This window comes from Euprymna scolopes, chromosome 43 (genome assembly GCF_053919585.1).
Source record: "Euprymna scolopes isolate OS-2025 chromosome 43, ASM5391958v1, whole genome shotgun sequence".
In the NCBI taxonomy this organism is placed as follows: domain Eukaryota; kingdom Metazoa; phylum Mollusca; class Cephalopoda; order Sepiida; family Sepiolidae; genus Euprymna; species Euprymna scolopes.
This window is the reverse complement of record NC_136524.1, coordinates 8,946,165-9,018,253: the sequence shown is the minus strand read 5'-3', so window position 1 is coordinate 9,018,253 and position 72,089 is coordinate 8,946,165. Positions and strand designations below refer to the sequence as shown.

Here is a 72,089-nt window from a genome sequence, read left to right as displayed (position 1 = left end):
TCAAAGACTATAAACTAAAAAAGAAATTGGGGGTGAGATGGCAGCGTCGTGCAGAGAGAAGTATAGTTGCTTATCACACATGTGTAGAACAGTGAATTACAGTGCATAATGCGTGTCATTATTTCTCGAAAGCTACTTGTTTCTGCCAAAGTTAAAAGAGATTTGGCTGTCAGAAATTTGGCTGTTAAGAGGTCAAAGTTCAACGATTTGACCTTTGAAACCTCAACCAAACTCCTCCACCAGTTTTGGGTCTAAACATTTGAAATTTTAGATGTTGAATTGGACATGGATCAAACTTTTTAATTTAATTTGAGCCCAAAACAATAAATGTTAAGGGGTCAAAATTGGGGTTAAAGTTTTTAAAAAATTGACCTCTCAGCCAATCTTTGGTCTAAACATTTGAGATTTTACATAAAGTGCATTCAGACACAGGGCAAGATTTTTAATTGTTTTTTGGCCGAATATTTGGCTGCCAAGGGATCAAAGGTCAAAAGATTTGACCTTTGCGGTCTCTATCAAACTATTCAGCCAATTTTGGGTCTAAACATTTGAAATTTTACATAACAGGTATTTAGACACGCAGCAAGCTTTTAATTAGTTTTTGGGCGAAAATTTGGCTGCCAAGAGGTCAAAGTTGAAAGAGTTGACTTTTGCGGATTCTACCAAACTCCTCCACCAATTTTGGGTCTAAACACTTGAAATTTTAGATGTAGGTTACCTCGACATGAGTATGATGATACATCCCAGTTGAAAAATCCCAAAAGGGAATTTATCCCTGAATATCGTAAAATAAAAAAAAATGATGTAAAATTATCACAACCCAGTAGCACTTACTCAGGTTCTGGACAGTACATCCGTCATGGAATTTCCTTATAAGACTCACGGTTGACGAAATACCAGGCAATGAATAACGGAACAACATGGTTGTTTATATATTATACGCATGCCATTTATTGTGCGTTAAAAATTCAATAATCAAGACAAAATATTAAAAGAAAATAATAAGAAAACATGAAGACAGTGTCCAACGGGTCAAAAGGGGGGGGGCAACATTAAAGAAAACTGTTCAGTCCAGCAAGTCGATATTTGTGAGATAAGGAGGGGGGGGGATATTAAATATTATTTAACTGTGAGGACGTGCATTCAACTGATGATTAAATGTCCAACAACAATGTTCTGATGTTATAATGTGAGGCAGACCCATTTCGCCGACACGACACGTGAGTCAATATCCTTCGAAGTTTGCTTGTCCATTTGTCTTCCCTTCTGTTTCTTTCTCGCTTGTTTTCTCAACCACCGACATTCGGCTGTGTCCTTCCCATATCTCGAACCAAGGTAATTTTGTAGTTCTGTTGAATTCCCTTTTCAGCTCCAGGGATAAGGCTCAGTTGAGAGAGTTGCCATTTCACCACATGTCGCGTTGCTGCTGTTCAATGCATCCTTTTCACTCGAGGATATGTGTCATCCTGATGTCTCTAAGCCAAGGTGTTTTCATAATTTTCTCTGTTCCCTTTTTGGCTCCAGGAATGAGGATTAAGTCAAGTAAACTTCCAATTTATCAAGTGAATCATGTTGACTGGTGTCTGTAGCATTTTTATTATCAACATTTGTTCGACAATGTGATCAGCTCCATTCTTTTTTTAAAACTCCTTTTTTTTCCATGCACGCTACTCCTACCAAAACGGGGTTTTTCTTTTCTCCTCTTTTTTTTCCGTGTACTGCTTCGTTTGGGGTGGAGGTGGGATTTCTAGATGGTTTCTCCTTGTGACCTTGGCACATGTTTTTGACAAATGACTTGGTGAGGGAATGGGGTGGGGTGTCTAACTCACTTTAGATCTGAATGTCTCTATAGCAATGGGGTGGTGCGGGGGTGTCTGGCCGATAGATATTAAAAATGAATTTAAAAAGAGAAGGGGGGATGGTCACTTCTGCATTATGTCCTGTTTTCCTGTGATATGAGTCGAACTTTTAATATATATATATATACATATGCACATAAAGTTATGAACAGTACATAGGGCCAAAGCAAATCCGGGCTGAATTGCTAGTGTATATATATATATATATATATATATATATATATATATATATATATATATAGATAGATAGATAGATATAACTATAAATATATAAAATGCATTTATAAAAAAACATATCCGTGTGCTAGAACGTTTTTGTCTTAAACTCTATGCAATTATGCACAATCTAGAAACTATGTATAAATAGAATTAAGCGTAATCATTAAATGAAACCAATCGCCTAAGAAACCATAAAAAGAATGAATAATTAATTAATGGACCCTCGTTTTTCAAAGAATATGCAAATTTGTTCATCTTTATTTAGTTTCTCGCACATCCATGACTGAGTACATTAAAAAATTTGTTTTAATAATTTTTAATAGAAAAAGTAGGCTTTTAATATCAATGTCAGAGTGAAAACTAGCTAAGCTTATTCAAGAGGCTTTAGTGGGGGAGGTTACAAGGAGTAGGTGGTGGGTTAGCCTAAAAGCTAAGCTTAGAAACTTCTCCGTCTTGCATCAGATAAGGCCAGGACGAAGAAGCACCCAGAGGAAAAGTTAGCTAAGGTCATGGATTTAAGAGATACTGTAGGTCAAGAACTAGCTAAGTAGGACCTTCGACGTGAGGCCATTACAAGGGCCAAGTAGTTAGGGCTAAACTTGGGAAAGTAGCCAACAAAGCCATGAACTCCAATATAGACATAGGCAAGGTGACAAGTATATAGTTAGCATCAAGCACCTTGACGGACGCACCCTGAGGTCGAATCAGTATGTGGGGGAGGGTCTGCGAGGGATTTCGAGAGCATTTCGAAGAGTGTTTCATACAACAGCCCAATCTCCTTATTCATGAATTTGGCGACTATTTGGCCGATTCTCCCCACCTCGAGGTGGCTAGCGCAGCTAGTTGCAAGGTCAGGGTAACAGAGCAGGAGGTCCTGACTGCGCTGAAGCAGGTTAATTGCAACAAATCGCTTGGACTTGATGGTCTGCCTAACAAATAGTATTTGAGGCTGTCGCCCATGTTGATACCGATTATGACGGATGTGTTCAACCATTGGTGTGATGAGGGTTCCATCCCTGATCAAGTCATTAAAGGAGTGATCACATCGTTGAAGAAAGAATTAAGACGATTACAGGCCATAACTCTGCTAAACACAGTTAAAGATTTTGACCAAAGCCCTATCGAATCAGCTGCAGGTCGTTATCGGCAAACTGATCAAACTAGAGCAGAATTATGCCATGAAGATCGATTCAAAACAATTTGCACTTGAAGAATAGAAGATGACACGGAAGCTGCGCTGATCAACTTGGATCAGTCCAAAGCTTTCGATAGGGTTGATTATCACTTCCTGGCATCTGTTCTGAAGCCTGTCGGATTGCAACAGGCAAATGGATCTCTGTACTGTACCATGCACCAATAGCAGTGGAAGTGCTCAAAGTCCTTTGCTATCTCCTGGTCTGTGCATCAGGGCTGTCTACTGTCTCCCCTGCTTTATGTCCTTGCGCTAGAGCTGCTACTTTGCAAGCTGAGGCGCCGGGAGGCAAGTCTGGTCCTGCACAGGATCACTCTATCTGGTGAATTGAGAGCCAGAGTTTACACATTTGCCGATGATATCACTGTCTTTGTAATGAGCGTCTGAGACATCAAGGCAGAGGCGCTCACACAATACAAAAAGACCGGGAGGCAAGTCTGGTCCTGCACAGGATCACTCTGTCTGGTGAATTGAGAGCCAGAGTTTACACATTTGCCGATGATATCACCGTCTTTGTAATGAGCATCTGAGACATCAAGGCAGAGGCGCTCACACAGTACAAAAAACCATGAGAGCCAAAATCAACCGCAGCAAGTCAACCAGTTGGTTGGGGACCTGGACGCTGACTCCCTTTCTGCTCACTTCAGCTGGATGGACAGCCTGGTTCAGATTCTCTGTGTATGGTTCGGGCCAGGTCGAAAAGAATTAGTCAGAAGTAAAGTCAAAGATTAGAGCCGTGGTCGACTTGTGAATTTGAAGGAAACTACCCTTTAAAGGGAAGAGCGGAGGTGTGCCACCTGTCTTTCTGCCCATCCTTTACTTACTGGCTGTATTTCCCCTGCCTGAGAACTATCTAAAATCTCTGAAGAGCAAGCTATCCTCGCTTCTTTGGGACAAAGGGAAACATTGGGTTCGAAGACAGGTCTGTGTTTAACATCTGTGTGAGAGAGGCCTGGGAGTGTCTGACTTGAGGTGTTATCGAGACACTGAGAGGCTGGCTTTCCTGAGCTGAACCTTGACATAAGAGTACACATGGAACCCTACAGTCGAGGCCCCTTTCCCTGACTTCATCTTTGACCACAAGGTCAAGGCACGTGTAGGGCAGTGTTAAGGAACCTCCCAAGGTCCAGCGACCTTACACAGTTTACTAGAAAGGAACTATATAATAAATTAGTGAGGGGGGGGGCTGTTGACAACTCAATCGAGCGTTTGGGGTTGTCAAAGGAGGAAATCTGCTCCCAGTGGAGCTGGGCACCAGGTTCGAGTCATCTCAACAACTCCTTGACTTGGCGATTGGCCCAAAATGCGTTGCTCCTCAATGCCATAATGAAAAGTGCCAGACTAGTAAGGTCGTCCGGGTGTCCCTGTTGCAGGACCCCAGCTGAGGAAACGCCAGAACATGCATTCAGACAGTACTGAGCACATGTCAATGAGATGATGACTTGCATCGATCCCAAGCCGCCTTGCCCGCTGGACGTGTCCTACATCATCTAAGCTGACGTGGGATAGGAAGAGACGAATGGTGTTTCTTGCAATCCTAGCCGTGGCCATGGTGATATGGACGTCTAGAGTGCAAGAGAAGCGTGGGGTTGAATCTTTTGCTGATCAGGATCTAGTCCCCTTCTTGAAGCACCAGCTGAAGGTAAAAATCAGATGCGATACAAAAAGATTACATGAGGGGACCATCCCTGGTCAAGTCATTAAAGGAGTGATCACATCGTTGAAGAAAGAATTAGACGATTACAGGCCATAACTATGACTGAAGATGGATAAAGATAACGAGTCTGTGCATGTATAGAGATGCCAAGTTGGCGTGATGCTTCCAGATTCTGCCTGACCTGACTCTAAACCCCTAAAACAACTGCTAGACTAGATTTTTAGCTGGCCGAGTAAATGGCCCCATCCACCGCCAATAGGAAACCTCCAAGATGACCACACCCCGATTGTTTCTTTTTGTCCCCTGCCACCCAATAATTGATCTCATCTTGGAGCAACTTCATATACTCCCACCACACCCTTTTTTTTTTTTTTGACCCAGTCTAGAATTCGGCCTCACTTAGAAGCCGACCTGCTTATTTTTGGACACCAGCAAACCAGAAAATAGTAAGCAGTCTACCATTTAGAGAGGGTTGGGAAGGTCCTACTAACACCTTTTTGCTTATTTTTTTTACTTTTTTCCCCACCTCACGCTAATGAATTAAATAAACGATTATATTATATAATTTTATTCTATTCAGATTTTATATTTACATTAAATAAAATAAATAAATAAATAAAAATAAAAAAAAGATTTGATTTGGGAATCTTAAGTAGGACGGACCCCAGTGTGCGTGTGGGGTATTATGGCGAATGATAACAATAGCTAGGACTAGTATAGACCAACAAAAGTACAGTGATGGAGATGTCCATAGACCTTCACTCCCCAATTTTTGAGTGGCCTTGTGTCAAATTTTTTGTCTTTTATTGTCTTGTTTTTGTAACTTTTCATAAAAAATAAAAAACTATATAGTCCAATGTCAGAGCGACCCCCCCACCCCCCCAAAAAAGCTCAGTTCTATAGGTATAAAGTGAAAAATTAATTAAAAGAAAGAAAAGATGGACTGTGGATTTGATACAATTTTTCGTTTATGTATTTTTTATGTGCTAAATTCATCTTTCAGTTTGATACTGTGCTGCTATGAAAAGATAATTTTTTGAAAATGTCTATGATGCGCCCCTTAGTACATAGGTGTTAGAATTGGGAGAAGATAGGCAGCATGTGAGTAGGTAAACACCGGTGGGTGGTCGTGTGTAACCTGCCTCTTCATTCCTATGCTGCAAAAGAGATTATGAAAGCTTAATATGTGTACTGATCGCATCAATTAATCCTGTATTGTATTGTCTGTCACTTTGACTCCATTTTACAAGTTAATAGCCGCCTTCGCCTTCGCCTCCTCTTTCTCCTCCTCCTCCTCCTCCTCCTCCTCCTCCTCTTCCTCCTCCTCCTCCTCCTACTACTACTCTTTCTCTTTCTTACCGCACTACACATAATCAACTGAACTAATTTCAGTGTCGGTATTCCCAACGATGCTGGCTTAAACAGAGCTGAAATGGAAAAGATAACGAAATACCAAGGTCTGATGTACAACATGAAAAGAAACTGGAATCTTAGGAAGATCTTCATCCTTCTGGTAATTGTAAGAGCAACCGAACCCATGAAAAAGAATTAAAAAATAAAACAAACTAACTGGCGAATATACCCAGGGAACCAAGTGCAAGGGAGATACAAACAATTGCACTTAATGGGACTTAAAAATATCTCCCAGTTGGAGTGTCTGAAATAGCAAGTAAATATATGACCGATTCCCAACAAAAATAAAATGCTAAGAAAGTTAAAAAAGAAAAGAGAAAAAGAATTGTAGTTTTTTCCCAACCTTTTTACTACAATCGTTTCTTTCAGTGTCTTTCTTTTAATGAAGCGTCTATTTTATGAACTCGATGTTCTTTATAGCCTTATCTGAATATTTTCCAAAACTTTAATTTTTTTTAATGTTCTTCACTCTTTTAATTCAACTCATTTTCCATATTCGAATGTTGTTATTACTTATCAATTCTTGATTGAACAAAAGCGTTTCAGAAACATGGAAGATTTCAAAAGTTGTGTGCTTGAATATTTTAAACAAGAAATTCAACGACAACACGAGCAACAGAGATTCAAATTTTTTTGAATATTTGAACTCAGTTTAACATATTTCGTAATCAAAACGTGTATGTGCTATCTCTATGTATTGTCTTCCACTCGACAATATAGCAGTTACAGTTGAAAAAAAGTGTGAATCACATACTTATCCAATGACTGTTGACTTAAACTACGCAAGTATTGCAAGGTAATTTGTTGTCTGAACTTTTAGTGCATCCAGAAATGCTTAGATGATTGAGATAACACCAAACTGTAGCGTTAATAATAGCATTGGTATGTCTTCAGATAATTGTAGGTGCCTAGATAGATAATGGTAGTACCTTGGCCAATCAAGATCAGTTTCGTTAAAAGCAACATTTTAATTATTGCTCCTTTCCAGGCATTGTCCTTGACAGTTGTGCATTGAGATTATTCTGTTACTGGGTCAATATGAGCCCCATCCCTGTTTTTGATAACTAATTTGTCAGGAGATCGATTATGAAAATCAATCAATTTATATACTTTGATTTGGATCTATTTAATTATTATTTAACTTACATAGCTTTTTTTCACATACCGTTGCGAGATGGTGCCATAATGTCCAAGGGTATTAAAAATTCACTGCTGTAAAGCTTCTCCTGTGCAGCTCCCACAAAATGAAGAATCTAGATTTCTCGCTAATATTTTAAAAGTAGAGTAAGAAATAAATATCCTTGATTGTTTTGTATAATATATGTTGCTTGTGTTTTGTAATTATCAACTGTAAAGAAATGTGTTATCTGTGTTTTTTGTTCTAATGATGGATATGCTTCGGATATATGTTCAATAGATGAGCTGTGAATTAAAATGATGTATATTATAACAAAGGCATACCCTACCTGCATATGGCAATTGATGAATAGATATTCTGTAATCATGATATTGTATAATTCTTTCATATTGAAATTTAATGTGTGAGTGTTTGAAGAAGCATTTAATGGTCTCATTTTCATCGTAAACTAATTTTTCCACGAAAATAATGATAGCATGAAAGTAAAAATATTTTTATTTTAAAGGCATTAAATTAACGAACTCAATAACATCGTAGGCGACCGGTTTGAAACACCACTTGATTGTTTCCCCTTGATTGTGCCTAAAATGGATCAGAGGATATAAAAAATTCACTGTTAGTTACACTTCTCACATAGGTCTCTTATAAAATGTAGAAACTCCCCCAACCTGTATCAATATTTTTATCTTAAAAGTAGAGTAAAAATTAAATATCTTTAATTGTTTTGTATGATACACGTTGTTTGCCTTTTTATAATTGTCAACTGTAAATAAATGTGTTAACCATATCTTTGTTTTAATGATGGATCTGTTTTGCATATATGTTTAATACAAGAGCTGTGAATTAAAATAACGCCCATACACGCCTGTTTTAATAATCTTGCTGATGTACTCTTTTATGGTGAAAACTGTGTGAAATCTTACACGACTGAGGTTATAGGTTGAGAAAGATTTTGATTTGATCGAGTTAATCCACCATTATCTCTTAAAACCTTGCTGAAAATGTTATAAATGCCAAACGTCACTTCTGTAAGGAATTGCTAAAAGAATATGAGAGAAAGAAAACACAATTAAAATTTTGCAGCTATAAGCATAGATTAAATAAGTGGAAATGTTTAACACGGGGACAAATATGTAATAAATGTTGTAGGGAAACATTTCTGGTGGTGCGTCAGTTCCAGCATTTTTATTCCAGAATCAGATTTAATAAATTCATGTTTAGTGGATAATTTATGACACTCTTCTGGAGGGTGAAAGTTCACTCTTCACCGCAGATGAATAAGAATACGGTTGCAAATGACTTTAGACTTCTACTTGGTCATGACTGATGAAATGAAAACATGTTTCTTCCATAGATTAAATAAAGTTTTGTTTGAAACCAATCCAAATGATACAGTATAGGGAGATGTGTGCAGACTATGAACACATTAACAAAATGTATGTGAATTCTCAAATTAATAGATGATGATGATGATGATGATGATGATGATGATGATGATGATGATGGCGGAGGAGGAGGAGGATATTATGACTTCATGTCAAAGTGAATTTGGAAGTAACATAACTAATGGGTGTAACCCCAACGTGTGGCTCCCTCGTCAGATCGCCGACTCCCAACGTCGTGTACTGTGAATTTTTCGTTCGACTATTCCTCTATTCCTCTTATGACCGGATCGTCCTTTTCCCGTTGGCGACTGTCGATGAGAACACATGCGATTCACAAAATAGAAATATGAACAAAGAAAGGAAAAACACAAACGCCAATGTTCACATATAAATTGACTGTTGGACTTGTGTGTGTGTGTGTGTGTGTGTGTGTGTGTGTGTGTGTGTGTGTGTGTGTGTGTGTGTGTGTGTGTGTGTGTGTGTGTGTCTTCTCCCCGTCCTATTGATGTTACATTCGTCTATCTCTGTTTCACAGTCAACTCTAAAATTGTCCATGACTCTATTTCACAGTCAACTCTATAACTGTTCAACTGTAGTCGTTATCAACTCCCATCCAACGTCAAGGGTATCTAGTTGTCAACTCTGTCCAATTTCCATCTGCCGTCTAGCGCATCTAGATGTCAACTGTCTGTTCAACTTCCATCCGCTGCAACGGGCATCTAAATGTTAACTGACTATCTCCTCAGTCTTTTTCTCTTAGGTCGCCCACCCCACCCTGGCTACCAGAAGCTGCCCTTCCCTGTTTTATCAGTAGGTTTCTATTGTTATTGTTTGCTATTTCCTATCTATTGTTAAATTGTGATTGTAGGATATTTCTGATTTCTTTGTTTATTCTAAGCTATTTTCTATCTATTGTTGATTGTAGGATATTTCCGATTTTTTGTTTATTCTAAGCTATTTCCTCTTCCTTTGTCTATTCCCCCCTCTCAGTACTTAGTGGCTCAAAACCACCCCAGGGCCACTTTATAGTATTACATGGGTAGCTCCTCACACCCTAAGACTCCCAAATTGTACATTCAGAACCATAACTATTTTGACTGTCATAGCTAACGAGTCAATTTCACCAATTGAATGGATGCAACGAAAGAAACTGGTCAAGATAAAACAAAAGGGGAAATAACTCTTTCGATGCATCAGTTATAAAGACACAAGACAACACGATGGGTGGGAGGCAGTACAGGTAGAACTAGTAGAGTAATATACAGATATAATAAGTAACACATTTATGTAGAGAGTCAATGTTAGATTGGCACCAAATACTCTTATTGGCTATAAACTTAAGCAGGGGGTAATGTAGCAGTCACATTTTGATGTACTACTTAATCAGATAAGTATCATTGGATAAATGGCCATGAGACAATCAGATGTTATGGTATAGAAATATAATTTGTTGAACTACTTGCGACACATGTTCAATGTTTCTTTGCCCACTTTTTAGGCAATTGTAATTCAAGAGCATGGTGACAGAACGTCTTTTTGCTGACTATTCCAACTCAGCTACAACGAGATAAAATCTACATAGATTGACACTCAGAAGAGTGCATACCTCCACCAAGTAAAAATAAACATGATTAAATTAAACTAGCAGTAAAAATAAACGTAATTAAATTAAACTAGTCAAATAACACAGAAAAAATAAGTAACTTATTTGTTAAGTAGAGATTTACATTCCTTTTCAGCACCAACAAAATGAAAGGTATTTCTGCTAACCTTTATTGTATACTGTTGCCTATTTTTTCAAATATGGAGTCAGATGAGCATTCTATCATACCATCATCATATTCGGTTTAGCATCCATATTGGCACATGTAGAAACTGTGAAAACTTCTGCACATAGACACATATGACAGTCAGTAGCCAAAACACACTTAGTATTGGGTGTGAAGCTGTCAAAACTGATGTCGCCAGAGGTGACTAGGTCAAGTAATTGACCTCCACAGCTGTCAGGATTGAGACATCTGCCAGGAAACAGGTCAATATATATAGAAGAAGGAAAGCACAAGCCAGCAGTCAACAGAAGCAATTAGAAAGTAACATTAGCACGCCACCCCCTCCTGCTTCTCCCCTCCATCCTAATGCCAAGAAGCATGAAACCGATTTGAGTTAATATAACTAACACAGCTATGAAGTTAGGGCAAAGTCAGACAGTAAAGATGAAAAGTGATATTAGTGGACATGGACCACTCATATCAGCTACCCTATTGCATAAGGAAGTGTTGATGGAAAGGGCAATTGGTTCAATGTTCTGCACCTTCGTGGAATTTCTAGGAAGGATAGGGAACATGAAGTTGTAGTACCTGTCAAGGGTTCCACCAACATCATCATCATCATAGTTGTTGTCATCATCATTAGCATTATCAGAGAGGTGATGCTGGCTAATTGGTTAACGATATGGACTGACAACTTAAGTGAGTCAAGTTCAAATCCACAGGAACATTTCACTTAGGGATGTTTGCAACCTTCATATGGTCCCACCTGTAAGTATCCAAGGTAAATGTTACCTTTAACTACGTCAGAACACTGACCACTCTAATTTGTTTTTTTAGGGGTTTTCGGAGTTGCTGACAACGAATTTGATATTCAAACCTTTCGCAAATTTACCGTTTGCATGGTATTAACCCCTGGACACAGGGACTATTTTGCGCGATTTCACCGTCTTCATTAATGCTACACAGAGGAATCTTTAGCAGACATTTGAAATAACAAGAAAGTTTTTAAAAAAATATGGTTCATTTTTTTGTGTTGTTACATAGTTTTTAATGCTTTTTAATCTAAAAAAGGAAGTTTTCACAGGTGATTTACAAAAACCGCTTTTTATGTTTTTCGTTTTTTTGGAGGAGGTATTCAATTATAGAACTTGTACCATTTAACAGATGATTCTGCATGTTAAATTTACTGGTGAGGTGTTGTGGCAGCTGTGGCTGCCACTCCTCTTGCCCCCCCCTTCCCAATGTAAACACAGATTTTTGTGTAATGTTAAACGGTATTTCTGCTTGGTAAATGTTGGTGCGTTACTTACAGAAAGACAGTTAATTAAACTACAGAAGCATCTGTTAAACTGTACAAGTTCAAAAAAGAACGAAAAACATAAAAAATGTTTTTTGTAAACCGCTAGAAAAAACTTACTGACACCATTATTTTTACTATCAAATGAGGTGAAAACTATTTTTTTATTTTATGAAAAGTATTTCTTGTAATTTAAAATGTCTGCCATGTATTCATGCGCCTTGTAAAACGTCACATAATGTGCGCACAAACGTACATTTCAATAAGAGACTGTTACGATGCACATGTATACAAAGACAGTGAAAATGGTGCAAAGTAGTCCCAGGATCCAGGGGTTAATACCATGCAAACGGTAAATTTGTGACAAGCTTGAATATCAGATTCATTGTCAGCAACCCTGAAAACCCCTAAAAAAACAAATTAGATTGGTTGGTGTTCTGTTGTAGTCAAAGGTAAGATTTAATCTCTTTCTAGAAAAAAATTCTAACTAGAAAGATATCAGAGAAACACATGCCAACAATAATCATCTGATTCATACAAAATGAATGAATGGTGCTCAACAACAACGACAACAAACCACCACCACCACCACCACCACCACCACCACCACCACCACCACCACCACCACCATCATCATCATCATCATCATCATCATGTTTAACTTCTGCTTTACATGCTACCATATATTGGACAACCATTAGACATTTACTTCCAAACTGACGTATATCTTATTAGGTCTTTATTTATTATAACGCTTTCTCTCAAATTCAACCATAACTCCCTTCCATGTTTTTTCTTGGCTTTTCTCTGTGAATTGAAGAAGCAAAGAAAGTATTATACTCTTGTGGTAATTGAATTAATTACATTATGCTAAAAAAAAGAAAAGAAAAAGAAAAGAAAAATGAAAAGAATTATATCCTTGTGGAAATTAAGATAAAATTCCAAAATAATCGACTGATTTAAAAATTTTAAACCAATCAAAACCTTAACTGTGTCTTTGTTAGCACAAGATTTTGCAATAAACATAGAATTAGTATTTTGCAATGACAAATTAATAATTATGAACTGACTGCAACAATTTTTGAATTTTTGCGATGACAATCGATAAATATTAATTATTTCTATTTACTTGGACTTCTCATCTTGAGTGTTATTGCAACGTTTCAGCCGATGTAACCTCTGACTTTCTTCAGGTGTATTTTGTTGAACTCAAAAATCTTTCTGTCAAACTCAGGAATCTGCAAAGACCCATAGTGTAACGGATAAAATACTAGGTAAAAGTCATTTCTAAGTGACACTCTTCTGGAGATTGAAGGTTCAATCCTCAATGTGGCTGATATTTATAATACAACTGCGAATTACTTAAGACTTTTACATAGTCATGGCTCACAGAATGAGAACATGCTAACCTAATGGATTTAATAAAAGGTTCTGTTTGAAATTCTGTACAGATTTTTTGAGTTCGACATAAAGATTCCCGAATTTGACAAAAATACATCTCAAGCGGGTCAGAGATTACATCGACCAAAATGTTGTGAAAAATGACACTCTAGATAAGAACAGTAGTCTGAATAATCGAAATAATGCAAATATGAATATGAGAAACTTTAATATGAGAATTAAAGCCATTAATTACTGGTGTGCTATACAACAGAATTATTTATTGAATTATTATTAATTGAAATGATAAAAATACTGACCATAAGCTGATTCAACTCAATAGAGCAGAATTAAAACATTGATAACATCACTTATTCAGACTTAATGGCAAATATCGATTAGTGCCAAAACACACGTTCTATGCTCAAATTAACTATTCATGAACAAGGAATTGATGCTATTGTGGTAAAATTCAAATAATTTATAAAAATAAATCGTCTAATATTTTATGAAATCACAGACTTTTCACGATTAGCACTATCTACATGTAAGATTACAATATTACATTTGGTAAGTTGTATAGATAAAATCTCTTTGGACTATTGCCATTATCAACACCATTTATATCTATATTACTGTGAAATATTACTGTGAGGTGGCTCTTGTCTTGAGGAGGCTTCATGTTTTGACAAGCTTCTGGGTTTGACCTTTACTCCTGATCTGAAATGGAACACATACATCAAATCTGTTGCCAACGTCGCTGGAAAAATGGTGGCATCCTTCTATCAATCCAGTAGATATCTCACTGCTGATGCTATTCTCTATCTATATAAGAGCCAGGTACGTCCAAGGATGGAGTACTGTTGCCACACCTGGGCAGGAGCTGCTAGAAAGGACTTATCCTGCCTTGATAGGGTTCAAAATAGACTTCGTAGCCTAGTAGGGGATGTCATTTTCTCTTCGCTGCAACCTCTTTCTCACAGAAGAGATATTGCGAGTTTGTCTCTACTTTATCGTTATTTTCATGGCAAGTGCTCATCTGAGCGCCAATCTGTGGTCCTTCCTCGCCAAACTTTCACGAGAAACACTCGTCTAGCTGAAAACACTATCAATAATTTCCCCCACTCTTTATCTGTGCCTAAACCTAAACCTAAACGTAGATTTCATGAACAAAGCTTCTTTCTTAGAACTGCACACCTGTGGAACTATTTTCCGTTTGCCTGCTTTCCAGCTGACTACAATATGGTTGTCTTCAAGTCCAGCGTAAACAAGTTCTTGATGAGCTGTTCCACTTAAGTTAATAAATTTACTGAATTTCCATTACTAACGATTACTATATTGTCTAATTGACTACTGTATACTCTTTAACCCTTATCCTCGAGTGGCTTCTGGGCCTTGATAAGTGGTAATGCCTATGTAAAAAAAAAACCCTAGAAATTGTCAAACAACAAAATAAGACAAAAGAATTAGGTAGGCGCTTGAGAAAGGGAAGGTTGGGAAAAGAGAGGAGGAACTCGTCTGAACTCCAATCTCTGGTCCCCCCTCGCCAATCTTTCACGAAAAACACCCGTCTAGCTGAATCCACTGTGAAAAATTTCCCCCACTCTTTATCTGTGCCTAAATCAAAACGTGGATTCCATGAACAAAGCTCCTTTCTTAGAACTGCACGCCTGTGGAACTCTGTTCCGTCTGCCTGCTTCCCACCTGACTACAACTTGGATGTCTTCAAATCCAACATTAACAAATTCCTAATGAACCGCCCCCTTAAGTAAACACTTCATCAAATCTCCACACTAACGTACTGTACTTGGAATTAACCCTTATCCCTGAGTGGCTTCCGGGCCTTGATAAGTGGTGACCACCGTGTAAAAAAAAAAAAAAAAGAGAGAGAAAGATTAACAGATTGAAAGAGATAGAAGTTTTAATAAAAAGGTGTTACACATTTTACTTCTATTTTATTTTTTTACGGGCCTAGTCAACGCTGGGTAGCCCTTCCAGTTTATTATATAAAAAGCAGTTGTCTTTCCCCATGAACAAACCATTACATTGTAATGGTATTGTAATAATAGCACTGCGATATCTTCATTCAATAGAACATTTCTAGCACTGAAATATCTTTGTCGCAAATGGCCTTTACTCTTTCCAAGACTTTTTCAGAGAGTGAAATCAGCAAAAAGTTCTTTGCTTAAAAGGTCTGAATTCACTTTAATGAAATGATAATGAATTCAACTAAATTTCTATTACCTTTCACACATATGTTTTATAAAACCGTATATGACGTAATTCTTAGTTAATTTTCATGCCCCACTTCCACCACCAAAAATAAAAATAAAGCCATTTTTTTTTTTTTCAAAAGTATTAGTCTGTCAAAAAATCACTACCAATTTTTGGAGTGTCTTTTAGCAAAATTCCAACTGACAAAAGTTCTATATATATATAATTTTGAAGATTTTGTCACTTACGTTTCTTAAAAGAATAATTTTTTAGCCTTTTTTTTACCCAAAATTTTAATGTTTAACATAAAATGTATATTTTTTTAATAAAAACTAGTAAATTTGAAAGATTGGTTCAATTATATTCCACTAAACTATGTATTTTTTGAACAGAACCATATCTTCAGCAGAAATGGCCTATTAAAACTATGTTATTTACCTTTTCCAATTCTCTAGAGGCATTTAAATAAGAATTTGGTCCCAAAATGAAGATTTGGTCAGCATTTTTACTGTCCCAATTTCTTGTATTTATCACATTTTCATTTTTACTTTTTTGATTAAAACCAAATTGATGTTACTTGATGGTAATTTTTATTCCTACTTAAAACCAAATTGATATTATGGAAAGAGTTATAAGGCTGTTTATGATCTTGGTGCAGTGTTGGGTTACCCTTCCTATATGTTGCAAACAATCATAAACATACCTGCCGGCAGAGACAGACACATGATCGACACTCCCCAAATCTGCCCTAACCATGTGTGCTAAAAATAGCTACGACTTTGTCAATAATAATAAAAAAAAAAAAAAAATACACAAACTTGCTTTTTTGCACATCTAAAAAAAACAACCAACTTTAATTTTAGACTGAAATTAATATATACACAATCAATAAATGCTCTAGAAATTTTTGATTGTAAGAAATTTGGCCTGGAATTAATATGTCATTCGTATGCTTAACAAGCCAATTTCAATAATGTGCTCACCTTTTCATAAAAGCAAACAACTTTTCACCAAATCCTCAGCAGGATATGGGATTTTTTTCCTCAACCCCCAATATCAACAGATATTAGACCATTCCTGTAATGTGCGTGAGCCTTTTCTAGTCTCACACAAAAACACGCATTCACATCTCAAGCTATATTACTTGTCAGATACATACGTGCACACAAACATACGCGCCCACGTTCACACACGTACATATATTCACGTTCACGTATACACATACACATGTTAACGTACGCATATACACGCACGCATGGACAACGTCACTTTCCCTTTCAAAGGAAATACACACATGCGCAAAAGACCACCGGAAACACCTATAAAAAAAAGAGCAATAAGCAGCATCTTCCTTTTCCAATCTGCCTTCTGAGGTGGTTGGTCGGCGCACCAGCCACCGCCATTTCAGCAGGTGTGTGCACGCGCGTACCTCACACCACTTGCTACTATGTGGGACAAAAAGCTATCAGTCCGTACGTACACTTTATACGCTTTCTCTCTCCATGGTCTGGATTGACTTTTTCTCATTCTCTCTCTATACTACAACAGACTTCCCTTCTCACCAGCTAACAGCGAGAGATGCACACCAAACTGGATTGACTTTCTCCCTTTCTCTCTATGACAATAGACTTTCCTTCTCACCAGTAAACAGCGAGAGACGAACGCGGACATGAACACGTGTTGTACCCTTTGCTTTCACTTGTTTCTTCACAAAATAAATCCTAGTTCATTTAATTCAAGTAAACATGTTGTTCGTTCCTTCCTCAAAGCAATTCATTTTTCCTTTCCCAATTCAAATCATTTCTCCTATTTTGTATGACTGGGAGATATGTATAGTATATCCACCAACCCACTACAAATGATCCGGTCCCTGTTGATTTTGCAGTGGGAATTTAGTTTTGTGCAGTTTTAGTAGGTCCATCCACCCAGGCTTTGCCTCCTCTCTTTGAGAAGAAAGGGCTGCCCAGGCATTTTTTGCAGGTCAGAGTGTCCCTCCTCAGGTTCGCTGACTTCTCAATCCCACTTTCCAGTCCTGGTGTCTAAGCTCTTGTAGTTGGAGAGAACTAAATGATCTCAGCACAGCCTGGGATTTTTTTCATTGACCCCTAATATCAACAGAGATTAGACCATTCCTGTAATAACCTGGTGCCTGTAGATTGTGGTGTAATTCTGTTCCTGTGCGTTTCTAGGAGGTTCACTCCTAAGCTTTGCTTTCTCTCTTTGAGAAGAGGTTAGTTTATTATTAATCGTCTGAGGCACCCAGCAAGAAATACTGAGAGGGCTGCACAGGCATCTTTTGGTGCACAGACTTTGTTAATCCTTCTTTCTGACTCTAGTGTCACAGTTCTCATAGTGGACGAAAAATAAATACTCTCAGCATGGCTTGGGAACAAGGAGATTCCCTATTCTGATTTTGACATACTCTAGTCAATCAGCGAGTCCAGCAATCGAGGAACATAGCAGTAATAGTAGTAGTAATCAAACAGCTCACCCGACTGAACTTTTAATGCGATTCAAACAATCCTGTGAAGGATGACTCACAAAGTATGAGGTGTTTTCAATAAGTTTCCAGACATTTTTGCATTTAAAATTGTCTTAGACTCTTAAAAATTCAGTATGTTATTGCTATACAACTTATGAGATGACTGACCAATTTTTGTGATTTCAGGTTTAAATAAACAGCTACAGTAGGAATTGGAATACACCCTACTAAAGCCTGATTGTCATCACAGCTGGTGAATTTCAAAACTGGAGATGAGGACACTTTAGAAGAACAATATGGAATAAAATTCTGTTTTAACCTTGAAAGAAAAATGTCACAGAAATGTATGGAATGCTTCAGACTGCTTTTGGACCATCTTGCATAAATCAAGCATCAGTTTTTGAGTGGCACAAGAGATTTAAGGAAGGCAGGGAGTCTGTGAGGGATGATGAGAGATGTGGGAGGAGTAAGAAATCAGTACATTAGAGTAGATTGGCCAAATAAAGAATTTCATGGATAAGAACCATCGTATGTCTAGAGAGACAACAAATGCACAGTTTAATGTCAGTGTGGGAACTGCGCACACAATTATTCGTAAGAAACTGAAGATATGGAAGATTTGTGCAAAGTTTGTCCCAAAGGTGCAGGCCACAACTCCATCCACAGACTATTTGACCAAGATGAGTATCAAGACAGTTCCTCACCCTCCCTATAGTCCAGACCTTGCTCCCTGTGACTTTTGGTTATTCTCTACGCTCAAGAAAAACCTTAGAGGCTATCGTTATGAGACAATTGAGGATATGAAAGAAGCTGTGACGAGGGTCAGTGACACACTCACACAATAGGACCTCTATGAGGCCTTCCAGAAATTGTTGGAATGATACAACAAGTGTATTGCAGCCGGTGGAGATTACTTCAAAGAGGACTAGAGTTTCATGTGTATACTATCAGTAAAGTTGCTTATACGAAAAAAATCTACTGCTGTCTGCTTTCTAAAACTCCTCTCATAGCCTGCCACTTCAGCTCCTGTTCTTGCTTCAACTCCTCTCTGATGCAGCTTCCTGCAACTCCAGCTCATTCCTATAGTTTCTTGCGGTTTCAGCCACCAGCTCCAACGGCCCTTAATGTCTGGCTACCTATTCCAGGGCCCACTGACGTCTAGCTACCAGTTCTAGCACTCCTTGAAATCTGGCTACCAGTCCCAACACCCGGTGACATCCAGTACTCTATAAACGTCCAGCTACCCTTTCCAGCTTCAGATCCCATCTTCACAACCTGGACCAACCAGAGGTATAGCATTCTATCTCAGAGGCACAAATTTCAACCCCTTGAGATGCCTGTTCTCGCACCGAATGGTCTAGATTCATAAGCCCCATTGCCATACAATTTACTGTTTATTCTTGGTAAATATAACACGATGTAATCTTTAACCGATCATCTGTGTTTATCATCTCTTTTTTTTTTATTACATCTTTACATTGTGCCTACTTTATTAGTGGTTCAGTCAATCAGCACCTTAACCTATCGACCTCCTGCAACAAACTTCTTCCACTAATTTTCAAACTTCCTCCACTAATTTTCACCTTCAAAATAACCACAAAAAAACTTAATAAGTTTTCTATGGTTATATCAGTTTATTGTTATCATTACTGCAAGCTTCAGGATTAAGTGGTTGCTGTGAATACATTTACACACTTCTGCCAGTCAAAGTTCTCTCCAATTCTCTCTCCTCTGATCTTGAGCATGTAGTACAATGGGGAAAGGAGTGGCTGGTTACTTTTAATGCATCTAAAACCAAGCTCCTCTCTTTACATCATCAACATTCTGATCCACATCTGGCATCAATTGAAATGAATGGCTCTCGTCTTCAGGAGGCCTCAAGTTTTGACAAGCTTCTGGGATTGACCATTACTCCTGATCTTAAATGGAACACGTACATCAAATCTGTTGCCAAGGCCGCTGGAAAAATGGTGGGATCTTTCTATCGATCCAGTAGATATCTCACTGCTGATGCAATTCTCTATCTATATAAGAGCCAGGTACGTCCAAGGATGGAATACTGTTGCCACATCTGGGCAGGAGCTGCTAGAAAGTTCTAATTGAATCATCCCCCTAAGTAATCCAAGTTTCAAAATTCCCACTGTTTACTATGCTAAAATCACAATGACTAATGTATACCTATTAACCCTTATCCTTGAGTGGCCTCTGGGCCTTGATAAGTGGTGACACCCTTGTAAAAAAAAAAAAAAAAAAAAAAAAAAAAATATACTTCGTATCTTTAATGCTGTCACACATACCCAAAAACAATAAAATAAAAATAATACAAGAAATAAATACAATACAAAAAACGTTTACATAAAAGTGAATAAAGGCAATACAGTATCATGAAAATCAATACCAAATGGAATGGCATCTTATGATGGTACGTTCTTCATAAAAAATGAAATCTTTAAATTTAAACATTTATTTTTAGAACTAGGATAAAACATTCACAGTAAAAACTCGTCTAGTTACAACCACTGTAAATAATTTTCCTTTCTTTCTCCGTGTACCTAAAATTAAACGGAAGTACCACAAACAAAGTTTCTTTCCAAGAACTTTCAGTCTATGGAACACAATATCATGGGGCTGCTTCTCAGCTGACTACAGCATGGATGTTTTCAAGTTCAATGTTAGCAAATTCTACTTGAGCTGTCCCATTTAGTAATCATTTTCAGACTAGATACCACCATAGTCTGCAATTCTCAGGTGTTTATCTCACCATAGACCTGACAAAAACTATTAACCCTTGTCCCTTGTGATGTCTCCTTATTAAAAAAAAAAGATATAGGTATCAATTTTATAAATTTGTGTAGGTAATACCAGAATTACATTCATTTAACACAATTTAAGATCATGTGCGGTGTACTGTTGTCATTTTTGGGTTGATGAATCTGTCCTATTTGAAGGTTTTCAATAATATGCAGTAATTTGATTACAATTTTCTTCTTCACTGCAACCTCTTCCCCTCTCTCTCCCTCTCGGATCTGATGTTGCTAGTCTCAGTCTTTTCTATAAATACTATTATATGTTCTTGGTATGTGGTCTTCAGAATCGTCTGCTTCCTTTGTTCCAGCTCACTCGACTCATTATTTTACAGATCACTGTTTTGATATGTTATTATGATACCACTTCCTGTTATGTTAGGAGTCACCTGCGTTCGTGGGAGTTGTGTCCCTTTGTTTAATGATTGTAAATGTAAACTTTCGTACCAAAATGTGAATAAACAAAATGTGAGAAGTCAGCCATATTGGTCTCAATAATGATTTGTCTTGCCCTGTTTTTACCGATAAAAACATTACAAACACTTCCTACAGCTTCTTTCCAAGAACTGCAGGTTTGTAGAACTCTTTTCTTTTAATCTTTTCAAAACTAAGGTGAACAGGTATCTCCTATTTTTGCAGTAATCATCTTTTGTTATCGTTAGCTCCTTACATCAAGTGGCTTAACACTTTGTCTAGAGCGATTTCTAAAAAGAAAAAAAAAAACAAAAAACAAAACAATTCATTGAGTTCAGCTAATATATAAGCTAAATACCTATCCTAAACCATAAAACATTGTAAATTGAAAGGAATCAACAAAAATGGAAAGGTTTAATTCACGGGTAATCGGCCGTGATAGTGCCAAACAATAGAATAGCTCTTTATTGATAGATCTTCTTACACTGCAAAGACATTCTTTACAAAATAAATAAATAAATATCGGATAACCACTAAACCAACATGGTTAAACAACTTCTTTTATTTTTTTTTTTTATTGAGTAGCTGAAATTTAAAAAATGTTTTAGATAATTGTTGAGTTGATAATATGTAAGGTTTGCCCTCCATACATAAGGAGAGTATAGAAAATATATAGATTATCTCTCTTGGTTGAGAAGTCAGACACATTGGGGACACACAGAGCCGAAAATTAAGTCACAACCTTAGAAAAGAGGTATCAAGGAAAACTATGTAGTACCAGTTTTCACAAACTCTGATGAAATAACTGACCCGCAATCACTTCATAACTCTCCTCACACTCTTTGCTAAAATCTTAAAAATTCTAAACTTCTCTCTTTTGAACAGTATAGAGTTAAGCAATCAAGTTCTACCTCGACTATTTTAGCAGTCATCTATGAACAGATGTCAACCACACACTAGTTAAGTTAGGTGAAACTAGAGCAATAGTGCTAAATCAATACAATGTTTGGTATGAAGATCCTTTCTGGAAAATCAACTTGTATGGTATTACTGCATGAATATTTCATATTACTTTTTAGATTAATTAAAGACGGGCTGTTGATTTAGAATGCGTGCTTTCTGCCAAATTGATTTTTGAATATGGTTAAATTTGTGCTCACTTTTGGATAAAATACTGATACTTATTAATCCCTCATTGTGCATTGAACAAATACCATAATACTTAGTTCACGGCAGCTTATCATAACAAAGGTTCATACAAAATTTCAGCCAGATCAATTCTTTAATTTACAAGAAAACCTCTAGAGTAAACGTGATATTGTGGTGAGTAATCCCTATTAATCCTTAAATGTACATCGGATGGATACCATAATACTTAGCTCAAAGCACCTTATAATAACAAAGGTCCATATAAAATTTCAGCTAGATTGGCCACTAGTTTCTAAGAAAAGTGAATCAGACAGATAGACTAAGAGAAATATAATATAGAATGTCAGATCTTTTTTAGCTAATAGAAAAATCCAGGTTATTTTCAATACATTTGAATAGCACCACATCGCTGCAGGTATGCCCCAGAGATTGATGCTTAGATGCATAATATTTCTGATGTTCATACACAATCTCTGATGCAATAGTGTCTGTCACAGGTGCATTTGAGGAATATGTTATTCTCTATTCTAATGTAGAGAGAGGACAATACATTACTCTAATAGAGGAGAGAACTTGAATGCCTACTAGACACTATTCTCGAGCGTCTAAGGTCTCTTTGTACAGGGGCTTGTCAGGACAATCTAGTCTGAGGATACTTTTCCCTACAAATAAACCCTGATTAAATATTTAAAATCACATAGTATTCACTGCCCAAATAAGATCTATGTGGTATGGCTAACCCACATTATGAGGAATGGTACATTGTAGCAGCTGACACTTGCTACAACCACAGGCAGGAGCTACTTCTCACGATTCAAAATTTGAAATCCATTTCCTCCTGGCTTGTCCAATCACAAGCCAGCTCTCAATCATGTGACTGTGTATATAAAATGCGAAATCACAAACCTTTCTTCCTCTTTCCTCCTGGCTTCAGCTGGCAGCAGACATTAGTCTGGGGCTTTCGCCTCAGGCTGAATATGAGTTCAACAAGCTAACAATGGCTCTCTTTTAACTACCATTTATTTCCATGTGCGGTACCCAAACGAACATTCTTTATCATGCTAAAGAACATGCACTAACACACACCCACGACAACATGTGAACACACTTCCTTTACTAGCTACAAACACGTGTAAATGGAACTAAACTGTTCTCTCCTCAACAAGCCGGCAATATATTAATTCTATCTTTACATAAGAACACTTCAACCTACTGTTTCTCTCTCCTACTGTTTCTCTCTCGTGTACACACTACTAACGAAAATGGCAAATAAGGTTGTTTATTGATATAGAATGAAACTACATTGTGTTGTCTCTTCATTTCTGTAGCATCTTCAAGTGATGTTACCTCAATTAACAGAATGAAGCTGGATTCTCCACCTGACAAGATGAATTCTTGGCCTGGAATCTGGTAAGACTAAGATATAACAGGAAATATATTGTATAACATATTTAAGTGGTCAATTGAGGGGAGAAAAATTATGTCCCCAACTTCTTTACTAACTGAGTGTTCGAGAGGTAAAGGAGAACTTTAATGGAATATTCAAACGTCTACATGTATCACATATGGAGATATTCGAACATCTACATGTATCGCATATGGAGATATTCGAACATCTACATGTATCGCATATGGAGATATTCGAACATCTACATGTATCGCATATGGAGATATTCGAACATCTACATGTATCGCATATGGAGATATTCGAACATCTACATGTATCGCATATGGAGATATTCGAACATCTACATGTATCGCATATGGAGATATTCGAACATCTACATGTATCATATATGGAGATAAAGTGTTAGCCACAGGAAGGAGGCCCCTTGATTTCTAGGAACTTTGACTGTAATAAAATGAATTACAAGCAAATTTTGAACGGTTGTGAATTTCATATTTTCCTGACAGTTTTTCTTTCGGAAGAGAGCTAGTGCAACCTACCTAGGGTGAATGCCATTGCATATAATATTCACAACAGCAATGGCAATGGCTGGATCCTTAGAAAATAACCTCCAGCCTGTAGTAGAATGAGATCAAAAGACAAAAGCTCCTTCCCTTCAACAACTATAAGAAACTTTTCTAATCACTGATTGTCATGACCGATAGCAGCTTTTTCAAGAGTTCAATGTTTAACGTCTTCAGCCTGGCATTCTCAAGCAACATGCAATTGAATAAGTACTTTGCTGTCAAGTTTACCAGGCTTACTGGGATAGAAAAATTCCCACACCTATCATAGCTTCTTTCCTTAAACTGCTTGCACTTGAAATTTCCTCCCTGCTCCATGTTTCTCCAACATAAAGAAATTTAAATGTAATGTGAACATACATCTTGTTACACAATTCCCTGTTTAGCATCTGACCCCTATAAATCTGACCCCTAATTCAGAATAGCCCCCTACATCTTACTTGTGATTTGTCTTGTTTGGGGTGACTGTAATTAAAAGAAAATAATTAAAAAAATATCTCTACAAAGCCACCATATGACAATGTATGGAGTATTGTCACCATATCTGGACTAATGAATCAACAGTTAACCTCTACCTTTTGGACAGGGTGAAACAAAAAAGAATCTCTAACCTAATGGGTCCTGCATTCTCTGCCAGGCCATAATGTCCCATCCCCGTGCTTATTTTGCAACTACTTCTAAGGAATGTGCTCTGATGAACTTACTACACTTGTATCCCCTCAATGTAAATATCTATAACCGATCTGATAAGCAGCAAAATTCTATCCCTTGATGATGATGATGGTGGTGGTGGTGGTGGTGGTGGTTCATATTATGGACATCCCAAAATGCAGGCCAAACTATTGATCAGTATCATTACTCACATAGTGGAATAAATAAGAAAAATGGCACGAAGCAATAATACAAATGGAAACCTCACAATTAGTTTATCAAAATCTTGGCTGAAATAGATAGAAAAAAACTCTCAGGAATGTTGTCAAATTAAGAAAAAAGTTATATTTATATCTAAAAATAGATGACCCCCCCCCCCAAATGAGATCCTATTTTTTCTTGTGATCACCACGGAAAACTTGGAAATGAAAAAAACAATTATTTTAGGAATAAAAGTGGGGGTTTAAATTAAATGTAAAATGATAACCCATTTCCAATCTAGTATCTAACCAAATAGTATTTTAAAAACATATAACAAGAATTTTTTGTGGGGGATAAAGGAGATAAATTGTGTGCGTAGCAATTGAGCATTTGAAAAAAAAAGAAAAAACCCAATTCCTACTATTAATCTACTATCAATCACAAGTCCTGATAACAAGAGTTCCCCTTAACCCTACCACTAACCCTAAGTTCAGATGCAGACATACCACCTTTCCCAAAACCCTTTCTTAACCTCATCACTAATATTAAGTACAGATACCCTACACCCAAAATAATCACTAATATTAAGTACGGATGCCCTCCACCCAAAATAATCACTAATATTAAGTACGGATACCCCCCACCCAAAATAAACTTTCCTCAACTTTACCACAATTCCTAAATCCAGGTGGCAACAGCTTTCTAAAAAAAACTTCTATAAACAGTATCACTAATCCTAAGTCCGGATCGCAACAAAATGCCCTCCCCCAATAAAACAAGAATGTAGTTTCATCCTGGATTTAGTTAAAATCGTTACATCACATTCAAATACTATCGGGTTAAAAAGTGAAAAATCACTTTTAATCAAATTTATATGCGAAACTGATATGTAATCATCTAAAAAAGTAGAATCTTATTTAAAACCATGGAGCAAATAGTTTAAGCCTCCCAAAACTTAGAAGAATCGATTTTATTTGCTAGCAAGAGTAAATATAAACAATATAAACAGGTGTAGAGTAGCCCAATTTAAAATTATAGTACATAGAATTTAGTCCCAGCTTTCCAAACGGTTCTAATTTTTCATTAACTGTTCTTATTTTGTGCCATTTTCCCCTATTTATTCAGTTGTGCCATTTTATATGTGCCATTTTTATGTGTGCCATTTTCTCATGCCATTTCTGTACATTTGCATAGTGTTCTTCATCTTTTCGTCTGACATTCATTTCCCCATCTTATCCTCGAGTGGCTCTTGGTTTTGATAAGCAGTTACCTCGGTAGTAAAAAAAAGAAAATAACCAAATATATTATACACATTTTTAAAACTTATGTATTATCCATTAAATAGTATGTAAAAAAAAATAAAAACATATTCGGAAAACTAGCCAATTAAAAAATAGGTCAGCGTAACATATTAAAAAAAAACAAATGAAAAATGTTTAACACATGTTATAAAAGATAGACGATAATAATAGAACTGTAAAATGGCACAGATAAAAATAGTAAAAGTAAATAAATCGGAAAAATGGCACAAACTAAGAAAATAGAAAGGAAGAAACAATAAATATTGAATATTGAACAATAAAACTGTTTTTTTAAATATTAAAAATAATAATTTATTTTTTCCCAAAATAAAGTTTTTTTTTTTTAGTATAGTTAATATATTTGGCAAAGAAAATTAAATTGCATTTTCATATTTTTTGTGCAAAAAATGACACAAGTGAATAATTAGAAGGAAATGGTATAAAAACGGATGTGGTTCCAACATAAAATTTTAGTTTAAATTTTTACATCTAAAAATGTAGGTATTCATTTTAGTACTCTGTAAAATAACATAGGCAAAATGGCACAGTAAAAATTGCACGAGTGAATAAATAGAGAAAAATAACACAGAGCAAGAATAATTTGGTAATGAAAAATTCGGACTATTCAAGAGGGGCTGAGTAGGGCGTTAGCTAGTGTAGTTGTGTAGACTAAGATTCACCCCTTTCCCTAATATTTAAAAATAAGTATTAAGTATTTACTCTGTTGTTTTAGGAACAAATAAAATCAATTTTTGCAAGTTTTTTTTTTTTTTTTAGTCGGGGAGGCTAGGTTTTCTCACCTCTTGTTTAAAATTAAAGCCCCCTACCATATTTTAAAATCATTTGGTAAAAGTGCAAAATAGTTAGCAGCAGCAACAACAACAACAAAAAAATGACATATCAAATGCAATAAAAATTTAATTACCAATTACCTCCCAACCTGTATACATGCAACTGAGGGCCACTTGTGAATATTATACGCCCATGTATAATTCCTCTTTTGAAGGGAGGCAATTAAACCCACATAGGGTTAGTGTCGATTCCATATATATATATATATATATATATATATATATATATATATATATATATATATAGTAAGTTATAAAAATATAGATTGGTTGGTTGGTTGTTTTTTTTTTTTACGGCATATCAACCCTTTTCAGGTTATTTAATGCCGAATCCGGTGATTTTGAAGAAAAATTTTTTAATAGAATATATTTGTTGTTTTCAAGTTGGTTTCTATTTAACCCATAGTTGGGACCCTAACAGGTACTACCACTCTGGGTCAACGTGGACCTGGGAGCAATGGTAATTAAAGGGTGGCTCCACACTCCCCAAAGCCTGCAAGCTGGGGCCTCACCACTGGATATAGTTTAAGGTCATATCCAGGACCATAAAAATATAGAATATTATGTGTAGCTTAATTGCCATATATATTTTCATAACTTCTTACCTAGCTCTACCTATGTATTGAGCACTGTTGAAGGAAATACTTAAAGTTTATGCATAAAATTATACTTTTGTATATTAATTTATGTGATTAAATGAAGTAGTCATTCATATATATATATATATATATATATATATATATATATATATATATATAAAAGGAGAGTATTTATTTGAAACTCCGCGGATTAAGGACTATCCATTTATCTAGTGTTTCCTTTTCAGATTAAATATGTTTTTTACTCATTTCAAAGTGTTTTTTAACATATTTTATTAACTGTTTGCTCATATAGTTTTTGTTTTTAATTTAAAATTATTATTTCATTAGAGCAGTCTTTACATACAGGAGATAAAAAAAAAATAAATGGCTGCTTGCTGTTTAACTGGAGGAAAGAGTTTAATTTCTGAAAAGTTAGGGGGAAAAAATAACTATTACAACCACTAACCCTAAGTTCGAGTAGCAGGCTGCTCCTGAACTTAGTGTTAGTGGTAGTCATAGTTTTAAAAAAAAATTCAGGAACCAAGCCATCTACAGTTAAGCAATAATCGATCATTTATTTTCTGTGTGTCATAAAGCCAACTTAAAAAATTTGCAATGATAAACTTAAAAGTAAGTTTTGGCACATTGAAATTATACAGGTCGGTAGATAATTAAATTCCATTTCATTAGTCATAAGGTATTTCTTGCTTTTTTGTTGCTTACAATTACTTAACTGTTAACTAATCTGCACTTCCACCAACTACTCTACTGTTCCTATTTACTTGCCTCCCCATGAGGACAAAGTTAGACACAAAGTGGTTTTTAATGTGAGGAAAATTCAGCTCCTTAGAAAAGGTACTCTAGATTGGATTCAAAATAAAAATTAGTTTAGAAGGATTTTTCCTTCTCTGATTGAGGACAGAAAAGATGACATATAGTATCAGAACAGATACTACACTTTAAGGTAAATGGTGAGATCTGATTAGAGACAGATTGCGATAAAAAAATTGCTTATAGGTAATTAAATTAAATTATTTTTTATTTTTTGAAAGATTATGGCATGAAGGTTTTTAGAGTTAAAATCCATTTGCACATAGCATTTGAAGTAAAACACTTTTTAAATGTCATCTCAATACAAGATTTTTTAAAACCAATAAAATAAATAAATTTAGAATTAAAATTGCTTTAAAAAATCAGAATGCCTGAAAAATGGGGGATTGTTTTATGTTTAATTTACATGTAAAGCTGACTACCGACTTCAAATTCTAAAATAATTTGTGAGGAGAAGGGCGTGTTCCCACATAATGGCCTAACAATGTAGAATCTCATGGTTTTGAAGAGGCGAAAGCCGAGGGCCCTCATCTACTTTTAAATATGGATATAATTTCTGTTTAATTGGACAAACTTCTTAATGTTCTCTCTTTATGTATTGTATCTAAGATTTTAATAAACTCAAAGATTTTCATCTAAATCTTCCCCTTATGCCATTTTTTAAAATTTATATTAATATTGATCACTGTCATCCACTGGCAGGCACTGTCAGTCAGTGGTGGTTATGACTTATCTACAGTGACTGGGGTATAGTGAGGCACTGTCAGTTATTGCTGTATTGAGGTGGTCACTTGTGGGTATCGACTGCCTTAACAACTCTTTGCTACAATTGTCGAGTGTGGGTGAATAGCGGCCATAACTGATGTAATGTCCACTGCATTGGTATACATGTTATACTGTAACATGTCTTTTGTGAGTGTGTAGAATATGGACTTTGCCATAATTTACAACTTATGTTCAAGTAAAAGTATATTGTATATCGTAGTTATTGTTTGATTAATTGTTAGGTGCCTCCTATGTTAAGACTGGGTCGATAAATAATTTTATTACATTCCGTATTCTGCATATGTGTAAAATGAAAAGAGCCTGAATGTGATTCGGCATGCTTATTTATACACAATTTGTAAAAGTATATGAAACTATAATTTATATTTGTTTTTTGGAAATATTTCTTAATATGCATCCAATTACGTTCCATTAATGTATGTGAAAACCTTGCTTATATTATGTTATCCATGTACGTTTAGGAAAAATCGAAATGAATTTTGAAGCATTCAAACTCTTGAATTGAACTGCTTGCAAAAACCTCTTTATTCAACTAATAACGTGTGTAGCAGACACAAATAGACCCCTTTTCTTCTCGCGCATTCGCTTCCTCTGAGTGAGTGATGAGGCGTTAAACTGTCCAATCTGAGGACTTGCACACGAATACAAATTAACCCCTAGGGACCAGACAGCTTCCGGTCCCAGAAGAAAACTCTCTCTTACGCTAACAGCCTTCGTCGGTGCTAGACGTCTGTTCGCTTCGCTGCTCCTACCAAAGGTATTGACGACAGCCGCGGGCTGTAACTACCTCGTAAGGCAGTGGAGACCCGACTCTACTTTCTTCCTTCAGTACGCTTTGTGAATAAACCTTTCCCTTGTTAAGTTGAAGAAGTTGTCTGTCATTGTTCATTGAATTGTGTTATTTTATTTTATTAGGGAAATTCCCTAAACGTGTTCCTTAAACATTCTGTAAGAAACTGTTATAATTTTAACTTAGGAGAAGGAGAAACAGAAGAAGAAAAAGAAGATGAAGAGAAAAAAGAAAGAAAAAAAAGAAATAACAGAAAAAAATAGAAAGTCACAGGATCTGCCAGTCAATAAAAAAAAAAACAGTGTTTTTGTTTACGTACGAACAATGAAGAATTACTGAATCTGTGCAGTGGAAGAATAGAACATCGAAGATGAAAAAAACAAAGAAGAAGAAGAGGGATCAATAGTGTGTCTCTTAAACATCCCATAAGAAATTGTAAGAAGAAGATGAAGAAAGAAAGAAATGGGGCTGCTGGTCATTAAAAAAACAGCATTTTTTGTTTATGTACAAGAATGACTGAATCTGGCTAGTGGAAGAATATAACATCGAAGATGAAAAAGATGGTCTAGAAGACGAAAAAATGTAAAAGGAGAAGAAGAAGAAGAAAGAAAGAGATTCCAGAAAAAAGAAGAGGAAGGTAAAAGTCTATGGGTCATTACAAAAACACTGTCTTTGTTTATGTATGAGCAGTGGAGAATGACTGAATCTGAGCAGTGGAAGAATAGTAAGTTGAAGACAGAAAAGACTTTGAAGAAGATAAAAATAATGGAGAAGAAGAAGAAGAAGAAGAAGAAGAGGAAGACAACTCAATAACGTGTCCCTTAAACATCCTGTAAGAAATTGTGTTTAAGTTTTATGTAGAAGAAGACAGAAAAAATGGTGATTGTAAAGTTGAAGCTGAATCAATAGCATGTCCCATAAACATGCGTGAATATTGTTTGAGGTAGATATTCTGGTAATTGGTGTTGTATTGCTGTTTGATTGGCACCATATTGTTTTTTGTTTAACCATTCGAAAAATACTGTAAACTGATATTCCCTTATTCCAAGAAACACAAACTCTGCTGAAGAAACGTTCATTAAGTGTATATAAATTATTTTATGGGGAGGCTATTTACTTCTTTCATGTCTGTGTATAATTCCACCAGTAAAAGTCTACAAAAAATGTTTCTTTTTTATCATAATAGATTATTTCATGTATGAAACTGAATGAATAATATAGAACTATTATTATTCCTACAGTTTCAGTCAATTTTATTTTCATGAATTTACAAAACTTGAAAAAAAAAACCCTTTCCAAATCAAACTGCCGATTTTGAAATTATAAAAATACACATAATGTCTTAAAAATACACATACTGTCTTAAAAATACACAAAATATCTTAAAATAACTTTTTAAAATAAACTAAACCGCGAAAAATAAAAAAATTACATTAGTCAAGCACAATTAAAAATAAACTCATTGCTGCACAATTCATAGTTTACACTTAGAGAAAGTTTCAGAACCTTTTTTTGAATAGATAAAAAATCAGAGAATCGCTATCATCATTGTTGCTGAGGTATGGCCCTGTTCAGTCCTAGGAGGTCAAGCTTCCAGTCTTTGCCTTTCTCATTGAAAAAGGGTTAGTTTATTGTTAATCACCTGAAGCGTTCCTACCAGAGAATGCTGACAGTCTATTTTTTTTTTTTTGTGTGTGTGTGTGTCTAGGCCAGAGTGCATTTTTCCAGTTGGCTTTGAGTCTAATCTCTTTGAGAATACACTATAAACTTTCATGTAGAGTCAAATCTTTGTAAACATCCATATGGAATAGAATTATAGCTCAATATCATTTTGTTTTTTAATCTTTAAGCAAATAAAAGTTATCTTCTATATTTATTAAAATTTTCTTTTCTTTAAAGAAACAAAAAGTAATACTGATTTACATAAGATTAATTCACTTTTTATATTTTGTATTTTAAGGTCTAGTTTCAATTTCTTCATATTCAACAAATAATGGAAGTCACTATCTATACTTATGGTAATAAATTGTGAAAATAAATTCAGTGCAATATATTTATTTCATTAATTATAATAATAACAAATATATTTACAATGTCCAAAAGTGTACAAATTTAAGTGTTATGAAGCTGTGATCCCGAAAAAAAAAAATATATATATATAAATGAATAAATAAAATCTAAAATAAAAAATAAATCTGAAATTGAAGTCAACTTTTGATTTGTCTCTTTTTTTTTTTTTTTTAAATAATTCTAGATAAGGTACAAGTGCTAATGTTGAAATTTTTGCTTCCATTTTTGTGCTTCTAGGAAGAAATGAAATTGAAATGTGAAGAATTCACTCTTGTTCTGGGAGAAATATTTCTTCAGCTGCTGCTAAAACCCCTCCTGGATCATTTAACTCCACCTGATTGAAGACAAAAATAATGAAAAAAAAAAAAATTTTTTTTATAAGCAGTGTCATTATAAAAAAACAAACAAACAAGAAATGAAGAACTATTTTATCAAAATGGAATAATAATTAATCTGTGAAAAGACTATGTGCCTGCTCACTCAACAACGATTGATGACCCCAACGTTATACGTCTTCTTCTCTTATGTCTTCTCTTCTAGCTGTGTCATCATCTCGTCATGTCATTGTAGTGTTATCATAGAACTACTTTCATACACGTAACAAGTAAATCATGGCGTATGAATATTGATGTCAACTGCCTAATACATACGTATTCGACAACATGGCATAGACCTCCACACACGTACATTCAATCTCTCTTCTTATGTAAATATGTCAATAAAGTTCTATATTAAATAAAACCACAACTTGGTTGTCAATTACTTATAACAACAAACATAAACAAACGACATGGTGGCAGCGAAATGGATACTGAACATTTATAACAATTTAAAAAAAAAAAAAAAAAAAACTCACTCAGTTGGATTGACTAGTCGCAACCGACAACAGAAAACGAAACAAAAAAAAAAAAAAAAGAAATTCGGTAACAGACCAGAAAGGAAAAACATTTCTTTCACAAGAGACAAAACTTTGGCAACAGACATGAGAAGAAAAATACGTTTACAAAAGACAAAACAAGGCATGTAAACCAATTTTCATTATTTTACCCACCTGTGCATTTTATATAATTTTGCTTTAACTTATAAACAGTCGCATCATGAAATCGAACCTGATTGCAAAAATCACGAATCATAGATTTCCCAACCGTGACCATATCCACGAAGAACTAAAGCACAGACAGGATATACAAAACACCTATCACGACAAAACAGCCCATGACTTACCAGCACTTGTCCCTGGACAACACGTACATATGTGGGATAACCAAACTGGAAAATGGAAACCAGCAACAATTCTCAGCAAATGTACAGAACCTAGACCGTACATCCTCAAATTGCCAGATGGATCGTCAAAAAGACGTAACAGAGTCCATATCAGAGCAGATGGAAAAGCAACCCATAAACATGTTCACTTCAGTGACCAAACCCAATCTCAATCTGGACTCCCTAACACAAGCATCTCAAACCAAATAAACACTAAGAAACACACACCAAACATAACAAGACATGGTCGTGAAATCCATAGGCCAAACAGATTTAAACAATAAACATCTGAACAATGTGTACTACTTTTCTTCCTTCTGGTAAGGGGGATGTAGTGTTACCATAGAACTACTTTCATACGCGTAACAAGGAAATCATGGCGTATGAATATTGATGTCAACCGCCTAATACATACGTATTCGACAACATGGCGTAGACCTCCACACACGTACATTCAATCTCTCTTCTTATATAAATATGTCAATAAAGTTCTATATTAAGTAAAACCACAACTTGGTTGTCAATTACTTATAACAAACATAAACTAACCACAGTCATCATTGGCAGCTGCCAAGGGAGGGCACTCATGTATAGAAAGTAAAACAAAACACAAAAACACAAACTCTAATATATTCTGTGAGAGAGAGAGAGAGAGAGAGAGAGAGAGAGAGAGAGAGAGAGAGAGAGAGAGAGAGAGAGAGATCAGCAACTCTCTACATGCTAAGGTCCACATTTATGTCCTGTCAAAACCGTGTTCATAAGTTGAGGTCAGTTCATCTTGATCTCCTAAAGATCTGGTCCAAGCCCTGACCTTGGCCTGTCTTCTACTATGTCAAGCTCACAATTCTTCTCAACTTTAACTGTCGTGAACCATTGTAAACCCAAGACTGTTCACAGACTGTTCCCAAGAGTCGCAAACTGTTGCAGAATTCTTGCCACCAAAACTGACCACAAACTAAGTCCAAACACACTGACCTCCATTATTCAATCTTTTATCTGAAATCACTGCTACACCTTGATTAACAATACTGTTCAGCTTCCTTAATGTACCTTAAGTGAACAACTTCCTCTCCATTATTCTGTTGATAAACTTTTTCCTCTTTTTTTTTCATATTACTTTTTCCCTTTTCTTTCTTAATTCCTAACTCTTGGGGAGAGGGGGGGGACGTCGAGAGTATCGCAAAGCATCAAAATGTAACATGATTACCTCGGAAAAATCAAGGGAGATAATTCTTAGAAAAAGTCAGTAATGATCTATTTAAATCCTCAATGAAACGGATAGGATTAACCATGCTGTTTTTAAATGTCTAGCGGTGATGTTTCTTTTCTGTATTTGAAACATATCTAGGAGCTGTTTTACAATTTGTCATTATGCAGAGGGAGACAACTCTCGTTTACTAAAAGATTCGTTCATTTTTTTCCTCTCATAATTTAGGACGCTCAATGCGACGATATGTTTTATTAAATCAAAACATTAAAAAAAGCTGCAGCTGCAACGATTTTTTTTTTTTAATGTAACAAAGTTGATACCATCAATAATGCAAAATGTGTTTTTTTTGTGACGATTAAGAGAATCGTTTCTGTTTTCATCTCATAATTTACGATGCTAAACGAACGAACAATATTTGCATTAGATGAAAATATTTACAAAAGGAGCTGCGGCAACATTTTTTTTTAATTAAAAAGTAAATGTTATGATAAGGTTTTTAAAAAATTGGTCTTTTACCTTAAAAAATACAAAGCATGAAACTCTTTAATAAAACAAGGATGAAACTTTTAAAGCTGTGGAAACTTTTTTTTTTTTTACTGTAACAAAGCTTATAATATTAATAACACTAACATGTAGTTTTTACCATTACAAAAAATGAGAACAACGCCGACTCAGGCAAGGTATGGTTGGAAATTGCACAATTTTTGCCACAAAAAAAAAAATTCCATGCACAGGCACCTTTAGAGTTGGTATCCATAATCTGTCAAGACTAAGGAAAGCTACCTATATATATGCAATGAAAACAGGATGATAAGTTTCTGTCTAGTAATCTTTATTATTCAATTAAGAATTCGACTACTTGTCTACTCGACAAGTGGAAATGCACAGCTGTTATAATCTTAGATTCTCAAGGGAGATAATCCATATTCACAACATTCTCCCCACCAAATTTCTCACTCATAGGGGAGAAAGTCCCTTAAATGTTCAGGCTCCCTACGAGCTCGCAGTGATCGCCTCGGCAGTCCATGATCCAAGGTTGGAGTACTCAAACAGTTAGGCTCTTCAGTGCAATCCTGTCTGTGCGCTTTAAAATACCTTGCTCCGAAATATTTCTTTTCCAGAGGAGCAAACTGTTCCACGTCAGAGTCAGTCCCTGGATGAACACGTTTTTCCAGTGCTAGTCCTTCATTTGTCAGGGAGTCAGGTGTTGACCTATCTGAAGTGTCTGATGGAGCCCCATCAGAGACAGTGTCATTAGATGTCATGTCAGGAGGTTTCGTGATGGTACACAATTGGGATTGTATGGTGAATAATGCGACAGGAAGGAGATTTTCCCAATTATCAAACGAACATCCATTATTTGATGCAGCCAATTGAATTCTTCCAAATAATGCCATTATGCCTTTCGTATTGGCCGTTACCATTAGGATTGTAGGGAGTTGTCTGGCTTATGACTACTCCTCATTCCTGTAGAAATTGTCAAAGCTGCTTTGACATGAAAAAAACCCCTTGGTCCAAATGTATATAGGCAGGAACTCCAAAGACAGCAAATAATGAACAGAGGCATTGTATAATTGCAGTAGGAAAGACAAAAGGAAACTGTGAATATTCATCGACAACAATTAATATATATCGGTTGCTTGTTTTGCTTGGTAGTGGTCTTTTAAAATCAAGACTTAGTTTTTTGAATGGTTGTGTTGCTTTTATCAAAACGTCAATTCTGGGTTTATAAACTCGAAGCTTTATTTCAGCATATGTTCGGCAGAAATTTGTAATTCTTTTTACCTCCTTCACCGAGAAAAGCGATTTTCTATGCCTCACAGCATGAATCATTCGAATAATGCCCGAGTGACAGAGATTGTTATATAGCGTTCTAAGTTTGTCTTCGCTTGATGCCGTACAGCATACTCTTGACAGTGTATCAGCTGTGAAGTTCTCTCTGCCAGGTCAGTAGCTGATGTTGAAAGAGAAACATGATAGTTCAATTCTCTATATCGCTATTTTCTCATTTTTTATTTTGCTGGAGTTAAACATAAAAACAACTGATTTTTAGTCAGTTATAAGTTTAAAGTCGCATTCAATTAAGTAGTGCCACCATTTTCTTAATGCCTCAACTATGGTGTAGGCTTCCTTTTCAATTGCAGGGTGTCATCATTCAGCCCATGAGAGGGTCCTTCAAAAAAAAGTTTCAGGACGATTAGCTTGTCTCAAAGAAGCAGCAATATCACAGTCTGGCATATCCGTTTCAACAACCAGAGGAATATTCTGGTCTATTGTTGTAATTGCTGATTTCGCAATATCTTTTTTCAGTCCCGCAAATGCCTGTACAGCTTGACGAGACAGAGGAAACGACTCTACTTGTTTTATCTCAGAGTCAGTAAATTGTTTTATTATTATTAGAAAAACGTCTGCTTTTCACTGCTTTTATGTGTTTGCAGTTTTCACTGCTTTTATGTGTTTGCAGTTTTCACTGCTTTTATGTGTTTGCAGTTTTCACTGCTTTTATGTGTTTGCAGTTTTATCTGCTTTTATGTGTTTGCAGTTTTATCTGCTTTTATGTGTTTGCAGTTTTATCTGCTTTTATGTGTTTGCAGTTTTATCTGCTTTTATGTGTTTGCAGTTTTATCTGCTTTTATGTGTTTGCAGTTTTATCTGCTTTTATGTGTTTGCAGTTTTATCTGCTTTTATGTGTTTGCAGTTTTCACTGCTTTTATGTGTTTGCAGTTTTCAGTTAGGTTTTCGAAAAGTGATGGGTACTGTTGACATTCCACAAATTTTTAATGTGGGCATTGAACCACCAAACGGAATTTCAATCTGCGAGTGTTGTTGCAAAAAATCGTGTCCCAGTATTATTTCGCAACAAAGGTTTTTCATTATGGATAATTTAGTGGTTTCATAGAAGACGTCATTAAATAGTAAGTCCACTAAACAATAACCACTTACTTGTGCAGACAATGGCACGTTTGCCATTTTTACTTTTCTGGGGGCAGGGATGAAATACAATTCATTGGTTTTTACCAAGCTTTCTTTAATAAAATTTTCTGAGCAGCCAGTATCGAGCAAGGCATTCGCAGATCTCCCATTAATTTTTACTTTTACAATAGCTTTTGAAAGGCAGTCTGGAGTAGCGGCTAAAGTTGCAGATGTACTTTGACGAGTGACTTTATATCGGATTTTAGAAGCTTTGCGTACTTTTGAAAAATGACCAAGTTTTCAACATTTATGATAACGAGTGTTTCTGGCTGGGCATGGGACTCGTAGGTGCTTAGATAAACCTAAAAAATAGCAGGTGTCTTTTTTTAAAGCGGCAATGACTGACTGTTCTTGAAACTTTGTTTTCATGAGGGGAGCAGCAGGGACAGGTGCGTTTAGTGCGATGCTCACTGTGTCTGGCTGTAAGAACTAGACTGCTGTATAACACATTCGACGGTATAGACTTGCTCGTAAGTTGTTCTAAGTGTAAGAGTCTGGTTTTCAAGAAGACGTAAGCTGTTTATGAAGGCATCCAAAATGTGTTGCTCTTGGGCTTTTAATGCCATCATTAGGCAGAAGTTGCAATCTTTCTCCAGTGTCTGAAGACTCTTAAGAAAATGGCCCAGTGTTTCGCCTGATTCTTGTCAGCGAGTCGCAAGTAGGTGTCTAGAAAATATCTCATTTTTGTGTTTTATGTATGTAGCGTCTGGTGCATTGATTGCTTCTTCGTAGGTAATGCAATCCGACATAATTTCGTTGACTATGTGAGACAGGTAGTTGGTTAGGAGTGCATGCTTATTAATGGGAAGTTCCAGTCTTTCTGCATATAGAACCTTAATAAAATTTGTAAAGGTTTTCTGCCAATGTTTCCAGAACTTGTCAGCTGAATCGCTTTCTGAATCTGTTGTAAATTGCTCCAGTCACATAAAATGTTGCATTCTTTAATTGAATAAATTGTAATGAAAACAGGACAATAGGTTTCCGTCTAGTAATCTTTCTTATTCAATTAAAAATTCGACTACTTGTTGACTTGACAAGCGGAAATGCACAGCTTTTATAGTCTTGGATTATCAAGGGAGATAATCCATATTCACAACAATATAATTATTACTATAATTATTTTAAATACCTACAGACCCTAGTGCTTAATCCTTTTGGGAATCATCAGTGCACAAAGTCACGATTACTGTTGGTTGAAAATTCAAACCCGGCCACAAAGCCATCTCTAACTTCATTAGCAAGGAACAAACCGCTTGGCCTATGTTAACCACGACGTGAATATAGTTGAAATTAACATTTATATAAATCGTAAATGTAATTCAAGAAGTGATCATGTGATTTTAACATCACGATCTGTGCATGTGGGCTTTAATGACCAACTTATATATATTAATGAAACAAAAAATGTAGTAGGCAAAATAACCCCAAAAAAATAGAACTAAAAACAGACAGAACAAAAACTCGCTTCTCGCAGACACGTGGGTCGTAACAAGCACAATCTACTCGCCAGAATCACCTACACACAATCTGCAGAACGCTCCCTCTCTTTTCCAGCGGCCAGGAACGACATATTTGCATAATCGCGCGAGAGCAGACGTGATTCAACGATAATTACATTGGGTAAACGCTAATAAAAGCCCATGGACGCCATCTTGGAACTCTCTTTCACTCAGCCCAAAACAGACGTATCCGAGGTAAGCTCTCTATTTCTCATTTTGGTTACTGCTAATTCTGCTACAATTAGTTACTGTATTTACTTCAAGAGTGCTCAATACATGCAATACATGATTAGAGCTTACAAGCAAAATAACCGTTTATCATAGACAGAATAAATTTTAATTTAGGATAGCTACTATAAAATTAACAAAAAGCCCCCAAAAAGCGCATATAAATTATTATTAAATAACTTACCTCCGGAATAGGATATTTAGTTGGGAATGGTGCACTGTCTCTATTGAAATCTATCATTTGACCACATTTTGGAATATCATCGACCCAAACACCCTCATATAATTGGCCAGAATCAAGAAAAAAGAATTTTCCATGACCATTTTTCATGTTGTTTTGCCACAAGCCTTCGTATCTGTTTTCATTTGCTGCAAAAATTTAATTAAAAAACTAAAATTATATCTCGAAATTTTCCACACAAGGATTTATAATCTGCGTACTATTAAAAATACTGTTTTTGATTAGCTGCCATAAAACGTTAGAATTGCCCAGAAATGAATGATCATTTTACATTAAATTTATATGCAAATCCCATCTGTTATTCTAAATTGTGTGTGTGTGTGTGTGTGTGTGTGTGTGTGTGTGTGTGTGTGTGTGTGTGTGTGTGTGTGTGTGTGTGTGTGTGTGTGTGTGTGTGTGTGTCATAATTCCCTAAAAAAAAAAAAAAATAGAATTTCATTTTTATCTATTTTTTGTGGTGATGGTGGGTCTCATTTAGCTGAGGGTATTACTCTACAATGATATCAAAGTTATTGTGTTTTGGAAGTTCATCTGTTCTTACATAAATAGAATCATGCAATAAGTCGATAAAAAAAAATGAATAAGCAGAGTACACATTACTAAGGTAGAAGTTTTTATAACATTAATACCAATACTATAATATTTTTTTATTGGATACTGTGATGTTTGGTATATGAAGCAATCGATACTTAATACCATGATGGGATAGCAGGATGGATGATGATTAAGGAGGGAGAGAAAATGAAAACCTGTTATCGTGTTTGGTAAATTATTCAGAGAAAAGTTCGGATGTTCACAAGGGCCGTAATTCCCATGACACCAGAGGTTATCTCCCTTATTTTTTTTTTTTTATTGTTTAAGATATTACAGATACATGTTTTATAAATTAAAAAAATAATAACATAACATAATAACATAAAAAAACATTAAATAAATATTTTTATACTAAGTGGCTGCTTTTTTTAATCATCCTCAAAAAAGAAGACATAATTTGTATTCCGCATTAGCTCACAGCAAAATTATTTTTGCTTACAAACATAATTTCTAATGCTATCCTGACACAAAAGGAAGGCACCAGCATATTAATATTGTTAGTATTAATAATACAAAAACAAAAGTAAAAAAACGTATCCTTACCAAGTCTTAGCATGCCTTGACCACTTCGCATGTTGTCATACCATTCACCTTCATATATTGTACCATCGGTATAGTACATTCGTCCCCAACCACTCCGTTTTCCACCATACCATTCACCTTCATAGTATTCATTTGGGCCATAGAAATGAGAACCATAACCCTTAAAATAAAACAAAATTTATTTCAAATTTAACTTTTAAAACTTCAAATATTCAGCATATATCAAAATAAATAATCCAAGCGATGCATCCTCATATAAAATTTCATAATACAGGATGTAAATTTGGAATCTTGCTTCATTGTTGTCTCATAGTTTAATACAAAACCTGAAATATTTGGATTTTCACGGTTGTGTCAATGTTATGCCCCCCCCCCCCAAATCTTTTAAAATACTACAAAGAATATGAAATTTTTACATATTATTTATTAATTGATATCTTATTGTAAAAATATCACAAAAATTGGTGGCGTCTAAACTTTTACAAAAGGGCTTCCATCAACTTTTTATCTCCTTTACATTAAACTAAATATAACTCACATTTGGACCCCTTATTCCTCTAGCTAATGTGTTACAAAATCAACAATGATCAGTTAAAACTGAATCTTGTACATATACAAATATATAAACATGTACACATGCTTACCCAATGTTCAGTAAATGGCAAATCTAAATATAAGAACAGACGATTATATGCAAGAGAAAAAATCAGTAGAAAAATAAGACAAGGTGGCCCACTTAAAGGTAGCTCAATATCTCAGCAACCAACGTATTTGTAGCATGTAGACAAGTAAAGAACATGTTTTTTCAATCATTATAATCGGTTTAACAAACTAACCTTTTTCTGGTTAGGTTTTTACTTATCCTTCTTTCTTAAAAAAAAGCTAAGTGGTCGACTAGAGATGTTGGGAAAAGCGCCATTCCATTCACAAGATTACTCCACTTGTCTTTGATATTGAATGCTTCTTAAATATTTGATATGACTCAACCAAGAATTTAACCCCAGTCGCCTGGTGCCATTGACAAAGACTCTTATTATTCTAACCTTATCACGTCCTCCCATGTTTTCCTTATTCTTCTCTTGCTATATCAACATCTACTAATCCAAGAACACTCAACCATTCTTTACTGGCCATGTTATTGAAGTCTGGCCCACTTAATAGTAGTCCAAATCTGAACCAGTATGAGCAAACGTGGTGTGACATAGACAGCATTGCATAGATATTCCAAACCATGTAAAACTTTCAGCATTTCTTATCGCATATGCTATGTGCAAAATGCTGCAGTAAAAAAAAAATGTGAAACAATGAAACATTTGTTTTCACTGCTTCATTCGTAATTACACTTTCCCAGTTGATCAGTATCCAGGCTACTTTTAAGTGGGCCACTCTGTATAAATAAATATTTTAAGCTTCTCATTTTTTGAAATGAGGATTAATAATTTGTTACAACTACACTATAAAAGCAGAATTCTTTAAAAAAAAATGATTTAATAAAAAAAAAAGACAATGGTATCTACTCACTTTTTTGTGTCAATTTCAATTAAAATTAATGATATCTATTTAATTGGAATGTAAGAAGTACTTAAATATTACCGCATTATTTTAAAAAAAAATACAAATTTTTTATCTGTATCGTAAAAAATCCTTGCCATATTGTTTTGAGAACATGCGACATGATAACAAAGGAAGTAACTCAATTATGCTAAAAACAAGGAAAATTAGCTCATATTTATGATTGTTAATGCACAATTCATTAAAAAAAATTGGTAACAGTTACATATATTTACCTCCCCTTGGAATTGTCTGGTTGGTTGGTTGGTTGGTTTTGTTTTACGGCATATCAACCCTTTTCGGGTTATTTAATGCCGAATCCAAAGATTTTGAAGAAAAATTTTTTAATAGAATATATTTGTTTTTTTCCAGTCGGTTTCTATTTAACCCAAAGTTGGGACCCTAACAGGTACTACCACTCTGGGTCAGAGTGGACCTGGAAGCAATGGTAATTAAAGGGTGGCTCCACACTCCCCAAAGCCCGCAAGCTGGGGCCTCACCACTGGATATAGTTTAAGGTCATATCCAGGATCTTGGAATTGTCTGGTGTTTTTTAAGTTAAACATTTTATATCTGTTAATTTTCGTCAAAAAATGTTTTTAAGAATTTTTTCTATTTTATCGCTTTTTGTAATTTTTGGATATATCCATCACTGTAATATGACAATTAAGTAGAGAGCATTAATAGCGAGTGATGCAGCCTTATATTGGAGCTTGTATACTACATTGAATGCCAACGGTACAAAAAGAAAACAAACAAACAAAAAGCGATTGCCCAGGCATCCAGAACGAAAAAGTTGAAAAAGTAGCTTTAAGTATCATATTTGCGGTAATGAAATTTCATAGGTATTTACATGGCAGAACTTATACACTACAAACCAATATTAAACATTTCGAATTTTGCTATCATAGTGTAGTTGTACCAATAATTTGTATTATTTGGATTATTCTGGCTACTGTTCTTATCTTCAATATTATTTTCACAGTGCATTGGTTGATGTAACCTTCGATCTTCTTCAGAGAGTAGCTTACAGCTGAATTTTATCAAATAGCTTATTCGTTATGCCCTGGATCCTTGCAGACAATTCTAGTATGAATTTTAAGAGCATTAAACTAAAAGTACAAACCATAAAATATTTGGTCAAATTCAATTGGTATTGTGTACCTCTTTTGGAGGTTGAAGGTTCAATCCTTATTATTCCAAAAATACAATTGCAAATTACAAAGGAATTTTACCCGGTCATAGCTAGTGGAATGAGAGCATGCTACCCCCACCAATTATATTGGAAATTCCATGTAAATTTCCAAGATTCCCAATAGAAAGTTTCCTGAGTTCAACAAGATAACTTGAAGAAGGTCGGAGATTACATTGACTGAAATGTTATGGAAATAACATTCAAGATGAGAACAGTAGTCCGAAAAATCAATACAAGTCATATTTTACTTTTCAAAAAACAAAGATAACATTCTTATGTTGTTTTCTTTAAAGTTTTATCCATTTCTTTGCTTGGAAATTTACATAATCTAAGAATCCAATTTTTTTTTTAAATAAACAAAATCTTAAAAATAAACAACATATTAAAAGAAACTTACATGTTTCAAGTTGTTTTTCCAACCTCCAGCATATTGTTTCTGCAAGCCACCAAATCCATCTGGGACACTCAAGGTACCGAAACCATTTCTTTTACCAAATTTCCAATCACCATCGTACATGTTACCAGAAACCTTCCATTTGTAGGTACCTTTGCCTTGTTAAATTAAAATATAAAAACAATTTACAAAGATATAAATATAAAAAGAAAGGGTAGAAAAGTCGATTTTAGTTTATACTAGACTACCCGTGACCCGTTGGGTCAGTACGTTATATTAGTTATGGAATTCATGTCTGAGCGTGACACTTGTGACGTAAAGAAAATAGTTTTTTTTGGCATAACAGAAACATTTCTATGAAAGTATACTAAAATGAAAAAAGAATATAGATAGATTTCTATGAGTCGTTCTGTTTATTATAATTGATTATTTTTGAAACAAAAAAATTACAGTTACTGAATTATAAGTGTTTGGCCATACTTATAGGTAAATGTGCACTGAACAGATACCATAATACTTATTATAGTTAAATTCAAATTTTGATATATCTGCTTTTTTTTTTTTTTTTACATCGTTAATTTTTGTATTATGTCTAAGTTATTTTAAACCCCACTCTTCCCATGTTAAATAATAATTTCAAAATAATAACGTTAATATTTCAGTGCACAGGTCAAAATCTGTAAATGAAGTGATTTGTGTTTATTTGTTTACGTATTTATGGGTTAATGTTTATGTGCGCATGAGCAACTGGATGTTGTAATTCGGAAAGTGGGTTACATACATCGTTACAAGGTCATTTGAGTTTTATAATTATATAGATATAACATAGCTTATTAGTTATTATCTTATATATAAACTAAAATCCACTTTTACCTATATGTAAGTAATTGATAGATTTTTTTGCTACAAGCTGCATAAAAACATGTTTCATTGATAATTTATGGCAAATGTTGGTTCATATTGTTAAAAAAATATTTTTTATAAACTATATATATAAAAATATTTTTTTAACAACATGGTGGAGGAGTTCTTACCCTCACAGTCAAATGTCATAATACTGTTACTCAAATTACTTGGTACTAACTTTATAGCAGATATATTTTTTATAATTGCTGTTGAAAAAGAAGGAGAGGAAAGATACTCTAGCATTGGATCTGTTTCTCACACATTATGACCCAAAGCTGAAATTAATAGCGAGTGATGCAAGCTTATATTAGAGCTTGTATACTGCATTTAATACTTGACAGTAACAAAAAAAAAAAAAAATGATTGCCCATGCATCCAGAACGCTACTGCTGACTGAGAGACAGTACTCACAAATTGAAAAAGAAGCTCTAAGTCTCATATTTGTGGTAATGAAATTTCATAGATACTTACATGGCAGAACTTTTATGTTACAAACCAATCATAAGCCATTACTTACAATTTTTGGATAAAAAAAAATGTGTACTGACATATACTGCTAATAGACTACTGACATGGGGTACAATTCTACTAAATTATAACTTTAAATTGGAGTATGTGTTATTGAAACAAATTAGCAATGCTGATGGCCTATCAAGACTGATACCAAAGAAAAAAGAAACTTTTTGAGGATTCCATAATTGCTGCACTTTTGCGAAAAAAAAAACAATGATAGACAACAAAATTAGAGAGCTTCCAGTATCCTTACCTGGAATCAAAGAGAAGCAGAAAAGGACGACTTTATCTGCGACATCAAGTGCAAGATCGCTATGAAGGACATCAACATTCTAGAAATTTTCTCACTTTGCGGCTATATAGCAAAAGAGTGGTAATTCCGAAAAGAATTCTACAGAATTTTCACATGGGACACCCTGGGAAAAACCGAATAAAAATGATCAACTCTTGCAGAGATTGCACCCTAGTTGCAAAAGCACTACCAATCACATTTAAATCGTGGTCAAAACTGACCAGACATGTTCAAGAATCTACATCGACTTTGCAGGTCCTCTCGATGACCACTATTACTTAATCATAGTCGATAGTTACACCAATTATTGGAGGTATTAAGATGCAAAAGACTCACATCAGGGACAACCATAATTTTTTTTCATGAACTGTTTGCACGTTTTGGTGTAGAAGATTGCACCGTGAGCAATAATGGAACTCAATTTACATATGCAGAGTTCAAAAGTTTTTTTGATACGTTTCAGATCAAACACATCACCACTCCCCAATATCACGCTAGATCGAATGGGCAGGTGGAATGATTTGTGGATACACTCAAAAGAGCAATGAAGAAAGCTCACAATACACCGATGGATGAAGCTCTTCAACAGATCATACACATGTAATCCTAATGCACTAACAGTGGTTTCACCGGAGGAAACTATGTTTACACAGAAGGTGAGATCCGTTTTTGACAAACTCTTACCAAATCAGACAAACCAACAAGTGACCATTAAATGTTTTATTCCAGCAGATATCGTTTTTTTCAAGAGTTATAACAGTAACACTTCATTCTGAGATGTGTGTTTAATCAGTAAAAGAGTCAGGGCATGTTATATATCATGCAAGGACTAAGACGTACTCATTAATGTTACCAGAACAAATTAAGATGTTACTTGGACAACATCAGTGACATACCACTGTTGGAGGAACATTTCCATTCCATTTTCGAGATATTCGATTTCGACCTTCCTCAATCAACATCATAACAATGAAGGTTCGTTCAGAAAAGGAAAGTCACTAATCCACTAATAGTCGATTCTAAATGAAAGAAATATTAACAGCTTTTATGAAGAAAATGCTTGGGAGGGGATGTTGGGATGGCACCCCTACAGATTCTGACAATAGATTATTCCTTACGTCATTTCCAGTAAGCAGTTCTGCTTCTGAGTTAGTCTGAACCTAAGACTCAGAGGGAGAGATTCGTAACATTACTTGTCCTTCAGTTGAGTGGGAACTCCGTTTAACTAACATACTTGTCTGTATTCCTGCTGATTTATTATTCATTTTGTTGTTTATGAGTCTTCTTGTTATGCCTTTCAATATTTACACAACAACAAATAAAATTCTGTATTATTTTCTAGGAGCATCACAATCCAAAACAAGGGTGGTAGCACATTTTTCTCCTTTCTCCCTAATTATTTTCTCCTCCTAATCTCCCAATTGTAACCGAAAAATTCTTTACATTTGTCACAAGTTTTACCCACAAGCCATCCATAACTCTTTTTTAACTAGATACATTTCATGTTAGTTTTTTCGGTTTCAGTTCTGAAAACAATAATCACTCCCTCATAGAAGTCTGACAACTTCCACTTGTTGTCCACTTGCATCTCTCAGATTAAGAGATTATGAGATTACGATCATTTCTGAATTAAAAAGATTTAAGTTGTTATAATTAACTAAATCCTCCCCCACTAAAAAAATTGTAAAAACTCCATAATTGCTTGTGCTGTACATAAAAACCTTGACTGACATAAAATAGAATCTATTATTTATCTAAAGAAAAAAACATAGCTTGACAAATGCAGATGACACATAAATTCATTATGATCAAACTGCTGGCCACTATCTTATGTAGGGTTTGTGCATATTTGAAGTCACATTCATCCTTTATAAATAAATCCTATATTATTTTCTAGGAGCATCACAATTAAAAACATGTATATATTATGGGTGGTAGCACATATTTTCTCTCTAATTATTTTCTCCTCCCACTCTCCCAATCATAACCAGAAACTTCTTTACATTTATCACAAGTTTTACCCACAAGCCGTCCATAACTGTTTCTTAGATACATTTTATGTTATATTTTCATCTTCAGTTCTGAAAACAATAATCGCTCCCTCATACAAGTCCAACCACTTCTATTTTTTGTCCACTTGTGTTTCTCAGAATAAGAGATTATGAGTTTACCATCATTTCTGGATGGTTAAACACAAAACAAGATGGCAGCACTCATCCCACAAAACAAATTGGCCTATTCAATTACCAAAGGGCATTCACACAGAAGTCTGACAACTTCCACTCGTTGTCCACTTGCATCTCTCAGAATAAGAGATTATGAGTTTACGATCATTTCTGAATGATGTCACTCATCCTATGAAACAAATCAGCCTATTCATTAAAAATATTCCCCAAATGTCAGTTTCTTTGGAGTATTTTAAAAGGTTTTTAGGTGGCATGATACAAGCACAATTTCTCATCTGAAGAGAGTCAGATATTTCAGATTTACTTTTAGACATTAATTAAGCAAGATTTCCTGAATTTCAATTTCTTATTAAGACCCCTTAAGCTTTAATTTTTAGATATTTTGTACAATCAACATCATATAATTGATTTTGATTAAAAATGAATTAAGGTTTATAAACTTGATTTTAATCGACATAAAAGTAGTCTCAGACTGTTCAGTTCAGGGAATTCATTTTACCTGTCCAGTGACAGGTATTTTTCTAGCTTATAATGCATTATAATTATAAATGTGTTTTCAATTATTTTTAAAGGCAACATTATAATAATAATTAAGCATACTAGTTATAGAGAATTATTAATTATTATATATTAGTGGGACTTGTGTTGACCTAGTATTGCATGAAAACATTGATGAAACCAAGAAACTGCTGTTCCCATTCCTGAATCCAAAATTATTATTTTTACTTTCTAAAAGTATCAATTTTCATTATAAATGAAAGAAAGTAAAACATTATACATCAAATCTGTTGCCAAGATTGCTGGAAATATGGTTGGATTATTCTACCATTCCAGTAGATATCTCACTGCCAATGAAATCTTCTACCTGTATAAGAGCCAAGTATGCCTTAAAATTGAAGTATTGCTGCCACATCTGGGCAGGAGCTGTTCGGCATGTCCTATCCAGCCTTGATAGAGTTGAAAATCAGCTTTGAAACCAGCTGATGATGTCCTTTTCTATTCCCTGCAATTTCTTTCCCACAGAAGAGACATTGTGAGCCTGTCTCTGCTCTATCATTATTTTCATGGCAAGGGCTCGACTGAACTCTAATCTATGGGGCTCTCTTGCCAAACTTTCACAAAAACACTCGACTAGTTACAACCACTATATACGATTTCCTCCACTCTCTATCTGTGCCTAAATCTAAATGCAGATTCCATGAACAAAGCTCCCTTTCCAGAACTGCCTGCCTGTGGAAAACTGTTCCGCTGGCATGCTTCCCAGTTGAATACAACATGCTAGCCTTCAAATCCAATGTAAACAAGTTCTTGTTGAGCCATCCCTGTAAACAATCAAATTCTACCCAATTTACACCATTAACGATTACTACACTATCACCTTGCATTCATTAACCCTTATCCTCGAGTGGCATTCAGACCTTGATAAGTGGTGACTCCGAAGTAAAAAAAAAAGTTTCTTTGTATTATGGTGGAATATTTTTTGTTTTTGTTTTTGTTTCTCTCATCTTAAGTCTCATTTTCATATATGATTCGGGTGATGTAACCTTCGACATTCCTCAAGTGTATCTGCTGAACTCATTAATCTTTCTATTAAACTCAGAAATCTGAACAGAATTTTGAATGGAACTCACGGATGAAGTATGCTCTTGTTCTGTCAACCGTCCTAAGTAATTCACAATTGTTTTTTTTTTTTTTTAAATCCCCTGGGGATTGAAGCTTTAACTTTTAGAAGAGTGTCACTTACAACTGAAGTTTGAACAATTCTAGTATGTGCGCGAACTTTTCTAGTCTCACACAAAACACGCGTTCACATCTGAAGCCACTTTTCTTGTCATACACATACGCGCACATAAACATAGGCGCACACGTACACACACGTACATATATTCACATTCACGTACATATGCTCACATTCATGTGTATACACACACACGCTAACGTACACACATGTACGCACACATGGGCAACGTCACTTCCCTTTAAAGGAAATCCACACATGTGCAAAAGACCACTGGAAACAACTACAAAAGCAAGACACCTGAGCTGTTTCCTTCTTTTCGATTCGGCTCCTTAACTGAGTGGTCGACGAACCAACTGCTCCCTTTTGGGGTGCACGCGCGTCACGTCCCCTGCTACTATGTGTTGGGCAGAAGCCAACTGACAGTATGTACATCTTATATGCTTTCTATCTCCATAGCCTGGATTGATTTTCTCTCTCTCTCTCTCTACAACAATAGACTTTCCTTCTCACCAGTTAACAGCGAGAGACGCGTGCCAAACTGGATTGACTTTTTCACTCTCTCTCTCTACAACAATAGACTTTCCCTCTCACCAGTTAACAGCGAGAGACGCGTGCCAAACTGGATTGACTTTCTCTCTCTCTCTCTCTCTACAACAATAGACTTTCCTTCTCACCAGTTAACAGCGAGAGACGCGTGCCAAACTGGATTGACTTTTTCACTCTCTCTCTCTACAACAATAGACTTTCCCTCTCACCAGTTAACAGCGAGAGACGCGTGCCAAACTGGACTGACTTTCTCTCTCTCTCTCTCTACAACAATAGACTTTCCCTCTCACCAGTTAACAGCGAGAGACGCGTGCCAAACTGGATTGACTTTCTCTCTCTCTCTCTCTACAACAATAGACTTTCCCTCTCACCAGTTAACAGCAAGAGACGCACGCCAAACTAAACATGTGCTGTACCCTTTTCTTTCATTTGTTTCTTTATGAAATAAATTCTAGCTCGTTTATTTCAATTTAACACGTTCGTTTCTTCCTCATTTTTCCTATTTTGTACGACTGGGGGATATATTTTATATATCCCCCAGTCCACCACAAATTGGTGACCCGAACGTGAGATAAAAACACATTTCCTTCTATGCCACAAGTCCTGCAACATATGAAACTTGGGAGCCTTAAACCTATTCTTGTTTTTAGATGTACAATCTTATCACTATTTATTACTACAGATTACTTATGGTCTCTCTCTCTCTCTCTCTCTCTCTCTCTCTCTCTCTCTCTCTCTCTCTGTCTCTCTCTCTCTAATATCTGTTATTGTCATTGTTTTATTTGCAATATTAGCAGTTTTGAAATGCTACATTTTCTAATTAATTTCTATTTTAATTAATTTTCTAATTAATTTCTATTTTAATTAATTTTCTAATTAATTTCACTTCCTAATTAATTTTCTAATTAATTTCACTTCCTAATTAATTTTCTAATTAATTTCACTTCCTAATTAATTTTCTAATTAATTTCACTTCCTAATTAATTTTCTAATTAATTTCACTTCCTAATTAATTTTCTAATTAATTTCACTTCCTAATTAATTTTCTAATTAATTTCACTTCCTAATTAATTTTCTAATTAATTTCACTTCCTAATTAATTTTCTAATTAATTTCGCTTCCTAAGCTACATTTTGTTTTGCATATACTTCATCATCCCCACTTTTTGTTTTGATGGGACATATATTTTTATTTAAAAAAATATTTTACATGCATAAAAGTTTATATATATATATATATATATATATATATATATATATATATATATATATATATATATATATGGCTTGTCTGTTTGACGCTGGCCTTACTAAATTCACACCCACCATGATATTAAGATATATTTGGGGTTTTCTTGTGTTTTAGGATTTTGATGGATGTAAAATTTTAAATTTTATGATTTTATTATTACAATTATTATTATTTTTATAATTTCTTATTTTTTGTTTTTTGTTTTGTTTTGTTATCTATCTATATATCTATAAAAGTGAGAATGTGTGTGTGTGTGTGTGTGTGTGTGTGAACACTTCTTAACCTATACACTCAATGAATTTATTATCTACAGACTTGAAATTTAGTATATCGGATATTCAGACAAATGAAAAATCGGTTTTCACCCAAAGAAAAGGGCTGCTATAGGGTCAAAATTGAAAAATTGGTATGTGGGGATTATCGGATTTTTATCTGTCAACTGTTATATGAATGCGTATGCGTTAATCATTCACATATTTCTTATGTTAAGAATTAGTGTGTTTGAAAATAATTTTTAAAGATCGTATCAAGCTGGCCTAATGGTTATTGTACTTGACTCACTATCTTTAGATTTTGGTTTTGATCTCAGATTGAGTATTTTTTTTTCTTTACTTACAAGAAGTGAACTGTTTAGAAAAAAGCATAATACTTGCATGCACATGTCTTGGTTTCTGTATGAATGAAAATATAATATTTATGAGTATTTTACCACTGGGCAACACTAGGCGTCCTGCATGTGTGTGTGTGTGTGTGTGTGTGTGTGTATATATATATATATATATATATGTTAAGATTTTGTTCCTTAGAAGCGCTGGTTGAATTTGAATTAAATAAGATATGTATTATATACGTTTGAAGCCAAAACAACGCATTGTTACAAAATAAACAGACATTTATTTTGTTTGAAATTTATGTTAAAGTAGAAATTTATGTTACCGTAGAAACACCAAACGGACTTATATTTGCTAATCCTCTGCTGCAAGAACAACATGGCAAAAAAAAAAAAATATATACTGAAGATAAAAGTTTTCTTCAAAATATATTTATGAACTTTAACATAAATTTTAAACAAAATAAATGCTTGTTTATTTTGTAACAGTGCGTTGTTTTGGCTTCAAACATATATAGTACGTATCTTATTTATATATATATATATATATATATATATATATATATATATATATATATATATATATATCTTTATTTGATGTATGTATACGAGTAATACTCCACCCCTTGCCATATTTTTTATTTTCATCTTTTTTTTCAATTTTTCAGCAGACTATTATTGATTATAAACCAGATTATAAAAAATGCAGAGAAAATTAATATTTAAATATTTGTAAGGGGTGCTCAGTTGCCAATGCAACGTTATAGTAAATTGAGCACCCATTTTAGAACCACTTGACGTTTTTAAGCCAAATTTCACAAATTTAGCCTTTTTTTTAAACAGTTTGGGCTTTCTTTTCTTTTTTTTAAAATTTCAATTGAAAGTTGCCCTTTTCTCATTTTATTTCATATAAATATTTATGGTTATCTTCAAGTTTTGTCACCCAAGATTTACAAAGTTTTTGCTCGGACAAATTTTTTCTTTCTTTTTTTTCTCAATTTTTTGTTTTTAATAAGCATTTTTCAAGTTTTGTGTGCGCTAGAATACCAACTGATGACTTACCTTTAAAAATTTGATTTTTTTTTAGAGATATTTGAGTCTGTTTTGAACAAATATCACATTTAAAATTGTCACTGATAAGGAGTTTTTATAATAGTAAGGCCATTTATTATCCAATATATTCAGCACATGGCGCCCAGTGAAAACAATACAAAATACAGATTCGAATGCTTATAAAAATCAACTTTTTTAAAGGTGAGTCTTTAGTTAGTATTCTGATGCACATTAACTATTAATTATTGCTCTTAGATTAATAAATGAAAAATCCTATTATGTAAAAAGGGTATGTTCTCATCACATGGTTTCAATATAGGGAATTATTGCATTAGAAACTGTGCATACGAATAAGTAGATAAAAAAATCTTCCTGTTAATTTAAAACATTGTTAATGTTTGGTGACAAAACTTAAGATAACCATAAATATATAAAATAACTGGAAAGAAGCAAATTTCAAGTGAAATTTTAAAAAGGTTAAATTCGCAAAATTTAGCTTAAAAACGTAGAGTGGTTCTAAAATTGGTGATAGGTTTGCTAGAATGTTGCATTAGAAACGGAGCACCCACTACAAATAGTTAATAACTTTTTAAAATAAATTTTTTTGATAAGCTGGTCCATTCGATAACAGACTTTCTAACCGATGTATCAATGTTTTGGGATGCCAACTTATTGTGTTTTATTTTATTTTCCCACTGCCTCTGATTGACATCCATGTGACATCCTTATTTTCTCTTTCAGCTTCTCTTTCTTACCCTGTAATATTTTCTTTTTCTTTTCTTCCAACAAGCAACCTCCTCTTTTCTTTTTGAATTCATTTTAACTTTAACTTTTCTCCAGTCCTTAATCTTTAACTTTAATTCCTAACTACATATGATCTCTTTTCCTCTCTTTCCCTTTCTTTTTCTCCCCTCTTATTCCTACCCCTCCTCTCTCTATCCAGCACTTCAAATTCTGGTTTTTAATACTCATTTGTAATTTTTAAGGATCTTTTATTTTTACTTGATTTATCTGAAGAAATCGGCAGGATAATATTATTGTACTGTCGATTGAAACAATCTGTAATAATTTAAGCACCCCCCCCCAAAAAAAAACCCTGAGGTTGAAATATATATATATATAATTATTTTTTTTACTATAATAATTATTAAATTCCTACAGACACTAGTGTTTCATCCTTTCGGGAATCTTCAGTGCAGGGTGTCACGATTAATACCAATCGAACGATTCGAACCCCGCATCACGAGACATCTCTGGCTCGATTTAGCGAAGACCTAATCCATTTGGCTACCATTAACCGCGTGAAATAATGTCGAATTTAAACATTTTAATTTTTTAAATGTTCATTTACGTCAGTCAGAGAGTGATCTAATCGTTATACGATGATCTATGCATATGCATATATGTATATATATATATATGCGCAGATAGTTATATAATGATTAGATCACTCTGGTAGCCGAATGGTTCGGGTCCTTGCTAATGAAGCCAAACATGACTTCTGTTGCAGGGGTTTGAATCTCTCGACTGGCGTTAATCGTGATATCCTGCACTGATGATTCCCAAAAGGATGAAACACTAGTGTCTGTAGGTATTTAATAATTATTATAGTAAATAAATTAAATATCTACTGACACTAGTGTTTCATCCTTTTGAGAATCTTCAGTGCAGGGTGTCGATAGATTCGAACCGAACAACACAAGCCATCCCTGGCTTGATTAGCAAAGACTGTATCCATTCAGCTACCACTGGATAGGAATAAAGGGAGAGAGAGAGAGAGAGAGAGAGAGAGAGAGAGAGAGGGTGGAAAAGAAAGGGAGGATGTAAAATGCATAAGACTTTGAAGGCAGGGGTGGCGGGAGAGAAAGGGAGAGACAAGGACTAAAGGGGGAAAAATGTGAAATACAAGATGGCGCTCACAGGCAGTCTGTTGGACTGTCGAGGTAAGTTGCAGATGTCATATGGATTTTGACACGTTAAGGATTTATGCGGATTAGGGGAGGGACGTTTTTCGCAGTAACTAAGATGCGTCCTCTCAAGGTAAGCTTGGTTACCTCCAACAAGTGCATTCACCTATTTAGAAAGCATTGGTTATAAAAAGTCCCTAAGAAATGAAGTAAATTAAATAAATTGAATTAAGGAATGTCAGGAATGGATGGGATCGATATAAAGTCATAAAAGTATACATGTAGGGGGATACAAATAATAATAATAATAATAATAATAATAATAATAATAATAATAATAAAGTAAAAATGGGATATATAGGTGAGTATAATTAACTAGGCGAGTTTAGTGCCAAATGTATTACACATACACACATATACATAGATACATATGCATATATATATATATATATATATATAAATATATATACACATACATACACATATGCATACATATGAAAGCACATATACATACATAAATACATATATATAAACATGTACACATACATGCATATACAAGTATATACACATATGTATAAACACCTACATAGGGACACACATATGTACATATACATCACCCATGCATATATACATCCATACAACTATACCCACATATATACATATACATACGCGTTGACACACCGGTTCTCATCAGATCACCGAAGTTAAGCAACGCTAAACCTAGTTAGTATCAGATGGGTGACCATTTGGGAATTCTAGGCGCTGTATATGCTCTCCGCTTATCTCAGCATTTGTTTCCTGTCGTCCTGTACATACACATCACTTGCCACTGGTATTTAACAATGTCGACTCAGGAGACTGAAGGAGCCCTGATACATATACATACTTGAACATACAGAGATACATACACGTACATATATGTGTACATAGATTTGGGGACTAAATAAGTAGCCAGAAGTTAGCAAAGGATAAGTAAGCGAGTAAAGTGCATTAATAATTTTATTCTGAGCACACCTATACAAATGCATACATATATACATACAGATAAGTCAGAGAGAGTTGCAACCTTGGTTGATGTGAGTGTCCCTAATGGTGGAGGGCTGAACAGAGCTGAAAAGGAGAAACTGACCAAATATCAAGGTCTCATGTATGATATGAAAAAAAACTGGAATCTTAGGGAGATATCAATCATACCAGTTATTATAGGTGACACAGGGCTTATGAAGAAGAACCTGAAGTCCTACCTAACTAATATTCTTGGTGAACCAAGTGCAAAAGACAATTGCACTTAAGGGAACAGCGAGGATACTAAAAAGAGCTCTCGGTTGGTTTCAATAAAAAGCAGGGCAATGTTGACAGCTGGTTTGGCTACAATCTTCAAATAAAGAAAATGAAAAAAAAAAAAATACATGAGCATATCATTACATATGCATACTTATATATGTAAATAATTATAATAGTAATTAGTAAGTAAGCGGGGGGGATAGTTGAATACCTGTACAAATAAATGTGTAAATGATAAAAGATAAGTGAATGAATGAATAGGGAGAGTAAGATAGATACTGGGATATGTGTGTGTGTGTGTGTGTGTGTGTGTGTGTGTGTGTATGTGTGTGTGTGTGTGTGTGTGTGTGTGTGTGTGTGTGTGTGTGTGTGTGCGCGTGTGTGCATATGTATATATATTAAATTTAGATAAATAAATAAAATGACATAAAATAAAATAAGATAAAATATGGCATAAGGGTATGGGGGGGGGAGAATATATTAGAAAATATATAGAGATGTATAGGTATACAGAGATATATGGGATTTTATGAAGAAGAGGGGTGCGCCCAATAAATAAGTGGTTGCATAATTAATTCACAAATATTCAGGAGGATATTAGTCTATATTTCTAACAAGTAGGGAGGGAGTGTGGGTTCTAGATGATTATGAGGCCACAATACTAGTAGATAGCAGGACAACTGATGGTCTGCTTGTGTTGCATGTCTGGTATTCTGCATAACCACTTGTTCAGCATCCATTACCTAAACTGAAACTCTTTAAAAAAAAAATGACAGCACAATAAAAAAATTACGCTAAAACCAGGCCCAAACTCAAACAAAACCAACCTGCCTTCTCCCTTGAGGCTTGCATTTACGAACATCCATGGGCTTAGAACTAATTTAAATGATATCGAAACATTTCTCCTAACAAACACCCAGGATATTTTAGCACTAAGTGAAACTAAACTACACTCCTCTCTAACTACTTTAACATGCCTGGATATCTCCCCCTCTGCCGTAAGGACTCTGACAGACATATGCACGGGCTCGGAGTATATATTCGGAACACCCTCCCCTTGACTAGAGAAACTAAACTAGAATCGGATGATCAAGCCTTTATGTGCTTTAGACTTAACATGCAACATAACATTAGCTACTTTTATTTTCACTACCACCAATAGCATTGGTCAATGACTCTTTATCTGAAAGTACATCCTTTAAACTCCTCGGCCTAACGCTCTCAGGAAACATGAGTTGGAACAATTACATCGAGAGTATCGCCAGGACTGCTGCGAAGAAGGTAGGTTCTCTCTACCGTGCTAGAAAGATACTAATGCCCGAAAGTATCCTATACCTCTATAAGGCCACCATTCGCCCATAGAGATCCCTAGATGTAAGAGAGCCTTCTATTCCAGTAGTTTCTTCCCCAGGACAGCTAAACTTTGGAATTCCCTGTCGAGTCCCTGCTTGCCAAACTGTACTGACATGCAGAAGTTCAAGGGCAACATGAACTGACATCTTGCTGCTCAACTCCCTACACAGTACCCTTGATGCCCATGTCCCTGATAGTAGCCCCCTACAACAAAGTGGCAATATGCCTTGTTTGGAGTGAAAATGTAATTAAAAAAAATATGGTTAATAGTTGGGTGGAATGATGGCCCTAGGTATAATTATAGGTTTTGGGGAGGGGTCTAGGGTAGTTTTATGGAGGTTAAATGCTTTACTTACTGCTCTAGGTTGAGGTGTTTGATTTTAAATACATTATTATAAAATATGTTATAAACTATTCCATGCCCGTACTTATATGAGGACATCTATATATTAAGATATATACCCACGTATATAAGTCATTGTATATGTTATACACCTATGTACGTATATGTGCTCACATGTGTCGGTGCAAACCCATATAGTTACATGTACAGTGTTTTCCAACAAATTGGGGAAATTGTGTTTGTTAGGTTGGCAAATTTAACTAAAAAGACCAATGGACATGGATTACTAAGTAATTGTATGGTAGAAAGTTAAGTGGGGTTTAAATTGGTAGTATTGGAGATATAGGTTATTTTTTTGGATTTAGGGAGGGATAAAAGGGTAAGGTAGGATTGGGTATAGAAAAAATGGGATAAGAGGGTTTAAGTGTGTAGATGTTACAGCAATTAGTTGTATGTGATAGATGGTTGTATTGGGTGTATGATTTGGCAGATTTAAATAAACAGAAAAACGTTGTCTCAGGGATGTTTCAGAAAGGTGCATAATTGCTAAGGAGGTGGGATTTGTAATGCTGACAATTTATGGTAGTTTCATGTTTCCTATTAAGTAATATATCTCTATCTTTAAAATTGGAAATAAAAAGTTTTTCGTTTAGGCAAAGGAGGCATGGAGAGTTTAAAAATTTACATATGCTAGATTTTTTGAGGATTTCCCAAGTAATGGTTGGTGTACGGTTATTTTGAATTAGATGTAGATACTTACTGCGACAGTATAACAGTCCACTTGTAAGCGCCATCTCCCTTGCTGCTTGTATTTCACTTTTTTCCCCCTTTAGTCCTTGTCTCTCCCTTTCTCTCTCCCGCCACCCCCGCCTTCAAAGTCTTATGCATTTTACATCCTTCCTTTCTTTTCCACCCCCTCTCTCTCTCTCTACCTATCTCCCTCCCTCCCTCTATTCCTATCCATCTCTGATTGAATTTTTTAAACTCCAACTAACCCCTTTTCAATGTTTATTTAATTATTAAATCTAAAAACCTAAAGTTTGTCAAATTAAAATAGAATCCCCCCTTTTTTCTTTCTGCTTTTTTAAAATATCGCTTTCCCAATCTTAATAACCATTTCTGTTAAAGTCTGACAAAGTTGCTGGATCGTTGATACGATTTGGTAACCGAAACATGTGTAACTAAGCAGATAAAAACGGTAATAAAATATATATATATTTGCTCTGCAATAGTATTGAGTAATTTCTTCAGGTTTTTACTAATTACCAGAGTTGTTGTTGTTATATATATATATATATATATATATATATATATATATATATATGGCAGTGCAGAATCTTAACTTATTGATTTAAAGAAGGTAACTCTATTTTACTAAAAAATGTATGAAAAAAAGATTTTTTCAACTACTTCATTTAATGTAACCAAGTTTTATAACAATAACAACAACAGCAGCAACAACAAAAATGTAAAATGTGACGATATTGTAATTTTTCTTGAACAAAACATTCAAGTAATTGTAAGAAACAACATTTTTCACCTACTTCATTTAATGCAACAAAGTTTCAAGTTTTTGTTTAAGAAAAAATACAACATCGTCGCATTATATATATATATATATATATATATATATATATATATATATATATATATATATATATATATATTACTGTTATAAAACTGTGTTGCATTAAATGAAGTAGTTGTCTTACAATTCTTAGTAAAATAGAGTTGTCTCCCTTAGAACAATGAGTTGCTATTTTGAATTGATTAAATATTTTTAACAAAATATGTCACAAATAAAACAAGTAAAAAGAATAAATTGCTTCTGGCCAATTTCCAGACGGTATTTTCTTTGAAATAAGTTATGCCGCTAAGAGTAATGATTATCAATTCCTCGAATTAAAACATGAAAATAAGATCAAGATAAACATATTTAGTTACCATGCTTTTTGTTGTCATGCCATTCCCCAGTATATTGGTCACCATTAACCGAATAAACAGTATGTCGAACTCCATTCTTTTGTGCGAGTTGATCCCATTCTATCCACAAGGGCTGACGTAAAGAAGGAACTTTTCCAAATGGCATAATTTTGGGAAAGAATTGCCCCGCGAAACTTACAACATAATCCTTTATCTTTTCTATTTAACGTGACTAGGTTGTCATAGAAACCATATTAAGGGCAGATAACTCGCGTTTTTATCAAGCAACGCAAATATCCAGTGAGACAAAGGGAGACAAAAAAAAAAAAAAAAAAAATTGTATTCAGCCAACATTTATTTCGTTTAAGGGAGATAACTTTTTTTTAATGCAATTTTGCGATTTTGTTTGAATTGGTTTTAATAATCATTTTTCATTTAAACTACTATGAATGAATAAATGAATGAATAAAATAAAATAAAAACAAAATAAAATAAAACAGTGATTATAAAAGCAAGAATTTTCCGTATTTTTACGCCGCAGCGTAAAAAAAAAAAAAAAGGAAAATCTACTTTTCTTTCTTTTTTTTTTTTTGCCTAATACGTTTTGTTGGATTTTTTTGGTACCAATATTAGTGCATAACTCCTGTTTATACATTTATTATTTTTATTTTGGTTCGTATATTTGATTTTCTGTATTTTGTATCTTTTATGATTCTTAGTTTCGTATATTTTGGGTTCGTACGAAACTCCCTTTAATTTAAAGAAAAAGAGCAATGCTAGCTCCTTGATGACGTCATGAGTCCAGCGCGAAATTCGGCTCTTTTGAAATTCTGGCGACGAGGATATTGGACGAGGGTTCATTGTCCGGTCCGGCGCTGAAAATGGAATTTTGACGAGCCTCCTTCAAAGATGTTGGAATTTTTTTTGTACCAATAATGATGCATCCCCCCTGTTTACATTTATTGTTGTTTATCTGGTTCTTATATATGATTTTCTGTACTTCGTATCCTTTATGATTTTTAGTTTCGTATATTTTGGATTTGTACGAAACTCCCTTTAATTTGAGAAAAGGGAAATGCTAGCTCTGTAATGGCGTCACGAGCCCAGCGCGAGATTCTTCCTCTTTTGAAATTCTGCTGACGTGGAGATTGAATGTGTTGTTCATTGCCCGGCGCTGAAAATGGAATTTTGACGAGCCTCCTTCAAAGAAGGAAACCCGGCAAGAAATTAATACCCGGAAACGTGACGAGACATACTTCTGGAAACTATTTACGTGACTACAGTTTTGCATGTATTTTAGAAGGAGTGAAATTATTCTAAAGAAACCTTTTTTCACGTGACAAGGAATTTTGGAATCTTCTATCCGGACAAGCGATGCGGTCTTGCTCCTGAAATTCATCTGTGTGTGTTTACGGTTTGCACGCAAACATGGAGGGAGAGAAAATTCTAAAAGGACTTTAAACAAAAAAAAAAAGAAAAAGGCACATGCCTGACTGGCTTTCAATTTGTGAGTACGCTCCTAAAATTTGTTTCATACGCGAGTGTGATTAGGAGATACTATTTTGAATATTATTATTGAATTTGTTAATGGATACACACATCTTTATAAGAACCAGTGTTGTTGTTTTTTTCATAATATGTTACTTTAGTGTTTCATAAGTTTAATGCCTGCAAAGGGAAAAATTTGCAACTTGTAATTACAATTTATTCAACATAAAATTAAAAATTAACAGCAACAATGGATGCTATACTGAGACCTGGTAAATTCGGAGGATTTGGAGGATGAGCGACTGTGAGAGAGTCGATGCAGTTGATGAGGGTATGATACCAATGATTCCATTCGTCAGCGGTTGTATCTGACGATCCTTCGAATTTACCAGGTCTCAGTATAGCATCCGTTGTTGCTGTTAATTTTTAATTTTATGTTGAATAAATTGTAATGAAAAATAAAGACCTTTTAAGATATTAGAAAGGTTTTATTCAACATAAAATTCAGCAGGTACAACAACATGGTCGGTAACGAATGACTAAGCTGGAAAAAGGCACCAATTTCGTTCTATATGTAAACATCTGGTGCGCATGCGCACTAGCGCTCTAAACTCACAACACAACTTATTATTATAAATAAAATTTCTTCTTCATTTCAAAGCAAGACCTTTATATTTTATTCTTTACCCCCTCCCCCTCTTTTGTTTCATGCTGTTTTTTTTCAGGTTAGTTACTTTAGCGTCGAGTTTATCTGGAAGCAAGATAAAATTCCAACATTTTGCAAATTTTTCTTTTTATGTAAAAGTAGTTTGGGAAATTTCTGCTTTTATTTGAGGGCATTTTGCAAATTGTTTTCCGACATTTTGCAAATTTCTCCCCTTTATGTAAAAGTAGTTGGAAAGTTTCTGCTTTTATTTGAAAGTATTAGACAAATTTTGTCCCCATATTAAATGCGTTTTGCAAACTTATTATTCCCTTTTTTGGAACGCTTTGAAAGTAAAGTATATTCCCTTTTCATCGAGATACGTTAATTCTCTTTTGGTAAATGCATTTTGCAAACTTTGTCTCTATATTAAATACATTTAGCCATTCTTTGTCCCTTATTTGGGACACTTTGAAAATTAAGTGTACCCTTTTCTAATCGAGATACGCTTTAATTCATTTTCTTTCAAGTTAGGATTGAATTTAACCTCTTGAAATTTCTATTGCCTCTGTACTTGACACTATCAACGTCACTTAGATTCGTTCGACTACTTTGAACTTCTTCTGTTAGTTAAAGGCATTTTCCAAATTTATTTTCCCTTATTTAGAAACATTTTGTAAGTTTACTGCTTTTATTTGAAGGCATTTTACAAACTTGTGTTCCCTTATTTCAGAATACTTTTCAAATTAAGTGGTCAGTTATTTCAAATAATTTAGCGAACTAAGTTACTATATGCCTTGTATGATACGAAGCATGTCCCCCCTCCGCCTCTCTATTTCGAGACCCGTTTTATTCTCATGCTGTCAACGCGTTACTTAGCTAGGGTTAAATACACTCCTCTCACTGGCCCACTTGTTGACTCTTTCTGTAACCTCCCCGCACCCATGGCCCATATTCAACTACTAAATTCCCTTCCCTCTTAAGATGTAACTTGGTGTGTATCTTAACATTCTCCTTAAAACATTCGACAACTGCTATGTCCTGAATTTAGAAAACGTGTAATGTAATTTAATGTTTCCAACGTTCGACATTCGCTTAACAAAAATTCCCGAATTTAGCATTTTTATGTACGTCTAGTGTCTTTATTTATATCTGACAAATATTTTACGCACAACTTTTCATAAATATTTTTCTTAATAAAAAGATTAAGCACTACGCATACTTTCCATTTTCTACCTTTAGAATTGAAGTTGTAACTTTCGTAACCCTCCTTCGAAATATAATTTACATTTTACTTGCTTTAGTTGAATTTCCACTGGTATTGCGATTTACGTTGGGAGAAACTATAGCATTTTCTGTCCCTAGTCAGCGAATAAGAAATCCTACTAGACTGAGGTAATTTTATTTTCATCCTAATTCAGCGTGTTCAATATTTTTTGGAAGCTGGATTTTCCCCACTTTAAGAGACGACCTTTTATCTAATTATAACCCTCGTGGGGAGCCTAGTAAATAGAGACGCTGTGTCTGAAGCCAGTATTCGTTGTATGCACATATTTTCCGCAATATATTAGAAAAAAAAGGAATAAGTATATACCCCATTATTTTGATTTAATGAACATGTGCGTTCTCTCATATGTGTTAAATGTTTCTGGGTTGTGAATAACCAGACGATATTATTAGAAATATTATATTATTCGTTGAAGATATTTATTATAATTTTCTATAGCGAGTTTATACCCATTTGCTTTGCAGACTGTGTTATTCTGAGAATTTGTGAAAAGACGAGTTCCCTTTTCTTCGCCTTGGCCCATATTTGCATTTGGTTATTTGGATTCCTTTGAAGATACACATGTGACATAGTGGCATGTACCCCCCCCCCCCCCCGACGTAGTTGTATATTTAAACTCTGTTCCCACTCTTTCCCTAGGTTGTATTCAGTGAGGATACTGCTATAAAGAGTGTTAAACGTTATTCTTCATTTCCAGTGAATTAACTTCCACATTTTAAATTCACTTAATTTTAATTTTGAATCATAGTGACTCTTTTAATTTGTAACTGGGGGTTGTATACCTTGATATTTTCACAGCTCAATATGCTGTATTGGTCTTGTTTTGTTTGTGCTATGAGGAAAGGATTTTATCGTAACCTTTGTGTGTGCATTTTTTTGTGTATAATTTTTGAACGCCTATTTTTTGTATTTGTTTGGATTTAGTCCATATTTTTGAAAGAAAAAAACGCTGCACGATGTTGGTAACAGAATTGTTGGGTGATCGTTCCTTACGTGAGGATGTGGACCGTTCGCTAGTAGAAGCGGATGCTGTTAATGTTGTAGTGTTCTCGTCCCAGGTTCAATTCATTCTTTCGAGGTTGGCAGATTGTGTGGAGTGTGATTCCTTGTGTAACCCTGTGATCTTCGAAACCCCTAGGGAGATGTTTGGCGAGTTACTAACTACTAAGCCCAAATGTCCAGACTCTGAAAACTGTTTGCTGAGTGCTGGCAAGTTTGGCTTGGAAGATGTTGCATCACGGTCTGAAAGCGGTGTTGCAAGTGCCACTTCAGAGGATCTGCGTAGTCAGGCGCTGAAGTTTGATTTTTCTCGCACGCAGTTTGCCAGTAGTATTTTAAAAAAGAAGGTATTGGGAGTGAGATTCCCAGGTATCATAAATGATACCACTCGTGTCCACAATTTGTTAAGTGTGGGCATGAATATTATGAAATTTATGGAGCGATTTCCATGGGATGTTGGAATTGTTTTGCCCTCTAACCATGTAAGTTCGAAAACTCGCATGTGTAGTTATCTTCCACAACCTTGTCAGAATACCGAGGAACTTAATCATGATGGTGGGATATTACTCCGGTCATGTAGTTCTGACAATAGCCAGTGGTTAAAGTACAGGAGTCTATCCTGTGTGAAAGTACAAGCTTTGTGCACTTTAAATGCTAATGTTAGCATTGGGAGAGAAATTCTCCATCGAGGATATAGGGCAGAAAGCACTATATCCACCTGTGAACGTGAAAAAACCAAGAGGAGAATGATTTTTGAAGAGTTACGTGAACTCAAGTTGGACTGGGGCGGCCAGATTCAGGTTGAGTGTAACTCAATAAAGAATCCCATGAGGGATCCTGTCGAATTTGCTGACTACATGGTGTGTAGTTCAGCTTCTCCGAGTTCCTACAAGAATGTAGGATATGCTGTGCAGAGATCACTTGCAGAACCTTCATTCTATGAAGTGGCTCCTTTAAGTAGAACGTTTCCTGCTTGGGAGTCACATGCAGGTGTTATTGTTTTTAAATATTTGGTGAAGATCTGCCTTGACGTAGCTTACTGCAGTATTGCAAGAGCTATCGAAGTCAAGCTCGATTTGTCCAGGGGTGTTTCTGAGGCGCTCAGAACCATCTTATGCTTAGTTAGGAGTGATTTTTCTAATGCTGAGATGTTTGTTTCAGTGCTGAACATAAGAAGATTGGATCTCTCCTTGATAGGAATTTTCCATAAGTATTACATCTTCAGCTACCTAAGTGTTTCTGACACCTATACTCAACTTTATTTGTTTAGCTATATGTATATAGCTATGCAGACATTTAAAACTGCAATTGCCTTGCATAATTTGTGCAGGATGGGGGATTCAGTTTTACTTAATTCCACCAAGTTGTCAAGGGATAGGGTTGATTGGATTCGTCCCTCTTGTAGCACCAGTGTTGATCTCACAAGACATACTTCTGGAAACTATTTACGTGACTACGGTTTTGCACGTATTTTAGAAGGAGTGAAATTATTCTAAAGAAAATACCTTTTTTCATGTGACAAGGAATTTTGGAATCTCCTATCCGGACAAGCGATGCGGTCTTGCTCCTGAAATCCATCTGTGTGTGTTTACGGTTTGCACGCAAACATGGAGGGAGAGAAAATTCTAAAAGGACTTTAAAAAAAAAAAAAAAAGAAAAAGGCACGTGCCTGACTGGCTTTCAATTTGTGAGTACGCTCCTAAAATTTGTTTCATATGCGAGTGTGATTAGGAGATACTATTTTGAATATTATTATTGAATTTGTTAATGGATACACACATCTTTATAAGAACCAGTGTTGTTGTTTTTTTCATATGTTACTTTAGCGTTTCATAAGTTTAATGCCCGCAAAGGGAAAAATTTGCAACTTATTGTAAATAAAATTTCTTCTTCGTTTCAAAGCAAGACCTTTATATTTTACTAGACCACCCGTGACCCGTTAGGTCAGTACGTTATATTAGCTATGGAATTCATGTATGAGCGTGACACTTGTGGCATAAAGAAAATAGTTTTTTTTTACATAACAGAAGCATTTCTATGAAAGTATATTAAAATGAAAAAAGAATATAGATAGATTTCTATGAGTCGTTCTGTTTATTATAATTGTTATGTTTTTTTTAATTACAGTTACTGAATTATAAGTGGTTGGTCATACTTATGCACTGAACAGGTATCATAATCCTTATTATAATTAAATTCAAATTTTGATATATCATCTTTTAAATGAAATTGTTAGTTGAAAGTACAGAATAATAAAAAAAACACTCTCCACATGTTAATAATGGCTTTTTAAATAGAAAATGAAAATAAAATGTAACTTTTTTCATTTAATTTAAGCAAACATTCAGTACCCATTGTGTAAAGGAAAACACTATTTAATGTAATATAAATGTGTGCATTTACCGATTCAGCTTTCCGTTTGGAAATGTAAGCAGACGACTTTAAAAAACATGGGAAGAAGAAAAAGAAATTTTTTTGTAATAACGCCCTCTAGTAAAAAGGTCTGCATTAGTTAAGGGGGATAACTCTATCCACGTAACTATTTCTCGCGTACGTAACGAAAACAGAGGGAGTAGGAGTGTTGAAATCTATTAGAGGGAAAGTGAGAGGTGTTTTCTTTCCATAAATTGTATAGGGTAATATTTCATATTATTAATAGATTCATAGATAAATAGATTTTATAATATATATTATAATTATCTATGAATCTATGTATTATTTGTATATATAAATAACTATTTGATCAAATTAAATGAAATTGTTTGTATTAAAAGCGATATAAAAATTCCGGAATTGGAATAACGGATTGAAGACGTTGCTATTTACGCATGCGCAACCGGATGTTGAAAACCGGAAATCTGATTGCAAACATACAAGATCCATAGACTTTTAGTATTATATAGATTCTTTACCCCCTCCCCCTCTTTTGTTTCATGCTGTTTTTTTTTTCTGGTTAGTTACTTTAGCGTCGAGTTTATCTGGAAGCAAGATAAAATTCCGACAAAGAAGAAAACCCGGCAAGAATACCCTGGACACGCGACGAGGCATACTTCTGAAGACTATTTACGTGGCTACGGTCTGCACGTAATTGGAAGGAGTATAATTTTTCAAAAGGACTTTAAATGGAGAAAAAAAGAAAAAGGCACGTGCCTGACTGGCTTTCAATTTGTGAGTATGTTCCTAAAATTTATTACATATGAGAGTGTGATTAGGAACTACTATTTTGAATCATAATATTGTGTTTGTTCATTGATGCAACATTTTTAATATATGAACCAGTGTGTTTTTTTTTTCATTATATGTTGTTACCTTGGCGTTCTTTGAATTTAATGCCCATAAAGGTAAAAATTTGCAGCTAATTTTATTGTAAATAAAATCTCTTTTTCATTTTGAAACAAGACCTTTATATTTCATTCTTTAACCCACCCCCTTTTATTTAATTCTTTTATTTATTTATTTTTTTTGCAGGCTAGTTATTTTCATATCGAATTTATCTGAAAGAGTATAAATTTCCGACAGTTTAAACCGCTTTTAAAAAATAATACGAAAGTAGAAATTTTGAAAACAAAAAAAAACAAAAAACAACAAAAAAAACAAAATAAAATTAACATTTTAGAGTGGCGGATCACTTTTCTATATAACTTAAACGTAAAATGAACACCCACTTCATGGCCATTAGTGTTCAACGAGACGTGTCACCTCTAGCATATTTTCAAGTTTATGACTGAGGGTGGTAAAACATAGCAAATTCAATTTCTTTCTTTTTTTTTTTGCGGGGAGGTGGGGGAGACATAAAATAACGCTAAGTTTCCTTTAAATCTTTTTTTTTGGGGGGGGGGTCTGGGGGGGGATTAGATTTGGATAAATTTTTATGATCTAACTCGGCGTAGTTTTACCGGTCAGTATGGCCTGGTTGTTCCACTGAAGACTGACCTGCAAAGGGTGTTATTTCTTAACATAGGAGGTTGGGGATATTTATACTATGCTGGGTTAAAAAAAAAAAAAAACCAAATTTGAAACAAGAACACGATAAATTTAATTAATTTTTGGTAAATATGGCTAGGTGGATCACACACAACCTACCTTTAAAAATTTGTTTCTAGGAATTTTCAGGTGTGCTGAAAACGATTGTCGCATTTAAAATTAGAACCAGCAACTAGTTTTCACGATATTACAAACATACTTTTCTGCATGTTTAATCTATTAATGTAATGTTTAGTGTTTTGGGTGTTTCACAGTGTTCTCCTTGTGAGTATGGGTTGTACCATGGCCACTGAGATATAGAAGGCCTGTTAACTGAAAAATGCCTGCGGGAATGTAGGTAAGATTTGTCAAACTGTTACTGTCGATACTAAATGACGGCATTTTAAAAAAAGACATTAAAACATGTTAAAAAGAAAAGAAATTAATACTGAAACTGAACTTTATTCAATACTAGTGGGGGTACCCGGCGTTGCCCGAGTGTTTGTTTCCGGGACGGGGGGGGGAGTTTTAAAAAAATGTTATGGTAGGTAAGTAGGAAGGATCAAACCCGGAGTCATGAGTAAAAGTAGGAAAATAAAGTGTGAAAAAAAACAAAAAAAAAAAAAACATCTGCAACGTTAACAGTTCGGCCACCAAGAAAAGTCCATTCCAGTTGTTTAGGAAAAAAAACAAAAAAAAAAAAACGACTACGGTAGGTCGGTGCGAACGTGAAAATATAATGTGAATTGTCCAGCACGCTAACCACTAGGCCACAGAGCACTGCAGCTTAGTTTAGTGATTTTAAATAACTTCACATGAAAGAACTACGAAGCCAAACCGGTGTTCTCTTCTCAACTGTTCCTTGTGAACGATCCCCAAACGGTGTTAAGTGGTGGCAGGGGGAGGAGGAATTTATAAGAGAGAAAATATTTTACCACTTCCATTGATCTTAACCGATTTTAGCCGTGACTTCTCAGCAGAAAAAGTATAGAAATCTAAGATTATCGAAGAATTTGAGAAATAATAAGCCTATAACACACCTCAGATATTGTTCTGCCGTTTGTGCATATTATATTTGTATGAAATATCTTGATTTTTAATCCTATTAAGGTCAAAATCAGACGGGAAAAAATGAGTTCATTTTATTTATATAGAGAAGATAAACTATAAATATTATCTATGTAAAATTACGTAATTTTAAAGCAATATACAATCTAATACTGATAAAACTGAATTATGAATTTAGGGAACAAACAATTAAAGAAACATATTAAACACAAACAATTCTTGGCCTTCATGACAAAATCACAGTGTAGTAGTATCTGTTCTGATGCTACAATTCACCTTTTCTGTCCTCGGTCACTGAAGGAGAAATTCTTCATGACTGAGACAATTTTAATTTTTGTTCCTACCCAGAGTGCTCCTTATTGGAGAGCTGGATTTTCCCCACAAGATTATATGTTGAAATATTTAAATAACTATTACTTTTAATACAGAAATTACATTTAAAGTTTTGTTTTTTTGTTCTTCTATGATCATTTTTCCCATGTTTTTCATCAAAATGTGTAGCGCGTATTTTCATCAGTTACATGGTTAGGAATCCTATACTCCACTATAGTCTTCATTTTCATATCAGTGCAGAATATATGAATATGAAAATGAAGTTGACATAACTATTAAAAGACAATCATACTATAATGTGAATATTGGTTAAAAACTAAGAAAATATAGTAAACATGTACGATATTAAATCAGGATGGTAGTAAATTTGGGAGAGGACATTATTATTATTATTATTATTATTATTATTATTATTATTATTATTATTATTTCACTTACTAGGAGTTGTCTCACAGGCCATCATCAGTGATCTCTCACTGGCAGTAACCTGTGGTATTCACTGGAGACTGCATGACAAGAAGTCTCCTCAGATCTTCAATGTTCTCCACCTCTTGACCACTCATGCAGATGATTGAATGTTATCACAACAGCCATTTACCATTGATTTCTAGTTGGCATCAGCCATTGGTGTTTCCTGGGATTTGGGTGACACGGTACCAGATTTTGATGCACACACCCAGTGGAGATCTGGTTAGTACTCTCCCACCTCAGTCTTTCCATCCTCCCTGACCCTTCATAACTAGTTGATGTGGCGCTAGTTGATATCATCTACACCAGTTTTTTTTATTATCATCATTGTTATAATAATAATAAAAGTAGAAAAATGCTTCTAACTTCAAACTATTTGGAAATAATGAAAAGTTGTATTCATTATTAGAAGAATGGGCTGAAAAATATTCTCATATAAAAATTGTTTTGCAGTTTAAAAAAATAATAAAATGAGATATTCGATTTTCTTCAATAGACATGTCAGAAAATTTCCAAAACAGGTTCACTTACTGCCATAATTTGTTAGATTAAAATTATCCAAATGAATGTGCAATTATATAATCCTCCAAATGAAAATTTTTTCTTTCTCTTTAGAAAAAAAATGCGTTTAAATTACCACAAGGGGCAATGAAAAATATTTTTTATGGCTATTAGCGTGTAAGGGACAACAAAAAATATTTTTTATGGCTATTAGCGTGTTCATGTGGTTGAACACAAGAAACTTTAGGCACTGTATACCTACATGATGATCTGGCAATAACGTCACGCTGTCATGTTCATTGGCCTGTACTTACTCTCGGTGGCCTTGGTTATACTCACCCTCAGAGTCAGACTCAGGCTCTTTTTCCTTATGGAATGTGTTTGTTACTTGTCAGTGAAGAGTTTCTAGTGACTTAGTGATTTCTTCTCTGCACAGTTATCATACTGCCCTTTATTTTTGTAACTGTATAAGGTTTGGGGCTGTTGTATGGTGGTGACAGCTTGCTTCTCCTGTCTAATCAAGACCTTGACACCTAGGCAGAGAGGTGTTGGTCTTGTATTTTTGTTTTCATGTTTTTCTTTCCTTTAGAATTATTTTCTTTTATGCTACCGTGCCCTGGTGCTGGTTTCTCAATAGTATTCAGTAAGCCAATGTTCATTTTTCTGCCAGTACAAGCCTCCAAAGGAAAAAATTTCTGTGGTTGTATGTTGTCTTAGAAAATGAGATAACTGAGTTTCCCAGTTGTGACCTTCTGCTGTAGTAGCAAGTATATACATTTTTAGAGTGTGCATAAAATGCTCTCTAACTCCATTTGCCTCAGGCCATAGAGGTGTTTGAAACCTGCTTGCACAGCAAAGTCTCTAAAAGCCTGTCCTTGAAATAGGGAGACCATTATCAGACTTTAAGACGATTAGATACCCTTGCTTGGCGAAGATCATATTTAGGTAATGGATGACTGTACTTGCATATAATGAGGATATTATCTCGATTTCAGAGAATCGGCTGTAATCGATTGTGACTAGCAAATAGTCTCCAGATGGAAAAGGACTGGTGAATTCAACTGAAATTTCAGTTCATGGAGCAGCTGAGAGTGGAGTGGAGTGTATGGGTTCATGGTAGGTGTATCTTGGGTTCGATGCTTGGCCGGGGATGCAGCTGTTTACTGTTTCTTCCACCAGCTTATCTACTCCTGGGAACCACACCTTTTCTCATATCTCCTGTTTGGTCTTGAGGATGTCTTGGTAAGTGATGGGTTATGTCGACTTACCTTTTCCTTAATTTGGAAGGAATCACAAGGAAGTGTCCTCAAAGGATAAACACTTAATAGCTGAGG

At 34.8% G+C, this 72,089-nt stretch overlaps 1 protein-coding gene across 1 annotated transcript; it reads right to left on the bottom strand.

Annotated features, from left to right (window-relative positions):
* Positions 1-32,374: 32,374 nt before the first annotated feature.
* LOC145268169 (MORN repeat-containing protein 3-like) lies at positions 32,375-60,262 on the bottom strand. Its single transcript, XM_080123380.1, has 5 exons — positions 60,026-60,262; positions 44,100-44,254; positions 40,957-41,116; positions 39,763-39,947; positions 32,375-32,739 (listed from the first exon to the last, which is right to left on the bottom strand). The coding sequence occupies exons 1-5, from the start codon at positions 60,168-60,170 to the stop codon at positions 32,671-32,673; spliced, it is 714 nt and encodes a 237-aa protein (XP_079979506.1). The 5' UTR covers positions 60,171-60,262; the 3' UTR covers positions 32,375-32,670.
* Between the last annotated feature and the right edge of the window lie 11,827 nt (positions 60,263-72,089).

What these genes read in the sequence shown, in the direction of transcription:
- LOC145268169 (XM_080123380.1), bottom strand. Translation starts at nt 60,170, where the DNA reads ATGCCATTTGGAAAAGTTCCTTCTTTACGTCAGCCCTTGTGGATAGAA. An exon ending in GCATGACAACAAAAAGCATG is followed by an intron (nt 44,255 to 60,025) that starts GTAACTAAATAT and finishes TAATTTAACAAG; the next exon opens with GCAAAGGTACCTACAAATGG. An exon ending in TCAAGGCATGCTAAGACTTG is followed by an intron (nt 39,948 to 40,956) that starts GTAAGGATACGT and finishes AAATTTTTGCAG; the next exon opens with CAAATGAAAACAGATACGAA.